General features: G+C 39.0%; 6 protein-coding genes across 9 annotated transcripts; 4 read left to right on the forward strand and 2 right to left on the reverse strand.

Annotated features, from left to right (window-relative positions):
* Positions 1 to 2,084: 2,084 nt before the first annotated feature.
* Positions 2,085 to 3,473, forward strand: LOC119074494 (proteasome subunit alpha type-4). The gene is made up of 5 exons (XM_037180646.1): positions 2,085 to 2,252; positions 2,400 to 2,605; positions 2,675 to 2,972; positions 3,032 to 3,155; positions 3,250 to 3,473. The coding sequence occupies exons 1-5, from the start codon at positions 2,250 to 2,252 to the stop codon at positions 3,396 to 3,398; spliced, it is 780 nt and encodes a 259-aa protein (XP_037036541.1). The 5' UTR covers positions 2,085 to 2,249; the 3' UTR covers positions 3,399 to 3,473.
* A 9,141-nt stretch (positions 3,474 to 12,614) lies between these two features.
* LOC119074495 (G2/mitotic-specific cyclin-B) lies at positions 12,615 to 14,930 on the reverse strand. The gene is made up of 5 exons (XM_037180647.1): positions 14,699 to 14,930; positions 14,181 to 14,314; positions 13,924 to 14,111; positions 13,237 to 13,853; positions 12,615 to 13,165 (listed from the first exon to the last, which is right to left on the reverse strand). The coding sequence occupies exons 1-5, from the start codon at positions 14,729 to 14,731 to the stop codon at positions 12,731 to 12,733; spliced, it is 1,407 nt and encodes a 468-aa protein (XP_037036542.1). The 5' UTR covers positions 14,732 to 14,930; the 3' UTR covers positions 12,615 to 12,730.
* Positions 14,931 to 18,339: 3,409 nt separating this feature from the next.
* LOC119074496 (oocyte zinc finger protein XlCOF22-like) lies at positions 18,340 to 25,159 on the forward strand. The gene is made up of 7 exons (XM_037180648.1): positions 18,340 to 18,449; positions 19,209 to 19,693; positions 19,815 to 19,908; positions 22,984 to 23,580; positions 23,643 to 23,736; positions 23,800 to 24,275; positions 24,502 to 25,159. The coding sequence occupies exons 1-7, from the start codon at positions 18,405 to 18,407 to the stop codon at positions 25,018 to 25,020; spliced, it is 2,310 nt and encodes a 769-aa protein (XP_037036543.1). The 5' UTR covers positions 18,340 to 18,404; the 3' UTR covers positions 25,021 to 25,159.
* Positions 25,160 to 28,865: 3,706 nt separating this feature from the next.
* Positions 28,866 to 44,811, forward strand: LOC119074497 (A disintegrin and metalloproteinase with thrombospondin motifs adt-1). 2 transcript variants are annotated; one of them, XM_037180650.1, is made up of 20 exons: positions 28,866 to 29,150; positions 31,669 to 32,054; positions 33,221 to 33,293; positions 33,364 to 33,459; positions 38,209 to 38,390; positions 38,453 to 39,011; positions 39,071 to 39,124; positions 39,197 to 39,302; positions 39,365 to 39,493; positions 39,555 to 39,633; positions 39,694 to 39,864; positions 42,426 to 42,563; positions 42,636 to 42,760; positions 42,824 to 42,884; positions 42,941 to 43,124; positions 43,199 to 43,269; positions 43,330 to 43,519; positions 43,591 to 43,838; positions 44,104 to 44,364; positions 44,431 to 44,811. In XM_037180650.1, exons 2-20 carry the CDS (start codon positions 31,923 to 31,925, stop codon positions 44,698 to 44,700), a joined length of 3,129 nt encoding a protein of 1,042 aa, XP_037036545.1. In that variant the 5' UTR covers positions 28,866 to 29,150; positions 31,669 to 31,922; the 3' UTR covers positions 44,701 to 44,811. The 2 variants fall into 2 exon arrangements, with proteins under 2 accessions (XP_037036545.1, XP_037036544.1); XM_037180649.1 differs by lacking the exon at positions 28,866 to 29,150 and having other exon boundaries at positions 31,563 to 32,054.
* On the forward strand, positions 36,008 to 37,940 carry LOC119074498. 3 transcript variants are annotated; one of them, XM_037180653.1, is made up of 2 exons: positions 36,008 to 36,186; positions 36,239 to 37,940. In XM_037180653.1, exon 2 carries the CDS (start codon positions 36,242 to 36,244, stop codon positions 37,853 to 37,855), a length of 1,614 nt encoding a protein of 537 aa, XP_037036548.1. In that variant the 5' UTR covers positions 36,008 to 36,186; positions 36,239 to 36,241; the 3' UTR covers positions 37,856 to 37,940. The 3 variants fall into 3 exon arrangements, with proteins under 3 accessions (XP_037036548.1, XP_037036547.1, XP_037036549.1); XM_037180652.1 differs by having other exon boundaries at positions 36,008 to 36,177; XM_037180654.1 differs by having other exon boundaries at positions 36,008 to 36,168.
* Positions 44,812 to 51,337: 6,526 nt separating the features above from the next.
* On the reverse strand, positions 51,338 to 52,998 carry LOC119074499 (glucose-6-phosphatase). The gene is made up of 6 exons (XM_037180655.1): positions 52,848 to 52,998; positions 52,622 to 52,786; positions 52,447 to 52,553; positions 51,812 to 52,185; positions 51,635 to 51,753; positions 51,338 to 51,571 (listed from the first exon to the last, which is right to left on the reverse strand). Exons 1-6 carry the CDS (start codon positions 52,907 to 52,909, stop codon positions 51,349 to 51,351), a joined length of 1,050 nt encoding a protein of 349 aa, XP_037036550.1. The 5' UTR covers positions 52,910 to 52,998; the 3' UTR covers positions 51,338 to 51,348.
* Between the last annotated feature and the right edge of the window lie 3,016 nt (positions 52,999 to 56,014).

Here is a 56,014-nt window from a genome sequence, read left to right on the forward strand (position 1 = left end):
TGAACGTGATTACAGTTAAATTTAGTTTAAATTTAGATCGCAGATCGCAGGTAAAACATTTCCTAGTAAAATAGAATAAAATTAAGAACTGTCGTCAGTGTTCATTCGAATTCATTTTCATAATGTATGGATAGGTCCAGCTGACATCAGCAAAATGAGCTGTTCCTGCCTGGTTTCGTAAAGCCAAATGTAATAAGTCATTGATCGTTGGTGAGGTGTCGCTGGTGGTTGAATATAGGGTACCATAGGGTACCAGTTTATTTTTGAAATACATAAGATTAGAGGAAGGAATTTGTTCGTGTAGTGTTCGTTTGATGGCCCTGCCACAATGATACACAATCGTACACATTATATTTTCAATATTTCTCAATTGTTGACAGTTACTTTACACAAAATTTGTAGTTGTGTTAGTGTAATTTCAGCGGCCTCCCTTCATTTCAGCCATGTTGAATCAGCGATACAAAATTATTCATTCACGAGCCAAAATATTTTTTCGAATATCTTTGGTAATTCTTACCAGAAACGCTTCCGATCGCAATATTCCTTTGTTTTGGTTCATCTGTAATTACTGAGGTCTGACGTCCGTCGCAACAACAATATCCAATTTATTTATTTCGCAATATTTTTTTTGTTTACATTTTGACATGTGAAGGTTGGTCACACTTGCTCATATTTGGAAAAAGTTGGATCATGACAAGTGGACCGCCAGCAGCTTTCAGTGGGTTTTGAACTTTTGTTTTTTACACGTTGGCACACTTACAGTTGTCAAATTCAAGATTTTCATACGAAGGTCACTCAGATTGCTTGGTGAAAAAGGACTCTACCTCGCACAAATTCAATTTCTTGGCATTATACTTTCTGCAACATAAAAAAAATCAAAACCCACTGAAACAGTGTTTTCACCTACGTAGTAAACACAAACTTGTCGAGCCAATCTCACTCTATAGACTTATGTAAGTCATAATTTTTAAAGTTGACCTGAACCACTGACCAAACTTCTACCTGATATACAAATTTTAATTCATTCCTTAAAAAATTAAAAATAACATTTACTTTACTAGGGACGTAATGTCTGGTACAGTAATCTACTAAAAATGATTAAGGTTGAAATCAGCCTGTTTCTTTAGAGGTTTGAAGCCAGTGACCAATAATAAATGAAACCGAGTGGTAAACGGTTTTTTATGCACTAAATGTGTAGATTTTGACTCGAGACCGTAGGGTGACTGATAGGTGTGAGTGATATTACTGTTTTTACACTACAGTCACTCGTTTTTAGTCCCTTTTCAGTTACTTTTTTAATTCAAAATAATAGTGAATTTACCAACTATTTTCGGAAAAATCGCTCACTTATTCACTCTTTTCGCAAGAAAAATCACATGCCGCTCTGGGGCTGGGAACCAAATATTTTTATTCGAAGGTCATTTCGAAATGTCAAATTTCATTCACAGAAGGCAACTTTTAGGTTGACGAAAAATTTACAAAGCAATTTTTTCACGTTAAGGTTATGTTCATCTCTGTGGATGAAATTGTCGGCGTTCGTTTTGTCAAAGATCGGATTTACAGTTATTTGGAACAAAAACCTAATTGTCAAACGTCATCCATAAGACATAGCCTCATCAATATGAAAACCGATCTCTATGGATGAAATTCTTGGAACGAATCAATACTAATCAAAATCCGGTTTTATGTAAAAATAATTTTTTACTGGAATGCTATGTCTGCCTGCCGAGTCAAGTATTGAGTAAAATATACGATTTTGACTGAAGAAATGTTTCAAAATTCTAGCACTGCTCTATACTGCATAATTTCTACATGGAATCCAAATCTAAGCGATGTGGAATTAAGTGACCTCAAATAGTTCCTATTTTGGCTAACTGCTCCCACCAATATTTTGAGTATCATCATTTCGTTGAATGACATAGATTGGCCTTAGATTGGGTGTTATAAGTAATAATATTTATCCCAACTCATTCCGAGGCTATAAACCGTAATCCCAAGTTTCCAGCCTTGGATTAATTTGAACTGACATGACGTTACAAATTTACGTTTTTCGTATTTACGGCAGCTAACGTTTGTTTGTTTGTTTTGTACGTCTGACAACACTGCCATCAGTCATTGCATTCAATTACAAGTTTACGATTGACCAAAATAATCCGGGATAAAGACATAGACGGCCCGTTCTTCATTCAACCGATTAATTGCAAAATAGTTTCACTTCAACAGATTATTATCCAAGAAAAGCAGCAGTAATGGTAAGTCGAAAAATGTTCACGAACCCAACGTACAAAATGCAATTCATCAAAGTGACAATTGTGCGTTTGAGGTTATGTGTCGGAAGATTTGCTTGGTCATTGGACGAGAGTAAAGAAATAATTTCGATTTCTCTGCGAAATGTGTAGGCTCGCCGGTACGATTCCAGAACGACGATATTCTCACCGGAAGGTCGACTTTATCAAGTGGAATATGCAATGGAAGCAATATCCCATGCAGGCACTTGTCTCGGAATTTTAGCCGAAGATGGAATTCTGTTGGCTGCCGAACGTAGAAACACCAACAAACTGCTGGACGGAGCGATTTTTTCGGAGAAAATTTACAAATTGAATGAGTGAGTTGCATTGGCTGGCATTGGTGGAAGTGCTCTGTTCGGAATGAATATTTTTTCCCGTTTCCACAGTGATATGGTTTGTTCCGTTGCCGGTATCACGTCGGACGCAAATGTGTTGACCAACGAATTGCGAGTAATTGCACAACGCTACCAATTGAACTATGGCGAACCGATGCCGTGCGAACAATTAGTCTCGTATCTGTGTGACATCAAACAAGCGTACACACAGTACGGCGGCAAGCGGCCGTTTGGCGTTTCCATTTTGTACATGGGATGGGACAAACATTACGGCTATCAGTTGTACCAGTCCGATCCGAGTGGAAATTACGGTGGCTGGAAGGCAACGTGCATCGGAAATAATTCCGGGGTAAGGGAATGGAATTGTAAGACAACCACAACCAGGCTCTTGACGGAATTCAATTTCAGGCAGCGGTATCGATCTTGAAGCAAGAACTCAATGAAGAGCTAATCGAATTGTCCAAGGCACAGGATTTGGCCGTTAAAGTATTGAGCAAGACTCTCGATATGACAAAGTTAACATCAGAAAAAGGTCAGTGTCTGTCTGGTTGCAAGACGTAGATGATCCGGTTTTCATTTAATTTTAATTCTGAAAAAAAATCCATTTTCCCGTTCACGAAAAACAGTCGAAATGGCCACATTAACGCGAGAGAATGACAAAACGATCATCCGAATTTTGTCCAACGCCGATGTGGACGCGCTGATTGCAAAGTATGAAAAGAACGAAGCTGAAATCGAAGCAGCCAAGCGCGAGAAATTGGCACAGAAATCTTAGACGTGTTGCTATTCAGTGGCGTGGCGTTGCATTCAAATAACCGAATCGTTTACTAATAAATTTTCCAATTCTAAAGAAAATTCAGTCAGTTTTACGTGACGTTGCTGTGGGGTGCAGGGTGCATGAACTGCATTGGAACTTTTTACAGGTCTAAACAGTATGTCACGTTAACATCCTTGGAATGAGTAGACCTGATTCATATGAAACAAAAATTGACGGGCGAGCAGACCCCACCCCGTGTTTTTAGACCCGTACGAAGTACTGGGGTCTTATAGGTTTACGCATACGTTTGTAACACGTCGAATTGGACTCCCTGAGTAAGGGGAAACCTATTGTGGTTGTCTAGAGATGCCAAATCCGCGAAAAAAACATAGCTAACGCCGACCCGTACGAAACACCTATTCGTATCAAAAGCCTTTAATGTGAAACTCTTCATTTCTCTTACTTCATTTTCTTCTCTGCTGAAAAACTATTCTCCCTTTTAAATCACTTACATTATCCACTCTTTGCCTTGTTATCATATACAAATAAATTGCCGGAGGCAATATAGACAGCCCCGTCCGAAGTCAAATTTCATAAATTCCTATTTAAACAGCTATATACCGCTATATTTACCTATATTTCACTGTAAATAAACATTTCACAGAGGAATATGCTATTATATAGCTCTATATGCCTGTATATAGCTCAATATAGCTGTATATAGGTATATATAGATGTCCGTATATGGAATCCCTGAAACCCCACACACTTAACACATTATTTCCATGTTAACAGAAACTCTCTTAGTACCATTTTCCCCAAGATATATCACTTTTATTAAAATCCAATATGGCCGCCGGCAGCCATTTTGTTAGGAGACCGGAAATAGTACCGACGCTTTACATTCGTTAATACCTTTCAAACAAAAAAAAATTCATGAAATTCGGTCAAAATTTACTCGAGATATTGTCAAAATACTCCACGTTCACTGTACTTCCGAGTAGCCAGATAAGAGCTCACTCCAAGAGACCTAGCTCACGCTCCGGAGAACATAATTTCAAAAACGCTTTTTTCTCTGATTGGTACGGTCAATACCTATCTAATAAAGCTAAAACAGACGAAATATGTTTTTTGTCGATCGGTATTGTAAATATCTTTCATGCGATGTATCATTTACGAGTATAGCGTTTAAATGTCCGGAGATATCTTCGAAAAACCGTAAAGCACTTATTGGGCCACAGCTCGGGAGGGGTCCATCCAAAATCACTCATCTTCGAACTTAGCCTGTCTTTTGACATTACCAAACGGGAAAAAAAAGAATTTTCAAAATCGGATGCGTTTTACTCAAGTTATCGTGCAGACAGACGGACGGACAGACAGACAGACGGACATTTTTTTTTCGCGGATTTGGCATCTCTAGACAACCACAATAGGTTTCCCCTTACTCAGGGAGTCCAATTCGACGTGTTACAAACGTATGCGTAAACCTATAAGACCCCAGTACTTCGTACGGGTCTAAAAATGTCCGTCTGTCCGTCTTTCCGTCTGCACGATAACTTGAGTAAAACGCATCCGATTTTGAAAATTCTTTTTTTTCCCGTTTGGTAATGTCAAAAGACAGGCTAAGTTCGAAGATGAGTGATTTTGGATCGACCCCTCCCGAGCTGTGGCCCAATAAGTGCTTTACGGTTTTTCGAAAATATCTCCGGACATTTAAACGTTAAACTTGTAAGTGATACGTCAAATAAAAGGTATTTACAATACCGATCGACAAAAAAAAAGTTTATGGAAATCGGATGACCGACTCGTGAGTTAGACCCCTTGGTGTGGAACAGGCACAGGGCGGCAAGCAGTTTTTGCTTGTAGGTCGGCCACATTTGAACATATTTCGTCTGTTTTAGCTTTATTAGATAGGTATTGACCGTACCAATCAGGGAAATTTTTTTTTATGAAATTATGTTCTCCGGAGCGTGAGCTAGGTCTCTTGGAGTGAGCTCTTATCTGGCTACTCGGAAGTACAGTGAACGTGGTGTATTTTGACAATATCTCGAGTAAATTTTGACCGAATTTCATGATTTTTTTTTTGTTTGAAAGGTATTAACGAATGTAAAGCGTCGGTACTATTTCCGGTCTCATAACAAAATGGCTGCCGGCGGCCATATTGGATTTTAGTAAAACGATATAAAGTGGGAAAAATGATGCTTAGAGAGTTTCTGTTAACATGGAAATAATTTGTTATGTTTTTGAATGAAATGTAAGTCAAATAAGGTCGATCCATTCCCATCCATCAATATTTCTAAATTGTCCCGAGCTTAAAGTTTCTTCGCCGTCTTATCGATTCGTTTTGGCCGATGAACGGCATTATAGATGCTCTGCGGCATGACCATAGAACCAAGCTTAATCCGCACTTCAATCCGGTGAGTAAACGGAGTAGTTTACGCTACATCAACATAGAAAGAGACGAGCGGAAGCATTATACCAGATATGTACACTTCGTGATACTGATGCGAATCGACTCGCAAGAATTGAATGGACTGGACACCTTGACGTGTTTTAGACCGACAGAGCCACCATATCTCTATCCCTTTGGCTTTTTGATGGTTTTAATCTTCGCAGACACGGAACTTTCTAGCAACAGTATTGAAAGTTATCGGACTAACATACTTCCTGTGTGCTCTAGATAGAATTACTTGCACATCCTGCCTCGTGTAGTGAAAGGTAAAGGGAATTTTCAAATACTTTTTCGATTTTTGTGAGCTCAGAGCTCAGTGCCCTGAAAGTTATTGGAAGGAGTAGAAGTAAGTTTGAAGGAATCGGTAAGTCGTTGCGGAGGTAGGAAAAACTCTTTTTGTAACAGATTGTCAAAACTTGAACTTCCCGCAAAAATTTAAGATTTCTTTTAAGCAAATTTTAAGGAACATGTCCGTTGGCTATAAACGGTACCAAGATCTTACCTATCCGATTGGAGGTGGTTAAGTGGTTAACATTTTTTAATGAATAGTTCCAGAGACAGAAAATACAATTCACAGAGAGTGGTCTTGATAGCCATTGCTCAATTGATGGTTCTGTGATTTTTTTGGATGTGCAACAGTTAAATTTTCGATCGCAGCATATTTAATGCTCAACGTAAAGTAGGTTGTACGTACAGTCGGAGGCAGTGAAATTTCAGCAGGCATTTGCTTCAGCTGTGTTTCAACAATCAAACAGTCAAAACGTGCGTGTAGCAGTGAAAATACACAGAGACGCGGACGCGGACAAAGACCAATTCATTGTAGAGAACTCACGATTTTTAGCCCCGTACGAAGTACTGGGGGCTTATAAGATTAATATGCCGTTTGTAACACGTCGAATTGGAAGCAGACAGTAAGGGCAAAGCATTTGGTTGTGTTCATAGATGACGAATCCGCAATAAAAAAAATGTCCGTCCGTCCGTCCGTCCGTCCGTCCGTCCGTCCGTCCGTCCGTCCGTCCGTCCGTCCGTCCGTCCGTCCGTCCGTCCGTCCGTCCGTCCGTCCGTCCGTGACCCCTCTAGCTAGAGTAAATCACAACCTTTTTTCAAAATTCTTTTTTTCCCCGATTGGTATCGACAAAAGTAAGGTCAAGTTCGAAAATGGGCATGGTAGGGTCGGCCCCTCCAGAGCTAGGGCCCTATAGGTGTTTTTCAGTCTTTCGACGATATCTACCGAAATACGCACGCAATAGCTGCTTGTGATATATCAAATGAAAGGTATTGACGAGTAGAACAAAGTTGCTGAACATTGTTTTTGGGTAAGATGCAACGCGAGCTTGTTGGGAGGGCTCAAAGGTCGTTACTCGGCCCTAAGTGTTTTTTGTACATAAATCGAGTAAATCTCATCCGATTTTGCTAGATTTAGTTTTTTATGGAAGGTAACTGAATACCGAAAAGAACGTGACGAAAAAAGTTTCAAATTTGGGCCCTTGGACTAAGGCCGCTGCTCGGCCCTAAGTGTTTTTTGCACATAAATCGAGTAGATCTCATCCGATTTTGCTAGATTTAGTTTTTTATGGAAGGTAACTGAATACCGAAAAGAACGTGTCGAAAAAAGTTTCAAATTTGGGCCCTTGGACTAAGGCCGCTACTCGGCCCTAAGTGTTTTTTGCACATAAATCGAGTAAATCTCATCCGATTTTGCTAGATTTAGTTTTTTATGGAAGGTAACTGAATACCGAAAAAAACGTGACGAAAAAAGTTTCAAATTTGGGCCCTTGGACTAAGGCCGCTACTCGGCCCTAAGTGTTTTTTGCACATAAATCGAGTAAATCTCATCCGATTTTGCTAGATTTAGTTTTTTATGGAAGGTAACTGAATACAGAAAAGAACGTGTCGAAAAAAGTTTCAAATTTGGGCCCTTGGACTAAGGCCGCTACTCGGCCCTAAGTGTTTTTTGCACATAAATCGAGTAAATCTCATCCGGTTTTGCTAGATTTAGTTTTTTATGGAAGGTAACTGAATACCGAAAAGAACGTGTCGAAAAAAGTTTCAAATTTGGGCCCTTGGACTAAGGCCGCTACTCGGCCCTAAGTGTTTTTTGCACATAAATCGAGTAAATCTCATCCGATTTTGCTAGATTTTGTTTCATTTGAGAGATAATTGAATACCGAAAAGAACGTGTCGAAAAAAGTTTCAAATTTGGGCCCTTGGACTAAGGCCGCTACTCGGCTCTAAGTGTTTTTTGCACATAAATCGAGTAAATCTGATCCGATTTTGCTAGATTTAGTTTTTTGTGGAAGGTAATTGAATACCGAAAATAACGTGGCAAAAAAGTTTCAAATTTGGGCCCTTGGACTAAGGCCGCCACTCGGCCCTAAGTGTTTTTTGCACATAAACCGAGTAAATCTCATCCGATTTTGCTAGTTTTTAATTCATTTGAGAGATAATTGAATACCCAATAGAAAGTTGGCAAACAATTTTGGGTTTCTAAAATAATATCGTAAATTGTTGGTTTTATTTGAGAGGTACTTCGTACGGGCTTTCGTAATTGCGCTATGCGCAATTTTAAAAATGAACACTTTCAGTAAATTTGACCATGCCCAACTTGACTTGCATTTTGGTAACAGACGCATTAGATGGTTGTAGACGTATTAGGGTTCCGGGCGTATTATGGTTACGGACGAAATAGGATTACGGGTCGTACGGGGCTAAGTCGCAGCAAACGCTCCGACTGTTCTGATGCCTTGTTTAATTGGATTTTTGCAAAGCTGAAATACTTTTCCAACTTAATGCTCGGACCTGTCATCCGAGTGGTAAATCACTCTTGGGATTAAATGGGACGTGATTATTACAATCAAATAGGCAGCTGCATTTAAAACCATCCGAAACTCGGGTTCCATATTTTTTTGCTGAAGATTTGTATTTCCTTCATACTTTGGTGGAGACTGAGTATGGGTGTAATAGTTTGAAGTTAAATATTTTACCTGCGATAAGCCCAGTTATTGCTTCCACCTTTTTTTTGCCTAAAACCTTGTGTTTTTCCGTTAAAATTCGATGTTAACCACCGATTCCATCCTTAAACCGACTTACACCTTAGAACAGTCGGAGCGTTTGCTGCGACTTAGCCCCGTACAACCCGTAATCCTATTTCGTCCGTAACCATAATACATCCGTAGCCGTAATACGCCCGGAACCCTAATACGTCTACAGCCCTCTAATGCGTCTGTTACCAAAATGCAAGTCAAGTTGGGCATGGTCAAATTTACTGAAAGTGTTCATTTTTAAAATTGCGCATAGCGCAATTACGAAAGCCCGTACGAAGTACCTCTCAAATAAAACCAACAATTTACGATATTATTTTAGAAACCCAAAATTTTTTGCCAACTTTCTATTCGGCATTCAATTACCTCTCAAATGAAACAAAAACTAGCAAAATCGGTTGAGATTTACTCGATTTATGTGCAAAAAACACTTAGGGCCGAGTAACGACCTTTGAGCCCTCCCAACAAGCCCACGTTGCATCTTACCCAAAAACAATGTTCGGCAACTTTGTTCTACTCGTCAATACCTTTCATTTGATATATCACAAGCAGCTATTGCGTGCGTATTTCGGTAGATATCGTCGAAAGACTGAAAAACACCTATAGGGCCCTAGCTCTGGAGGGGCCGACCCTACCATGCCCATTTTCGAACTTGACCTTACTTTTGTCGATACCAATCGGGGAAAAAAAGAATTTTGAAAAAAGGTTGTGATTTACTCAAGCTAGAGGGGTCACGGACGGACGGACATTTTTTTTATTGCGGATTCGTCATCTATGAACATAACCAAATGCTTTGCCCTTACTGTCTGCTTCCAATTCGACGTGTTACAAACGGCATATTAATCTTATAAGCCCCCAGTACTTCGTACGGGGCTAAAAATTTAAGGCCGAAAATACAAGAGCACTTTAACCTTGCTGAGAAATATGATCTAAAATCGAAAAATTCCCGACGACTTTTGCGTCGACGGGATATTTTGAATTTGTTTATTATAAAATTATCTTTTCGAAATTATCATTTTGTTGCTACTTAGATCACAACAAAGGTCGCGGTTGAGATTAATAAACTAAGTGAGTGATAGGGTGGACGGGAGAACGATACAACGTTTAGACTTTATTGTATTTGAACTAAGACACCACTGAAAGCGAAGGGACTCTCTAAGGTAAACAATAACGGAAAGTGCACTAGTTTTACTGTACATTTTCTCTTAAATCAGAACCATCAACTGACAAATAGTATTGCTAGAATCTGGTCGACCCACCCTATACGTCTTCGATTTTTAGTTCGACCCAAATTAGCACTCGCTTCCATCAGTGTAGAGCTGAATCTCGTTAGACAACGATGCAAAGCCAATTTCTTTTCGTTTTAATTGTGTTCATCTTTGTGATGGATTTTGCAGACATTGAATGTACTGCGAAACCCTACCCACAGTATTATGGACAAGCCGGTAACGGTGGAGACAGTAACGAAGACAGCAGTGACAGTGGCGAACCGTCTGATTCTTTTATTGATGCACCAACTGTATGCTCATCCGGGCAGAGAGTTGATTACGGACGTTGCAAAACCATTTATTAGCCAAGTGGTGGATGTATTTACTGTATACTTGTTTCATGGATTGGGTACCCCGTTTGTAATTAAATTGATAAAGAATTTCAATACAATGTGATTGTGGTTGGCTTATTATTGAACCATATATTGATGACACTTCCGGCACTGTTTTATTTGTGCAAATAAAAGTCCAGTTGATTCAACGCACTTCAAGCAAAAATGCTTTGAGTCCTGCCAAATAGAGTACTATTTTGTATGAAAAATGTTTACAGACACTGTCCCGTTTCAGTACTCTATTAAGAGTCCTTTCTAGGCACACATAAAAAAGTCCACTGGAAAATGCGTTCGATTTCGGCAGGCTGTTTTTCGAATCCCTCAATGGACATTGTACTCGTGAGCACTGTCTTTCATGACAACTGCCAATTTCTCAACCGTTAGTATACTTGTTGAGTATAAAAAGGTCGTTGAGGTGAAGCGATGCAGGTGGTACAGAGCCTTAATTCATCGATTTTGTATTCTCTGCAATTGTTGCAATTTCTTCTTGGCTCCCACGCCTTGTCCCACGCTGTATATAAGCAGCATGTATGATATGTGACTTTGAACGTAGTCGAAGTCTGTTTATGCCTGCTCAGAGGGATGTATTTCGCTTTAAGCCACATAAGCGAAATGAAAGGTCGTATTTTCCTCTTAACGTGTTCAATGTGTTGCTCAAACGTTAGTCTTTCGTCAAGTACCAGACCAAGTTATTTGAATCTCAAGAAAATTGCGAATTTGAATCGTTTTTAGCATTATTGACTTAGGCAAGGTGACAAGCTCTCAACTATTTTGTTTAACTTGGCGTCAGAGAAAGTTGTGAGAGCCATGTCAATGAACTGGATTGGCACCATCTTCTATACGAGTAATCAGCTAACGGCTTTCGCTGGCGATGCTGAGCTGACAGGAAGAGGGACACTAACAGTCAAGGAACCTTTCATAGAAATGGAAAGAGAAGCGTGTAAAGTTGGACTCGTCGTAAACGAAGAGAAAACCAAGTATCTGGCATAAGAGCGCACTCAAGGATCTCGTGTGGGGCAAAATGTGACCATGGATACGTACAATTTTGAAGTCGTGCTCAAGTATTTAGGTTCAACATTAAACGTAACCAGTGATATAGAGGAGGAGATCAAAATTAGAATTACGCAAGGAAGCAGAAGCTTCTATGCACTGAAACACCTGTTCAAAAGCTCACTTGTATCCCATGCAACAAAACTCCGACTCTATAAAACTGTAGTTCGACCCATCGTCATGTATGGTTGTGAGATGTGGTCCATGACATCCAAACAAGAGCAGATGCTGAACTGCTTTGAAAAAAGAATCTTAAGATCGATATGTGGACCAGTACATGAAGCAGATGGTTGGAGAAGACGAACGAATATGGAATTGTCCGAAATTTTTGGGAGGAATTTCATCACAGCTGCAGTAAAATCAGCGAGGCTCCGATGGGCGGGGCATGTGTCTAGGATGAATAATGACCGAACTGCCAAGAAAGCCCTCGAAAGGAAATTTGAAGGACGTAGACCGAGAGGGCGACCACGGAAGAGGTGGATAGACAGTGTAGTCGAAGATACTAGATCATTGGGGGTCGTGGATTGGAGAAGTCTGGCCGAGGACAGGAACGAGTGGAGGAAGTTGTAGAGTCAGCCAGAACCTGCTTGGGTTGACAAAGGCTACTAAGTAAGTAAGTAAGTTTAGCATTGTTGAGACTTAGTATGTAAAATTTCGTTGACCTTTTATGAACGGCAAGCTCTGACTAATAGCTCGAAAAGTCAGTTCAAAACCAATGAAGTAAAAGATTGGTAATCAATGAATTGAAAATCGTCAGATCAAATGAAACAGAAGACTCGATGGTAAAACTGCTGATATTATGTTGCCGTAGGTGAAAGATTAATGTATCAACAGAGAAGTTTGCCGTGATGTTTCAAGAGTCTTGAATCAAGACTGGGGAACCTCTCTGTCGCGATTTTAAATTTACTTTAAAGTCAGTAGCAGTAGCGCCTGTCATAACAAATGAAGACATCATAGAGAAAATTGGTTCCAACGGCAGAATTTCACTGAAACATAAGTAGGACCTAAACCTAAGGAGTAGGACAGTTATGCAGATTTAGTTCAAGGCAAAACGATTTTCGGTAGAGGGAACGGCACAAAGACAAAAAACATTTTTCGTTTGGGGGGCATAAAATACAAAAAAGTTTTAATTTTAGAATTAGATTAAGTTTTACAAATAACGGAGTCGTTTACTCACATCGCACACACAAAAAAAAATATTTGAGAGCTAATCGCTCCCGAAACTGCAAAAGCTTGCCATAACAGGACCGTAGATCTCTGGACGCACAGAAACTTTTTCGTACGATTTGGTGCTGAATTTGGTGACAACGGCCTTCTCTTTCGCCTTCGGAGCATTCAACACAATCTTTGCCAGACTGCTGATAACCGGACGTAATTCGGCCAACTTGTATTTCGTATAGAATTGCATATTTGCTGACCAGAGTTTGTCATTGCTTAAATGCGGCGATCGCAATTTCAATGTCATGAAAACAGCAGAAGCAGCAATTATCGACGGTCTGTATTGTACCATCGAATAGTCGATGCTGGCTAATTCAATAAAATATTTGGACATTGTGTGCTCCAGTTGACTGATGTTGGCCGCTTTGGAAAACCGTCGAGCGAAATGAATGACTGACGGTGCGCTCAAATCGAAGTCAAGTTTCTGAATGGAGAGGAGAAAAAAGTTGTTAACGAACCCACGAGCCAGCGTTTCTCACATTCCGTTTCTCTTACCCGTAAAATGTGCTGTTCCATGGTCATAATTTGTGAGGCGGAGTATGTGTCATCGGTGATGAAAACGAAATCTTTCAGCATCGGCGGATACATTTCTTCGTATTTGCATGCCAGGAACATAGCAGCCACGCCAACCAATTGCAGATTCTTTCTTGACGTCACTGTATACTCGTTCAAATAGCGATCAATGATTCCCACCGTCAAATAGTACGTTTCCGTGAACAGATGGAATTGAAGGTGAACCTCGTTCAACCAGTCGATCAAGACCGTTCGCATCTTGGGCGTTACTTCCCGTTGAGCGCTCAAGTAGTTTTCGGGAATGGCAAACTTCTTTTCCAAATGATGCAGGTAGTTGTAGATGTCCTTCACATATTCCGATTCGAGATTCAGGTTTCCTGCATCGTTTTTGTCGATGTCGTCCACACCGTGCGCGAGCATGTCGGACGAATGTGCCATTGTCTCATCGTACTTTTGCGATGATCGCGATGCCGGAGATGAAACGGCTTTTGATGATTGAGCTATTGCATTTCGCAACGATTGAACTCTACTGAGAATGCTCTCTTGCCGTCTGATTGGTCTGTTGGGTATGGCCGCATCAGTTTTCTTTGTCTGAGCAGCTAGAAATATCGAATGGTTGGAATGGTAATTGGATTTTCTTATCAATCGACATTGTATTGTATGGCATACCGTTAGGCTTGATCGTGACCAGCTGAGGAACCTCGGCCTTGGCAAATCTAACGGATTTGGTTGTTACCAATTTCGGCGGTGAAAGCTGTGAATTGCTGCGCTTGGCTGTGGGAGCTTCATTTTTCTTCCAATACGAGTCGACCTTTGGTTTGACGTCCTTCAAGTTCACTAAAGGCTTCAGTGCAGTGCTGAAATTTCGATGATTAATGACGACGTCGCGAAAAATCTAAACCGTCGAATCAATGGACGATACTCACTCTGGTCGGGTACTTGGTTCAGCTTTCACAAGATTGTTACTAACTTCTCCAAGAGCCAGTCGTCCGCCATTCGGTGCTGTTGATTTACTTCGGGTCACTATCCTCTTGGCGTTATTATTGGCAATGCCATCGTTCTGTAACCGAAACAAGGTCGTTTTAAGGTTAAGTCGTCATGAACCAGTCGTAGCATTCGAATGCGTTTTTTTTTTACTTTTGTGTGATCGATTGTTCCGACATACAATTCAATAAAATCGTCATCGAAAAATGTTATGCCTGACACGACTTAAGCGATCAAATAAGGTTTGCAATGGGAAAAAAGAAATAATTTCAACCAGAACAGCGTGCATATTCATTGTTCATTATGATGGTCGAAGCGAAAACAATGAAATCATGAACTACCGTTAGCTGTTGTCTATTGAAAAACAAAATTTTTTTTCCGAGAGAAGCCATTTTTAAAATTCCGTACAAACCGCGACAAAATATTTCTTTCCATTTCCATAGACTCGCATCGTACTCACCTCATTTACTTTATTAGCTCTCGTTAAAGGCATTGTGCTTTTTCGAAATTAACAAACAAATTATCAAAAATACATAAAATCAAATCAAAATCGGCACACAAAAAATAAACTGCAGACAATCACCGAATCAGCAGCCGTTGGTCGAATCGAAATTAAATTTTAAAATAATGTCAGCTTGAATGGCTTTTTGAATGGTATAAAATGTTGGTATAAAAACAATATGAATCTACCCCCACCATTTCGAGCCGAATCCGTCGATTACTTTAGACTGTGTTCACTTTTTCGAATTGACTGGGATTTTAATGGGCTGTGTGGCGGTCATCACAAGTTTTTGTTTTTTGAAATTAGTTTCAAACGCATCTGTTGTGGACGATTAGGCGATTTCGTGAATTGTAGCCCGAACGAGGTGAGGGAAACAATCGAAAGTGCTTAAATCAAGGTAATAATTTCCCATATAAGAAGTTGACCACTTTTTGAGTTCTTAACGTTCTTTTAATCAGCAAGATTTTCAATCTACCGTAAATCATAAATAAAATATGACTCGTATATGAGCTGTCTATTATTCTTCTTGATTGCCTTTTTGTTAAATCAGAGTAGATGCGAAGTATGTTTTGTGAATGTGGAACTCTGTCTGTACTCTTTTGTACAAAAAAGGAAGTCCACCGGTACTTACTTCATTCACAAAACCTTCAATCGTGAAAAAATATCACGACTCACGACTCGCTTCGCTCTGGCCGCAAACTTCACACTCGTGTAAGTTGAAAAATATTTTGATGATTGTTGGAGTAAAGCATTTAAAAAAAAGATAGTTCATCTTGCCTGCAAAGACTATCATTTCATAAGGGGCATTTTTCTGGAATGAGGCATGGTTGTAAAGGAAATAAAAAACTACCTGCATGATAGTTGACTATCAAATTTGATAGTTCACAGACAACTTGACAGTAGACTATCAAATTTGACAGGTAACCGACTAGGCGAATGGGGGACTGAAGTTTCAATAATTTCGATAGACAACATTATTCTAAGCAAAAAATTATTCTACACTATCGTAAAATTATAAACATTTATATTTTTAATTAATTGTTTTCTGATTTTCAAAGATCAGTCAAACATAAAAAAGACTATACGTCCCTATATGCCTCTCTTTTCTTCTCATGTCATTTTTTTTCTTAATTCTCTCACGAAAAAGGTTTGCTTTTTGGTTGAATTTGGGTCGTAGTCGTAATTGAAATATAAATTAAAAGTATAAAACTTGAAAATTCGGCAACAGTGTAGAACATTTTTTTTGTTTACAATAACATTCTTAATCTAAATACAAAAAATGTCAAAAGCAGGCGTCCCACTTGTCCGAAATGTCCGAAATTTTACACATTTGTCCGAAATTGTCCGAAATGTCCGAAATTTTCTTCAAGATCTGACCGTATTTAAATATTGAAACTTATAAAAGACTCTACAAAAAAAAATCGCCTGCGGCGCGCTTCATACATTTTCCAATTATAATTTCCGTGTACCAATTCTTTGTCTTAAAATTTATATCAACATAGATGAGGGAGTAAATTAATTTTACGTACATATGTACAACCCTTTGAATTATTTGAATTAAGATTCGTCCATCAGTCAACAACAGTCATTCGCTAATTAAATAAGTGTTTTACTAAAAACGATTTTAATTTGATTAAATCGTTACTGAATTTGTTAAGGGCAGATTCCGCCAATAACGGTCTGTTGCGTTACAATTTTTAAGACTGAAAACTCTAGTTTCAAGAAAAAATCGTAGTTTCAGGCATTAGACTGATCCTTCCTCTATTGCCACAAAGTGTTAAAAATTTGATCTGAGGTAACTGGTCATACAAAACTATTGCAATTGGCGGAGGTCTGCATTTTCAAACCCATATTCTACGGCAATCTCCGCTATCAAAATTTTTTTTCCGCCAACAACGGATTTGTTCCATAGTTTTTCACGCTCTATCGTCTCCAGCAATTTTTTTTTCGTTCACCACAGAAACTCAGGCGTCAGCTGATAGACGATTTTACAGATTTTAAAATTTACCATCAGCGAACCGGCGAGCCGCCTTAACTTAAACTACTTTCATTTCACTCGTCACAATCCGAGCCTACACATAGATATTTTAATAATCGATGAGATAGACACGCTCTCCTGGTTTCTTCAGGATAACTTTAACTTCTGAAGGCAGTCAAATTAAAAAAAACTCTGCATCCCATATTGACAAATTTTTAATGATTTTTAATTCAGTAAGGGAATTATCGATATTGTCGAATTTTTTAAGTTACTTGGAACTAAATAGAAAATTTTCCTGTCTGTGGCGTATCAAGCTTCGAAAAGTAAAAATACGACTGATGTTTTGAAGGTCGACGTATTAGGCATCTAGCACAAATTTGAAGTGCGAACAATAGTACATTACTAAACCAGTGTATAGTATGGCGTCTTACTTTACGAGCGAGGGAAAGGGTTTTCACTAGTGAGAGAAAGGCTACATTCCCTCACTAGTAAAGTAAAATACATTTCTAAGCATTAGTACAAAATTTTTGGAATTGAGTTACAATTTTTTTTTATTTTTTATCGACGGAGAACCTAATTATAAGACACTTTGTTTCGTATCATATGCCAAAAAAAGTTAAAACTTTTTTTATAAATCATTTTGAAAGTCACTGAAAACACGAAAATTCGAATCGAAATACAAAAATTTTTGATGACATACTGTATTTCTATTCGATTTTTCGTGTTTTTAGTGACTTTCAAAATGATTTATAAAAAAAGTTTTAACTTTTTTTGGCATATGATACGAGACAAAGTGTCTTATAATTAGGTTCTCCATCGATAAAAAATAAAAAAAAAAATTGTTTGAAGAAAGCCGTTCTAAAACTTTTTCTTTCTTTTTTAAATATTTTCAGCCAGGTTTCAGTTAACCCTCAAATTTAACAATACTTTTAGTAAAACATTTTTCAAGTCCTATATACCAGTTAATGATCAATTCATGTCACGCCAAAATATACTCCAAACAAATTTTTGAGTTTAGAATTTGTCACCAAATTCTGCTGATATAAAACGTTGAAATTTGGTGAGGGAATGATTTTTAATGTCTCACAGATGTTCTGCTGAGGATTATTGTGATGTTCTAGCAATCGAAATATATACAGAGTTTTGTGAGATAGAATAAATGTCTTTTGTTTTATTTCACTCAACAAAGTGAGTTCAAAAAACAGTGGAAAAAACAGAAAGAAACGATATCTCACAGAATATTCCTATTGCGATTTAGTGAAACCTGGAAACCTGAAAACTGGAAAACATTTGTCCGAAATTTTTTCTGGAAATGTCCGAAATTTTATACAAATTGTCCGAAATGTCCGAATTTCGGACAGGACAAAATTTAGTGGGAGGCCTGGTCAAAAGTTCAACTGCAACTTTTAGAGTCAAACCACATCGAAACTTTTTGTCGTTCACGTTTTCAATTGAGGCTATCAAAAATGTTAATGTCAAAACTGTCACTTCACGACAGAAAATTTCGATGTGGTTTGACTCTTAAATTTTAAATGGAATCTTTTTTTCTGAAAAGTGAACAAAACATGTCCGTACAGCCGGTACAGCCGCAAAAGCAATGAGATCGCAGCTGAGCCAGCTGAGTGTCAACTGTCATCACATCTTTTTTTGATTGTTGATTCGGGAAAATATTTATTTTGAATTGATATGGAGGAATTTAACATTTTTACTCTAAAGGCATTTAAGTTAATGGTAAGTTTAGAGACCATTCGACGTATTAGAATAGTTTTGGTTGCCATTTTGATGCATTAGGTAGATAGGAAAACGTTTAAAAAAATTCTTCATAGTGCTTTTCGTTGTGTATGACTGTTTCCATGGCGTATCAATTCCAAAAATCGAGATCGAAGAAGCTGCTCGTTGATTAAATAAATAAACAAGAGTCGATCAAAAGAACAAGAACCAAGTTCGGACTCCAGTTTCTGCTTAGATTCTGAAATTTTGGGTTCACGATAAGGGTGTGTTGTAGTTGTACACGAAGTGGTACACTCTCCATCCTCTATATTACTTATTACAATTTACATACCCTAGCGAGCTGAGTGCTTAGCGAGCTATGGCTCCTTAAACAGTTTACCATAGAAATTACGTTTTACCTGACCCGACCTGAAATTTCAGGCCATTGTTTAGGTTGACCTGATGACCGAAACATTTAACGTTGACCTGAATTTTGTTGGAATCAAGTTTTGCTTTATGTAACGCAGAGTGAAAAGTGTTTCAGGCTCAGGTGTTATGTCATTCAGACAGAAAGCTTTCTATTTTAATAAACAGAATTTGTTGATCGTTACAACTTTCCTTTTCCTTTCCTTCATGGACGTTTACGTCCCGTGTTCATTTTGCAAACAATTAATCCAAATCGATCTCGGCATAAAATGCACACAAATTCTATTTTCTTGTCATTGCCTCAATGCTTATGTCACCCACATAATTTCGATGTTCCATTTTCTCTAATTCCAGGTGGACATTCTAATCAACGTCCTAAAAAATTTGAAAGGAACCGATAAACTTGACGGACTACAATACCTCCTGGTGTCCATAAATACAATCAAGATAAAATGGTCACTGTCCCAGCGGGCCATTACATCCGGAACAGTCGAAACTCCCGCCACTGATCGAACGTTGTCGAATTTTTTCAAAACCAAACGCGACAATTCAAAACTGATTTTCAATGCAAAACATCTGAACACGCTGTGGATCAATCAGTTCTTTCGGCGAACTTTGTCGGAATTCGTTTTCGACAGTATAAATCTGCCCTTCAAATCGGACCATCTGCAAAGAACTGTGAAACACAATTCGGCAGAAAATGATCAAATAGCTAGATCGATCACATCTGTTGGTAGTGCCGACTCGCACAGCGACTCGCCGAATAAAAGTAATCCCAAAAGTGTGAAAACGAAGAAAAAACAGCCGTCGTCGTACAAATGCATTTTGTGTGAGAAGAGGTCAGTATTTTTGAAGATTACACTTAACGGGCCACCGGGTGTAATTACGTGGCCGCATATTTAGTATTTTCACGAATTTCTGTCCTCGAGGTTTGTAGTGTGTCTGTAACTTTATTTGCAGGTACTTGCAACGGAAGCCACTACTCAAGCACTTCTCCAGATTTCATGTGGGTTTTTGTTCGGAGTGCGGTGTCAATACTGGATCTAAGATTGAAGTGAGTATTGCAAATGTCTCCTTAACCGTTTATTTGCCGGCTTGAACAAGTCGGTCAACCGCTTGAGAGTCATATCGCCATTCAGGTGATTTTTGTAACTTTGGGAACAAGCGGTCTCCGATTTTAATGAGTGATAGCTCGTTGGATACGTCTTTCAATTCTATGAAACACGTATCCTTCACTTTTTAGAGAATTTTTTTGTTCTGTTTACAGCGTTCAAAAGTAAAGACATTTCAGAGGGTACCGAAAACAGTGTTTCGGCAATAACTCAAGAAAAAATTATTTTAAATTGTTGTAATGTTGTACGAATGTCGGGCTTGGAAAGACCTACAGGTAGAGTATACGCACCGCTTGGTGCTAGTAGATCCACGAGAGTTATGACTGAAAATATACAATTCCACTTGCCCCCACTTGATCATATCGTTTTTCCAAACTCCTGTCGCGTAGCAAATATTGGTCCAATTGAAAAACTACTTACTGTTCTGGAGTCCTGAGGTCATGTGCCTCACGCTAACACTCTATTTGACTAAAATCCTCCGAGAAAAAAGTAAAAAAAATTCTCTTGATATTACTAACACTGGATCTGTTTTAACGACATATATTCGCGACATAGCGAAGCGTTTTTCTATTGACAAGGTAAAAGAATTAGTAGATGATAAACGAGCCGTCAGAACAGTCGGAGCGTTTGCTGCGACTGAGCCCCGTACAAACCCGTACATCTATTGCGTACGTGACCCTAGTTCATCCGTCGCCCTACTCTTACCGTAAGCCTATACTGTGCCCGTAAACGTCGGTAAAGTAAAATTCTTATGAAATGTGTACGTCTTAAAAATTCCTTCGTCCTAGTCCTAGTTACGGCCTTAGTCCAACGACCCAAATTTAATTTTTTTTTCAACATCATTATATTCGGCCTTCGATTACCTTCCAAATGAAACAAAAATTAGGAAAATCGGATGAAATTTACTCGAGATATATGTAAAATACACTTAGGGCCGTGTAGCGGGCTTAGTCCAAGGACCCAAATTTAATTTTTTTTTCCAACAACATTCTATTTGGTGTTCAATTACCTTTTAAATGAAACAAAAATTAGGAAAAACGGATGAAATTTGCTCGAGTTATATGTAAAATACACATGGGGCCCTAGTAGCGGCCTTAGTCCGAGGACCCAAATTTAATTTTTTTTCAACAACATTCTATTCCTCGTTCGATTACTTTTCAAATGAAACTAAAATTAGCAAAATTGGATGAGATTTACTCGATTTATATGCAAAATACACTTAGGGCCGAGGAGCGGCCTCAGTCCAAGGACCCAAATTTAAAACGTTCTTCGCCACATTATATTCGGGCTTCGATTACCTTTCAAATGAAACAAAAATCACGAAAAAAGGATGAAATTTACTCGAGTTATATGCAAAATACACTTAGGGCCGAGTAGCCTTTCACTTCTAGGGCCCTAACTCACGGGCCATTCACCCGATTTTCCTGGATCGGTATCAACATTACCTATCTTTTGCCGTTTCATTTACATTTCCAACGTTTTTTTTGCCGTAAATATCCCCAAAAGACCTTAAAGCACTTAGACGACCCTAACCCACACTCAAGGGCCGACCTAAATATGCCCATCTTCGAACTTAGCCTCACCATTTTGACTATCTTTCAGGGAATTTTTTTTTTTTTGAAATCGGATTTGATTTACTCAAGATATCGACGTGACGGACAGACGGACAGACAAAATTTTTATTGCGGATTCGTCATCTATGAACATAGGCAAACACTTTGCCCTTACCGTCTGCTTCGAATTCCATCAATTACACACGGCATCGTAATCCTATAAGCCCCTTTGTACTTCGTACGGGGCTAAAAACACCACCTTCACTGGACGGCCGAGTAGCCACATATAAGCTCACTCGAAGACACCTAGCTCACGCTCCGGTGAATCGAATTTCAAAAACTTTTTTTTCCCTGATTGGTACGGTCAATACCTATCTAATAAAGCAAAATCCATCTAAATACGTTCAAATTTGGCCAACCTACAAGCAAAAACGGCTTGCCGCCCTGTACCTAGTTCACACCAAGGGGTCTAACTCACGAGTCGGTCATCCAATTTTCATAAACTTTTTTTTTGTCGATCGGTATTGTAAATACCTTTCATTTGACGTATCACTTACAAGTGTAGTGCTTAAATGTCTGGAGATATCGTCGAAAAACAGTTAGGCACTTATTGGGCCCCAGCTCCGGAAGGGTCGACCCAAAATCGCCCATCTTCGAACTTATGACTATCTTTCAGGAAAAAAAAAATTGAAATCGGATTTGATTTACTCAAGATATCGACGTGACAGACGGACGGACGGACGGACAAAATTTTTATTGCTGATTCGTTATCTATGAACATAGGCAAACACTTTGCCCTTACCGTCTGCTTCGAATTCCATCAATTACACACGGCATCGTAATCCTATAAGCCCCTTCGTACTTCGTACGGGGCTAAAAATGACTACCGAAGACGCTGTTCGAGCAGTTGGGCTACATTTTGGCACCAACTTCTTTTCCAACACTTCTGTGGGCTTGCAGCCCAAAAGTACTGGGTTCATTTATATGTGGAACGATAGTGTTTGAGGCCAGGTACAACACCCCATACTCAGTTCCGTGGAACATCGAAGCTGCAGAGAAGGCGGACTCTCCGAACATTCACAATATTTTTAGTCGTAACTCTCGTGGATCTAGTAGCATCAAGCGGTGCGTATACTCTACCTGTTGGTCTTTCCAAGGTTGACATTCGTACAACATTACAATAATTTAAAATAATTTTTTCTTGAGTTATTGTCGAAAAACTGTTTTCGGTACCCACTGAGATGTCTTTACTTTTGACCGCTTTTCATAGAAAACAATTTTATTTTCTCGAAAAAGTGAAAGATACGTGTTTCCTAGAATTGAAAGGCAAATCCAACGAGCTATCACTCATTAAAATCGGAGACCGCTTGTTCCATAATCGCATGACGTCTTGGCGATGTGACTCTTAAATCAGTCCTTGTTTCTGCCTAAAATGTAATGATGTGAACCCTTTCCGTTTTCCAGGACATCATCGAGCACAAGAGAATCAAACATTCCAAAAAATTTCCGTTCATATGTGACACGTGCGGCGAAGTGTTCAGCCGAAATCAACAGTTTCAGGTTCACCTAACCATACACGAAAGAGATCGCAACAAACCGGCCAAAGTTATCACGTGCCCCGAATGCAATGAACAGTTCAACAAAAAGTATTTGTATCGCAAACATTTGCAACTGACCAAACATCAGGATCGATCAATGATTTGCGAACTGTGTGGCTCCCAGTTTAACGATACCATCAAATTGAATCAACACATTCGGCGGGTGCATAACGGTGTGACGAGAAAGTGCCAGTACTGCGAACAAACATTCGATCAGAAGTGCAATTTGGACAGACATATGCGGCTGCATACACAGATCAAAAAGACTTTCATTTGCGAACACTGTGGCGATGCGTACTATACCAATGAGGCGTTGAAACAACACACCATCACAGCACACGAGCGACGGCCGATGGTCGCTTGCACGATTTGTAGAAAAGAGTTCAAGAACTCACGTTCCCTACGCATTCACATAGCATCCCATTCCGATCAGAGGCCGTTTTCATGTTCGCAGTGTCCGCAGGTTTTTAAATCCTTGATCCGTTACCGCTGGTAATTTCGTTAAAATATCGGGAAATGTTGCAGGCTTTCAAGCTGAAATCGCATCTCAGTCGGCATGAAAAGAGCGTTCATGGACAAATACCTGCTCGGAAAAAGATATCCCGACTGAATGAGACAGGTATGTGCCACTCAGATCTCTTTTTTCAAACGATTTGAATCACATTTGAACAAATTGTACCAGGTGAATTAGTAACCGTTCCGGAGCCGCAATCGTATCACCTTCGTCCGAATGAGAAACCCAACAACTTTCAACCATTCTCGAACGACAGTCTCTTCTATGTACAGGATAAGGATTTCCCCGCGAACGCAATTAATTCAACCGTTTGCGGAACGTCGAACGGCAATATGCTTAGCGCTGAACTAAACGATGTGCATCAGTTTCAAATGCACCAGAACAGTGCCAACCTATCCGACTATGTTATGGACAATTTGGACATTTTTCACAATTGCGATGCCCAGCACCAAGCCCAAAATGATTTTCCGTTCCACGAACAGGCACCTGACCAGCAGTGTTATGCTGGGAATGATTTGGATCACAATAACTGGTCGAATTTCATGGGAACTGACGGGAATTTTAATGACAAAACCAGCAAGATGCCGTTGATCGAACTGAATTCGAACGAATACATGCAGATTCCGACGATGATGCAATATCAGGTGAGTTGAAAGGAAATGTTAGCAACTGATGTAATCAGTTGTAGGTCTGGGCTGAGTAGTTGATGTTTGGGTTCGGTTTGATTTTTTAACATTTTTGGGCGGAGAGTTTACAGCAGATGGCGTTACTTCCGCCTACCCGAAGCAACGCCATCTGTTATCATCTCTCTGACTTTTGGGCGGTCTGCCGATCTTTAGTTAATTTATCGTAAATCACACTTCGTTTCAGAACCCTTGGCATTCGGATAGCACTCAAATGGACATATCAGCCGCCCAATCTTCGCAGAAGATAACTTATAACAACATCGGCAACATTCTCACCAATTTGGAGCTGCTGGGAAACAATTCCAATTTCGATGCCAGCAATTTCGAAATTATCACATCGAATCGCGAGCAACAATCCAAAGTGATTCTGAACGATGTAAATCCGTCCACTTCGCATCACAACGGCATGTCATACTTCAATATCCCATCGGTTCAGCAGCCGAATTTCATTGATCTGCAAGCCAATAATTTGCAAAGTCACACAATCACCGACATATCAAACACGTACGTCACGGAAACGCAACGCAATCATTTGCATCAGACGCGATTTTTCCAGAATCGGGACATTCTCAATGAAGATATAAACAAAAATTGTACGGGGTCGTCGAACGATGCAGTCGATGCTAATGCACATCGGACAGCCATTGTTTTTCCTTCATTGACCGATTATTTGCCAAATTCGTCGACACATGGTTTTAACTAGAGTTGGTTAGTCTGAATATGGGAGCACAGTCTTTTGAAGAATCGGTATCGAGTGGCATCAGCAACACGAATGAGTGGATCGACCTGATGCAGCTGATGAGAAACGACTTGGTTGAAGAAAATAAAGTTTTTAGTGAAAATTTCTGAGAATATTTTGTGCTCACTTTGCATCGTTGAATTTGCCCGAACCGAAGATTTGCCCGAACCGAAGATTTGCCCGAACCGAAGATTTGCCCGAACCGAAGATTTGCCCGAACCGAAGATTTGCCCGAACCGAAGATTTGCCCGAACCGAAGATTTGCCCGAACCGAAGATTTGCCCGAACCGAAGATTTGCCCGAACCGAAGATTTGCCCGAACCGAAGATTTGCCCGAACCGAAGATTTGCCCGAACCGAAGATTTGCCCGAACCGAAGTATCCGGATTACAATCAACCAAGGTAAGCAAGAAAACTAAGATTTACGAATTTAAGAGGTAGATTTTTGCCTAATCATCACGACGAATACTACGAGACTTACAATGATCTGAAATACGTATCCCATCTGTGTAAGTAATCTCAAATGATGTCTGGAAAATCTCAAAAACACGTCCCTAGGGAATTATCTCGCTTCTCAAAGCCCATGTACAACATACTCGCACGAGAAATGAAAAACTTTAGATCCCTCCACTGCGTCCTCCGAAATGAATGAACTGTACAGTGCATGACCAGATCGAATAAAAAGAAATATTAAAAATTTCGGTAAGTCAGTTTGATGCTTGTGGTGCTCCAAACTTCACTGGCGGTGGTCAATTGGAGAAGTAAAAATGAGAAGGCAACATAATTACACAAAAATTAGCCATCATGGCTTCAATAGTAAAGAAAATGATTTAAAGAATGTATCGACCTATGAGTTCTATGGATCTTTGAATAAATCTCGTGGAATAAGTGAACGATTTTGCCCGCTGTATGCTAATTCCGTCCGTTAACCGTAATTATATCGCATTGGTAACGTCTTGAAGTTCAGTGAAGCTTCATAATTTTGTGGGTAATTGTAGTGTGCGTGGTGGCTGCAACGATATACATACTAAATGACTCCTATGACGTACCTTAAATACGATTAATTTGTGTGTGTATATTTAGCCTACATTTAGGCGGGATATCAAATAAGCACCTAACTTTCCTCAAAGAGTATTTGCATACTTCGAGGCGTTGTTCAAAAGTGACGTAAGCCGATGGTCCAGACTGCACTTGTTATTGACCGTAAAAGGACGTAAGTGAAGGTATCTAAACGAATAAATCAAATCAAATGTTGAAAGAATTTGCGTCGAGCAAGCCCATCGAAACGTCCCAACCCGAATTCTACGACAGAAGAAGACCGACCAGTCGTTAGGAACGTAGGATCAGAAGATCTGCCTGACAAAATTGTTGAAGAAGTAAAGGCTGCAGTCAACGAAATGAAAAACAAAAAGTCACCTGGTGAAGATGGTGTTCTCATCGAAGACATTAAACTAGGTGGAGACTCCCTATTAAGTGCAATAACGGCTTTGTTCAATCAGTGCCTCCAATGGGAAAAAATCCGGGAAGCATGGGAAAATGCAGAGATCACATTACTGCACAAAAAAGGGGACATAACAAAGCTAGAAAATTACCGGCCCATAAGTCTTTTATCAACACTGTACAAGCTATTCATGAAAATCATCACAAAAAGGAACACGAAAAAGTTCGACTTCTACCAACCAGTCGAACAAGGTGGATTTAGATCAGGTTTCAGCACGAACGATCATTTACAAGTGATGAGAACGTTGATTGAAAAATGCAACGAATACAAGATTAGCATAGTCTTGATATTCATTGACTTCGAAAAAGCTTTTGATTCAGTTGAAACATGGTCGATATGGGACTCATTGGACGAATGTAGAGTGGACTCAAGGTACTCCAAGGTGCTCCAATATGTGTACGAAAATGCTACGTCATGTATTAAACTTCATGAGAACACGACGAAATTCAGGCTAGGTCGAGGTGTAAGACAGGGTGACACCATCTCACCGAAACTGTTCACATCAGTCCTGGAGAGTGTTTTCAAGAAATTAGACTGGAGCAAAAAGGGAATTGACATAAAAGGAGAATTCCTTAGTCATCTCCGTTTCGCAGATGACATTGTCCTAGTCGCACTAAATCTATACCAAGCACAAGTCACGTTAGAAGAGTTAAATGAAGAGGCTAACAAAGTTGGTCTCAAGATGAACTTATCTAAAACGAAAATCATGACAAACATTGACGACGACAGACAAATAAAAATTGGAGACACAGTTATTGAAAGAGTCGACAGCTATGTATACCTTGGTCACAAACTGAAATTAGGTCTAGACAACCAAACTGCAGAAATCAAGCGTAGAATTGGTCTTGGATGGGCAGCTTTCGGGAAACTCAGCCTGATTTTCAAAAGCAAAATGAATAATAGTCTAAAACGGAAAGTTTTCGATAGGTGTGTCCTTCCAGTGTTGACATATGGAGCAGAAACGTTAACATTAACCAAAGCATCTGAAAATAAGTTGAGAGTGGCACAAAGAGCCATGGAACGAAGAATGCTTGGAATTACACTCAGAGACAAAATGACAAACCAATGGATTCGCCAACAAACAAAAGTCGGTGATGTCATGGAAAGAATTGCGTCTCTAAAGTGGAGTTGGGCAGGACATATTGCAAGAAGGACAGATGACCGTTGGACCAAAGCCATCATGGACTGGAGACCCCCCACAACAAGACCTGTCGGAAGACCACCAGAGAGATGGACAAACGGAATAAAGAAATACATCAAAGGTACATATGGACACACGAACTGGCAACAAGTGGCAATGGATCGTACAACATGGAAAAATTTAGGGGAGGCCTACATCCAGCAGTGGATACAAACAGGCTAAAGAAGAAGAGAAGAAGAAGCCCATCCTTATCAATTCCATATTTTTAAAAAGGAGTCAAGGTTGTTTGTGGCTACGGAGGAATCAACCTGATAAACTAAAATTCTATGACTCTCTGTCGACTTCTTTATGCAATGAGTCAAATTCGCAATCAATCTAACATCATTCGTCTTCCAATTCATACAATTTACGAGTCAGTCCTTCGTCGATTTTTTTCCGACTTTTTAAGCATCGACAACGAATAAATTATCGGACAAAGAATAAAATGGTAATTTTGCAATTTTCCACCTAATACGACGATAAAATGCGTTTTTCTCAGATCTGTTTTTATTTTGTTTCCTTCTTCTTCTTCTCTAATCTTCAAGAATCTCGTATAAGAAATTAAATGGGCCTCAAGCCGTAACATATCCACTTGAATGATGTGTTAATTTTTCTTTTGCATTGCTTTGTATTATATGGTGCTGTTTTATACATAAATTATAGGTTAACACTCTGGTAATTTGAATGGTAGTAACAGTTCAAACAAAACCATAAACTTTTCCATACAAAAGAGTTTTTACAATGGTTACGCATCGTCGATTCTATAGCTCGTTTCATTCGTATGGACAAGAACATCTATCATTGAATTTGGGAAGGCTACAAATGGGATTCAAATTAAAATGTTTTTTTTTTTTTGGTAAATCACAACCGTCCATGAAATGCAAGTTCCTCCAAAGATGTAATGCCATTAATTTGTGTAATTATAATTGTTCCGTCTTACGAATTTGAATATTAAGATTTTTAATGGAAATACTTAATTGAAAAAAAAAAAACAAAATTAATTTAATTAACCCGAAAAGTAGTGGGAGTATTTGTTCTGATGTGAAAATGGGTATGCATCGAATCGGATAATGTATCGCGCAACAGAACACACAATATTATGCGATGGTAATGCGGCGAGAATGATATTACCACTAAAACAGTCATCAGCGTGAATCTCGTTAAGCCGTTTCGCATGTGGTGCATTAATTAAACCTTTGTTGTGTCCGTCGTTCGGAATTTTTAAACGAAATTCATTTTTGATATGAAAATGTGGAACAATAAATTCAGTTTTGGTGACAAGGTGTAGTGGTCCGGAGTGCGAAAAATTGTTTTTAAAAAAAAACAAGAAAGATTTATCGAACGTTTGGACGTTGGTGAATAATTTATTTGAAAAAGTTTTTGGCGTGATGAGGCTCGATATGTAGTACGGAGAGTACGTAGATATTTCAAATAAAAACGCTAATTTGTCGTGCGGCTTAGCGTGTTATTATGTGCATAATTTTGAAAATATTTTTCTTTCATAAATTAATCTAAATTATTTCCATTAGTTGCTACACATTCGCTTAACAGCAGCGTTAACAGTTATAACACAAATTACGTAAAACTAAAACTAATTACAATTACACACGGTTTACACAACTACAGTAAATACCATCAGACGCCGCAAAACACACTTGATGAAGAAACAAAAATTCTTTTTTCCGATTTCCTTTCAATTCATTTTTATGATTTTTCAGCCGAAAAATTTTCCATTTATCGGGTGCATGTCCAATTTTCGTCTATTCACCTGGCACTTCCTCTCTCTCTGTCATAAAAAAATCGTCGTAATTTGTTTGACTTTCGATGATTATCTGAAATGCAAATATTTAACAATAGCAAAGCCGAGAGCAAAGCGATAAAAAAAGTCGTCGCGTTATAGCTACATGTTGTTGACTCCAAATTAGTGAGTGAATTTTTCGTTGATTGGAGTCAGATTGGGGATTTCTGTTTTTTGGAATTTTAAACCATAAAAAAGGGGTCAACTTTTGTTTACAATTGAATATTGAGCTTGTGATTGTTGACACTGTATTTCCAATTTTGTTTCGCTGAAGAATCGTTACGGCAGAGGCGACCAGGGCAATCAATCAATCAATTTGAGCAGACTTTCAGCATTAGGAGTCCTGCGAGGATTACAGGCTTGGCCAAAGTTCACAAAGGGTACCAAATTGGCAAATTTCACTGATATGCGGTGCTCTATGAAACCTCTTATGAAATTAAAAAATCAACTTTTTTCCAATTTCACAGTCACTTGTAGAAGTTTCAATAAATAATCAGCTTAAAAAGCAACCAAAAATTTTAATTCAAAATGCCATGGTACAAAGACATGAAAATTGGCAGATGGTTACATTTGGAAAAATCTTCAGCAAAGTTGTGACAAATTAAATGATAAACAATAAATCCAAAAAGAAATTTTAAAAACAACTCTGAAGGAAAGTGGAAAAATGTATGGAAAATCGGAAAATTTTATGATCCTAAAAAAAGACTTGGATCTTCCTCTCTCATTTGAGCTATATATCACTACACAAATCAGTTCACAATAATTCATTTAGGTTGCTTCTACACATAAAACGTTAAATAGGAGTGGAGGGGCGAAGGGAAGGATTTTTTTTATGGCAAGTAATCGTTTCTCAAATCTACGTATCAATATTAATCACTGGTGCAAAGCGTACCATTTGAAATACTTTTATGCCCGTACATGCACCAGTATTAGATTGTTTTCGAAAAGCTTAACTTTCCTAGATTCTCTATGAGCTTAACTATTGAGGCATTGATAGAGACGTCATTCAGCGATCTATGCGAACTTCACGCTACCACCCCGAATCTAAATCGCTCTTGAGACATGGAAAAACATATTTGAAAACAAATCTTTCATAAAATTTTCTCTACTGGTTCGTCTTGAGTTTGGTCAAAGGTCACACATTTAAAACAATTAAACAAAATGTAAAATTCGACCCACCCAGCCAAAACTGTTCACAGGAAATATTTACGTCCCCAACGGGAAAATCGTTTTGCATCCGCACTTTAACTGGACGTACCAAATTATCAGATCAATTCAAAGCAGGAGAGCTGAATTGGATCAATAATGACTGATCACAGACTGGAAAGTCGTTCGCTGGTTCATGTCAGCCGTCAGCATAATTTGGGTCTCATGCTCAGACTAAATAGAAATAGACTGGAACTTCATACAAACATTTTGTTCGATCACATTCGTATTTGTTCGATACGAAATATCGCTTTTACTTTAGCTTCTGTTTCAGTTATACGTCTACCTATTTTCAGTCTATTTATATTTAGTCTCCTATTCCTTGCGTCGCTGAATTTTCTATATTGTTTACTACAAATCGGATTGAAATGGCAAAATTGCTTATGTATTTTGGGGCAATGGAAAATAGACTGCCAAGCATTTCAACCATAGAATGTCTGCCTAAAGTCGAGTGATAAACGTTGGATTTTGCTTCAGAGTACACCCTATTCAATAATTTTAGGGTCAGATGAAAGCTATTCGTTTCAAAATACAAACTAGCCTACGAGATTCTAAAATCTCACATCCAATATTATTTTAGGTGCACGCACATCAATTCCATTTTTTTTTTAAAACAATTTTACAACAATGGTCTGAGATCCAAACATAAATTGACGAACTTGACCTTCAAAGGACAAATCGAGTCCACCAAATTGATCATCAGTTTTGTGGCGTCTCTGAAACCATTGGATTATATGGCTAGTTGATGAATTTTAATTTTTATCGTCGACGCATATAAAATGAGGAAAAAGTTTTTTTTTTCCAACTTTTGTGGCTCAACAGACCATAAATTGTAGATTATTAAAAGATTGTTGGAATAAATTTAAATGTTGGAGTTGGAATCATTCGTTAAAAAAATTCGCTCGACTATTTTACTTTACTTGTGTAGCTGGTGCTGTGGCGTACACTTGTTCAAATATCGCACAATGACTTTCGACTTCAGTTCCTGACCTAACCTTCGCGGGAAAAAGTAGAGAAAAATAAATAATTTCTTTACGTTTTGCTGCATTTGCGGTTCAGATTTGGTGTAGTGCATTCGCAATAAAACTTTGGAGTAGTTTATGCTTGACATGCCGTCACATACTCATTAGAACAATCATATCGGCTTGAAAAATGGTTCGTTTAAAAGTGCAGTGAATTGAAATGATGAATTCTTTTTTTCGGATGTTTGTGTTGTGGTTAATGATCCTTCTCTGGTGTACGTTGCTATCAATTTGCCAAGCAGTTCACATTGATATTGTGCGAAAGCCGTCTTTAAGATTCAATGGACTAAAGGTAAGCAGAACTTTTTTCACAACCAAAGTTACTTACGTTACGTTACATACGAGTGGGAGCCAACAAACCAACGGAACCAACTCCATTGGTAGCTATTGGCGTTTATTGGTATTGGTATTGGACCAATACTATTGGTAGCTATTGACGGCTATTGTTAGCTGTTGGCATCAATAGCAAATACCAGTATTTTCCCGCGTAGTCCTCACTTTGGAATAGTCATCAATAGCCAAAAATAGTCACTAACTGCCACCAATAGTATTGGTGCACTTCAAGTACCAATAGAAGTAACACTGTATCACTGAACTGTTGGTGTCAGTTGGTTTCTCTTGGCGTCTATTAACAGCGACAGCAAATTGCACCTGTCCCAGTATTTGCTATCGTAGTTTTCACCTCGGTTACATAGGACAATAATGATGGATATGATGACTCTGGCGAGTGAGAAAATAACCAGGGAAAATCAATGAAAGTGTAAAACAGGTATGGTCTATTGTCCGCCCGGAGGACATAAAAATTTGAGTTTCGTACTTAAACACACTCATTTTCATATTATTTTGACATAAAATGTGAGTGTGTTTAAGACGAATTCGCCGATCGACCATACCTGTTCTAGACTTTCATTGGGGAAAATGGCTTCAAAGTTAATGAATTTTGCGTGACATTTTTTGGGGGAACCCTGATACCGAGACTCCATTCCGAATATCGGTAATGAGTCATACTTTTCAGAACAGAAGAAATTTTTCAAACCAAAAGACCTTTCTAGCTGATAAACCCATTTTCTATTTTCCGGAAAAATTTTTTGTTCCACAACTTTTCATGGAAAAAGAACTTAAGATGCACGTAATTACACAATTACGTACTGCTGCGCTACTCACATCAGGTTGTGAAGTGGATTTTATTTAATCAAAACAATAAACAATAAATTTCCATGTTATCGTAACCTATTAGCGGATGGATGGTTAACTTGCGCGTATTTCTTAATCTTACTCATCACTCGCGATACGTGAATTTTTGCTATTCGAACCCAAGTTTCACAAATAGAAAACTTTTCTATCGTCGTTTTTCCACTTCATAAACGCTATTTCCAAATCGACTAATTGTTTTAACCAAAAAATTTGTTGTGCCTCCTCTTACATAAAAATGAACATTTGATTTCATTGGAATTGCAGATAACCGGAAAGAATGTTCATGAATATCTTGACGAAAACGAAAAACTGTTCATTTTTGGTGGAAGAGATCCAAGTGAGTGTTTTATAACTATCTGATGGCATCGTTTAACATTTAACTGTAACGATCATCGATGCTTTTATAGGAGAAAATGTGAAATTGGTCCATGTCTTTCACAAATCCAGATTTAAACGATCGATTGGCGAAAAGGTTATTCACATTCAAATTGATGGAGAAGAAAGTGAGTATGAGTATTGGAAAAGAGCATAGCATTGCGCCTAGCATTAACATTGAAAATTATTTGGAGGCTGGATGGTAGCAGAATATCATTCACGTTGCTTTCGTTAAGATAAAAGTCTTGATTTCTTAGTGTGAGCTAAAACACTTTGCAAGTGTACACTAGTAAGTACTTGCGTCAAAATTTGGAGGTTTTTTGACAGCTGACATACGATTGTTAATGCTAGTAGCAGTGCTATGAAGAGTTTAATTTTTGCATTTTGATTCAAAACTCTAGAGAAACGTATTTTACTCACTTCATCCCTCGAAAATGAGTCATTACTTCATTGACATTAGCGCTAAAGCTCATTTTCCGAGAGTCTAGTGAGTGCCATAACTTACGTAATTGTTTGGAAATTACATTTTGCCTCGTGTGATTGCAGCCCTTGCCTTTGGCTTAAACTGCGACTGTCATACTTGACAAAACAATAGTTTCCAAATAAGAACGTAATCCACTATCCCAACAAAAATCTCTTCGAGAAAAGTGTGACGCAGTCTTTGAAATACAATTTCTAAAATGAATGATATCGCTAGAGTTGACGCTTTCAGCTTCGTTACGCAAAAATTAAATTTTACACCCAATTAGTTCAAACAAGCTGGCTTAGGTTTTCTCATCATCTGCCAAATAATTTTTACAAAAAAAATTTAGACTGGAAACAACAAAAATTTTAGCAAAAAAGTCTGCGTCGCAAAGTGGCAGATGTTCAGGAACAGACCAGCAAGAAAATTTATCTGCCACATGCGACGCAGATTTTTTTGGTAAAATTTTGGTTGTTTCCAGTCAAATTTTTTTTGGTAAAAATTATTTGGCAGATGATGAGAAAACCTAAGCCAGCTTGTTTGAACTAATTGGGTGTAAAATTTAATTTTTGCGTAACGAAGCTGAAAGCGTCAACTCTAGCGATATCAATTCAAAAATTTGACGAAATTTGACGAAATTCTAAAATTTGACGAAATTCGAAAATTTGACGAAATTTGACGAAATTCAAAAATTTGACGAAATTTAAAAATTTTACGAAATTTAAAAATTTGACAAAATTTGACGAAATTCGAAAATTTTACGAAATTCGAAAATTTGACGAAATTCGAAAATTTGACGAAATTTGACGAAATTCGAAAATTTGACGAAATTTGACGAAATTCTAAAATTTGACGAAATTCTAAAATTTGACGAAATTTGACGCAATTCGAAAATTTGACGAAATTCGAAAATTTGACGAAATTCGAAAATTTGACGAAATTTGAAAATTTGACGAAATTCGAAAATTTGACGAAAGTAATTCTCTATCTGCCACCATTCAAGAAATATCTCCAAAACCCCAATTGACCCACCCATTTCCAACTTTCGATATTTTTCACATATGCCCCTCTGTTCTACTCGTAAAACTCTGAGACTTTGCCGAAGAAAGTAATTCTCTATCTGCCGCCATTCAAGAAATACCTCTAAAAACATAATTGACCCATCCATTTCCAACTTTCGACATTTTTCACATATGCCCCTCTGTTCTACTCGTAAAACTCTGAGACTTTGCCGAAGAAAGTAACTTTCAATCTTTCATAACCCAAAAAAATATTAGTCCTTTCATCCTACGCTCGAGTAGCTCAAAATTTGGTCACTCTAATCACTCTAGCTCAAACGAATCTGCCCCGATTTTTTTAATTATTTTTTTGTTCGAACCGTGTTACGAATACCTTTCATTTGATGGGTCGCACGCCTCTGTAGGTTTCAATACAGCTAAGCTACAGCCGAAAACGCGTTCCCGACCCTCGAAAACCACACTCAGAAACCACTTCGAGGCCAATAAAACAAAATTCTGGTTTTTCCTGGGGTAATGGCGTATCACAATTTCATTTTTATGCCCACCCTGAGGTTCCTGCAAAATTTCATGGAGATTGGCTGACTAGTTTCCGAGATCGACCGTCGATAGATAGACAGATAGATAGAAACATACAGAGTAAGTTGAAAGATTTTGATTGTTTGGAAAACGTTAATTTGGTGCATTTTCTATCAAAATGACCAACTTCAAAACGATGTATCTCCGGCAATTTTAAAGTTACATAGTCGAGTGATAGCTCGTTTTGCTCGTATTTGAAGCGCGAATAAGATAGAGTAGGATTTGTGGTGATACAGGTCAAAGGAAAGAAACTTAAATTCTCGCCTATATATAGTTGCCGCGTCTCAAAAAATTTCTTCGTTCTTTTTTTGGAAGTTAGACTGCGTCAAGTCCTCCGCTATCGCTTCGGACATGATTTAACGTTGTTTGGTGATTTAGGGTGTCTCCAGCATCGAGCTACTTCGCCTTGGGTTCTTTACTCATAAAGTTGTGTGGATTAATGGATTGATTGTTCTCAATAAGTCATGCAGTTTGTTCCATCTTTCACTGCACACTAAACTTTTAACAGCAAAATTGGGTGCTGTTCCCATTTTTTCCATAATTCAAAAAGTGAACAGTGTTCACCAGCTGTAACCGCTGCGTTTATACCACTTTTGAGCCTCTTACGCTTGTAGTAAGAATTGTCAAAAACTATATTGCGCGCATCTACTCTCCTCTCTGTTTTTGTTTACCTTTTTCCGGTGGGAAACCGATTCAAGGACAGTTTCAGGAAATTGTAATTTCATGCTGATACGTCGGCTAATCTTAAAACTGGAAAGCGACGAAGAGACGCTACTACTGTGCCTGATGTACGTATTGTTTGCCCTAAAATTGTAGAGTTTAATTCACCAATTAAAATGTCGGTTGCAGAACATGGACGATCCGATTACTAATTCAATTGAATCTAAGCGACGGTGCTTGGACGAAGATACCAATGATGTCGTTGAATCTAAGCGATCCCGTGTGGATGACATAGCAGATAATGTTGAAGCGATAGATGCACCAATTCAAGAGCTCCAATCTACAATGCCGGACAACGGGTCACCCATCTCCACTTTGAATGACCATTGTTTGCAAGAAATATTCAAGCAAATCAGCATCGTTGATTTAAGCCGTGTAGCCGAAGTTTGTAAACGATTCAAACGGAATGCTGAGGAAATATTTTCGTTGCGCCACGCAAAACGATTCCGTTTCGTGTCATTGACTCTGGTGAAGCCGGAGGTTCTACGCAACTTTTCCAATTTAATCAAAACCGTTTACTTGAACGGATCGCAGGCTTATCGTTGTTTGACCGGTTTCAATGAAAATAGTTTGATTCAAGCGCTTCACTTACGCAGTGCACACATTGACGTCGCGACATTGCAGCCGTTGCTGGGCAAATTGACATCGCTCGAGATTTCAAGCTGTGAATTTGACGGTGATCCAGCAGATCTGCTGTCATTTTGCAGTAAACTTCAGTATCTGAAGGTCAAGCTAACTTCATTCGGGGGATTGACACCGTGCACGATACCAAAACTACAAAAATTTGAATATGACAACTACGAATACACCGAACAATTGCTCTCGTTCATCGAATCAAATCCTCAGCTTTCATCCATTTCCGTTACGACCCTCAACAGGGTACACACACCGAAGGACTTCCAGCAACATTTACTGCAATTCGGGAATTTTAGGTCGTTGAATTCACTAAAATTACCTTGCTTTAACCTAGACGTGACTCCGCTCATTGCATCCATGCGTACCAACAACATTCGCATACAACTGCTTCAATTGATTGATTGTCGAATAATTGAACCGGCTACGGCTTTCCAGCATTTGTTCCAAATGAAGGGAATCAAAAATTTATCGCTAACTGGTATCGAAGCTCTATCTCACGAACACTTCATTGGCTTGGCGAAGAAATTACCCGAACTGAAAGTGCTGCGATTAGAAACGCAACACAACACCAAATCCACACTCACAATCAGTGACATCAAACAATTCGTTCGACACGCGAAAAACATCCATTTGCTCACCGTCGGTGTCGTAAGCAATGTGACAATCGATCGTGACTCGTACAATGATTTATTGGGTCTATTGGCTACGGGTGGTCGTAAGACGTTGACGATTACCTTCATCTATGTAAATTCGATGAAAATTTCCGTACCAAAGGAGACTTTAAAGGCGCACAAGGAAAAGATTCGAATTGTTGGAATCAAGTATGACGATTACATGGACTACATGCATGATGATGGTAATGACAGCGAACCGGATGACTATGATGATGACGACGACGACGACGATGATGACGATAGTGATGATGTCAGCGACGATGAGGACGACAATGTATCGAACCACTCAAATGCAAGTGATGACGAGAGTGCAACTAGCAGCAGCAGTGATGAAGATTCCGACGAAAGTTCGAATTTTGCTTCGATTCTGGGATCAGATGATGACTCGGATGAAAATTCGCATGACAGTTGGTTGGATGATGTATATAAGAAATGATGTTATTTGTTCAGGTTGGATGCCCGAGCATGTTTCGTTGCGCCAAGGGTACTCAATTTAGTGAGTAAATATTGTTTGCAAAACCGAATTGCTTTTCATTAAAAACTCAAAGACGCCAGGCCGACGAGCAGTTATGAAGGAGGGATTACTTTTGAGAGGGGCCGTGGTTGCCACTTGCAAGTTGAAAGTTTTTTTTCCTCTGGTTCATACTATTGGTTTCGCTTTGGTCGTCTAGGAATGGGTCCTCCAACAAAGTTCCAGAAATCTAAAACAAATTAGGAAATCAGTCCCTCTCTCGACCTTATTTCCTTCCTATTTTAAATCATTTGAAATCGAATCCGTGTGATTCATAGGCCAGAAGCTGAAATTAGCCTTCCAGAAAAGCAACCAACTGATCGACGACAATTTCGTCTACATCAAACGGGATGGCAATACATCCATACTTATCGACGATTATCCGAGAATTGCATCCAGATTTCGTGATTGCTTCTACAGAAACATCAATTCGGCATTGGATGTTTGCGATGGAAATATTGTAAGTGTTAGCGTAACGAGAGGCGCCCCCATAATGATTCCAATACAATGTAAATTTCATAGAGAGGAATGATCAAGCAGAATCAACATTTTTTCATAATACACCCGTTACCCGAACGATTCGGCACCCAATCCCACATTGTCTATGAAATGAGACATCCGTTGAATGTCTCACACCCACCGATTATTGAATTCAATCAAGAACCCGGCAATAGCTCACTATCCGAACCCAATGTTCGGGAAGTGAAGAGGCGAATGAGGCGTCGTACATCCGCTACAGAAAAGATTCCACATGTCCTTCACATCGAAACTGCAATCTTTGTCGACAGAGATTTGTACAAGCACATGGCAATCAACTTTGCCAACGATACTGAATCGCAGATCATCAGATTCGTCCTTGCACTTGTCAATGGAGTTCAGCTGTTATACCACCATCCGTCGTTGGGATATCAGATAAATTTCGTGCTCAAAAGATTGGAAATATTGCACAGTGATCCGAAGGAATTGAAGAGGTCAAGCGACATTGACGTCTTTCTGAACAGTTTTTGCCTGTGGCAGAGGAAATTCAATCCCGTCTCCGATGCGGACATTGTCCATTTCGATCATGCTGTTATATTAACCGGTAAGATGCTGACTTTCTGTTTTAATTCTAGAGGAAAACGATTGCATTTCTGTCGGTAGGTCTCGATCTCTATGTAGTTAGCAAAAATGGAAAAGTGAGCAGTCAAGTAGTTGGTGAGTACGGTCTTAAATTCCAAACTTCCTTTGTTGTAACTGACTATAAGATTCCACTCTTCCTTATCGAAGGACTGGCACCCGTTGCTGGCATGTGTACAGCAACGTCAAGTTGCACGATCAATGAAGGAAAGCACTTCGAAAGCGTATTCGTCGTTGCACACGAAATCGGCCACAAGTGAGTTAAAGAATCGTGCACCGATCGAATCAACGCCATCCTAATTCCAACACCAATTTTAGTTTAGGAATGCGGCACGACACACCTGAAAACAACTGTGATCCTAGCCTGTATATAATGTCGCCGACATTAGGAAGCGGAAAGATAACATGGTCAAGATGCAGTCAAAACTACTTGACGGCATTCCTGAAGTATAAATATTCGACTTTTGTCAAAACGCTGAAATGATAAAATGAAACGTACAATTTTCAGAACACACCAAGCCAAGTGCATGTTCGACCGTGGTCATTTCGCTCCGAAGTTAGATCATTCAGCTGAAGGAATCTTACCGGTAAGTCTGACGCAGTCCTTTCTGTTAAGTGAAATTTTCATCGGGATATCGTCTTCTAAGGGTGAAAGGTTCGATGCAAACCAGCAGTGCATTTTAAAGTATGGCAAAGATAGCGTACGAGCCGTTACTCAAGATGTATCGGAAATTTGTAGGGATTTGCACTGTCAAAGAGAACGGTATACGTGGACATCACATCCTTCGTTGGAGGGAACCAAGTGCGGAGACAGTCGAGTAAGAGATCTATTTGGCCGCGTTAAGTTAAGCTAAAACAACGTATCGTATTTGATGTGTGCTTTGGAGAGCTTTCAAAAGCTTTAGGCTTTTTTAGCCCCGTACGAAGTACAAAGGGGCTTATAGGATTACGATACCGTGTGTAATTGATGGAATTCGAAGCAGACGGTAAGGGCAAAGTGTTTGCCTATGTTCATAGATGACGAATCTGCAATAAAAATTTTGTCTGTCCGTCTGTCCGTCTGTCACGTCGATATCTTGAGTAAATCAAATCCGATTTCAAAATTTTTTTTCCCCTGAAAGATAGTCGAAATAGTGAGGCTAAGTTCGAAGATGGGCATATTCGGGTCGGCCCTTCGTGAGTTAGGGCCACCTAAGTGATTTAAGGTCTTTTGGTGATATTTATGGCAAAATAAACGATGGAAATGTAAATGACACGGCAAATGATAGGATTGTCAATACCAATCCAGGAAAAAAAAGTTTTTTTTTAAATCGGGTGAGTGGACCGTGAGCTAGGGCCTTAGAAGTGAAATGCTACTAGGGCCCTATGTGTATTTTACATAGAACTCGAGTAAATTTCATCCGTTTTTCGTAATTTTTGTTTGATTTGGAAGGTAATCGAATGCCGAATAGAATGTTGTTGAAAAAAAAAAAAATTTGGGTCCTTGGCCTAAGGCCGCTACTAGGGCCCTATGTGTATTTCACATATAACTCGAGTATATTTCATCCGTTTTTCGTAATTTTTGTTTCATTTGGAAGGTAATCAAAGGCCGAATAGAATGTAGTTGAAAAAAAAATTAAATTTGGGTCCTTGGACTTAGGCCACTACTAGGGCCCTATGTGTATTTTACATATAACTCGAGCAAATTTCATCCGTTTTTCGTAATTTTTGTTTCATTTGGGAGGTAATCAAAGGCCGAATAGAATGTTGTTGAAAAAAAAAATTAAATTTGGGTCCTTGGACTTAGGCCACTACTAGGGCCCTATGTGTATTTTACATATAACTCGAGCAAATTTCATCCGTTTTTCGTAATTTTTGTGTCATTTGGAAGGTAATCAAAGGCCGAATAGAATGTTGTTGAAAAAAAAATTAAATTTGGGTCCTCGGACTAAGGCCGCTACTAGGGCCCTATGCGTATTTTACATACAACTCGAGTAAATTTCATCCGTTTTTCGTAATTTTTGTTTCATTTGAAAGATAATCAAAGGCCGAATAGAATGTTGTTGAAAAAAAATTAAATTTGGGTCCTCGGACTAAGGCCGCTACTAGGGCCCTATGCGTATTTTACATACAACTCGAGTAAATTTCATCCGTTTTTCGTAATTTTTGTGTCATTTGGAAGGTAATCAAAGGCCGAATAGAATGTTGTTGAAAAAAAAAATTAAATTTGGGTCCTTGGACTAAGGCCACTACTAGGGCCCTATGTGTATTTTAAATATAACTCGAGTAAATTTCATCCGTTTTTCGTAATTTTTGTTTGATTTGGAAGGTAATCAAAGGCCGAATAAAGTTGTTGAAAAAAAATTAAATTTGGGTCCTTGGACTAAGGCCCCTACTAGGGCCCTATGTGTATTTTACATATAACTCGAGTAAATTTCATTCGTTTTTCGTAATTTTTGTTTGATTTGGAAGGTAATCAAAGGCCGAATAAAGTTGTTGAAAAAAAATTAAATTTGGGTCCTTGGCCTAAGGCCGCTACTAGGGCCCTATGTGTATTTCACATATAACTCGAGTATATTTCATCCGTTTTTCGTAATTTTTGTTTCATTTGGAAGGTAATCAAAGGCCGAATAGAATGTAGTTGAAAAAAAAAATTAAATTTGGGTCCTTGGACTTAGGCCACTACTAGGGCCCTATGTGTATTTTACATATAACTCGAGCAAATTTCATCCGTTTTTCGTAATTTTTGTTTCATTTGGGAGGTAATCAAAGGCCGAATAGAATGTTGTTGTAAAAAAATTAAATTTGGGTCCTTGGACTGAGGCCACTACTAGGGCCCTATGTGTATTTTACATATAACTCGAGCAAATTTCATCCGTTTTTCGTAATTTTTGTTTCATTTGGAAGGTAATCAAAGGCCGAATAGAATGTAGTTGAAAAAATTTTCCTCGGACTGAGGCCGATACTAGGCCCTTCAAAAAAATAAAATTTTAGGGCGATTTGAAATTTTTGTTTCATTTGAAAGGAACGTCGTACGGGGCTTCGTAATTGCGCTATGCGCAATTTGTAAGATGTACAAATTCCATAATAATTTTACTTTAACTACATTAACCGGCGCAATAGGCTTACGGTCAAAGTAGGGTGACAGACGCACTAGGGTCACGTACCCAATAGATATACGGGTTTGTACGGGGCTCAGTCGCAGCAAACGCTCCGACTGTTCTGATGGCTCGTTTAGATTCCATTTCTAGTGGAAGATTTTAGTGGAATTTTAAAGAAGCTTTAAGTTCTCGAAAGCTCTTCAAAAGCAAAGACACAGATTGTGATACATTGTTTTGGCTTACCACGGGAGTTTTCGTGTGTGTCGGGGACTTCACAGATATTTATTATCCATTCTCAGTGGTGCCGGAGTGGTATGTGTGTCAGTCGATATAGTCAGAACGTTACAGCATCGCAAATTGGTACTAGTAAACATGCTCACCAATCTAATTCGATATTCGACAAACGATATGCCGGTATCAAGCAAGAATATGGTGGAGTATGTCCCTCAGAAATTTCTTATGTCATCAACAACCTTGAAAGCACATAATCGATCATTGTTATCTTGAAGGTCATTTGGAGTAACTGGAGCGAGCCAACCGAATGTGAATCCGGATGTTTGTACGGCGAGTCGGGTAGACTGCGCGAAGGAAGTACTGGACTAAGAATGTACACTAGGAAATGTTTGGACTTCAAGTACAGGCAATTTAAAACTTGAAAGCAAAACTGTTTTCCAATAAATTTGAATTTCAACTTCAGATTGAACGCAGACAAATGCAAGGAAGGCGACAAAAAATATGAGGCTTGCAGTTCGCGACAGGTAGGAAATCAACCATCTAAGAAGACCGTGAGGGGCTAAATATTTTACTGTTCAAGTGCTACAACATACCACGAACGACAATCGTTGAGTTCGCTAATCGAATTTGCGAAAGGGCCAGAAAATTCGACAGAGACATATTGAGCGAAGGCATGCAACTGGTTGGTGACAATTTGGTTGATTCGTGTAAGGTGTATTGTCGCAGCAAGTCCGGATCTAAGACGAAAGGCTGGATATTCCCAGGTAACTCGACTAGCCATTGTGACTTGACCAATTGCAATTAATCAAGATGATGGGTTTTCTAATTGTTTATTAAGACGGAACCACATGTCGGTATTCGAACTCAGATCTTGACGGCACTTACTACTGCGTGAACGGAAAATGTGAAGTAAGTTTATATCAACAGTTGCTACCGGTTGCTAACGGTCTAATGACCAATTTTTTGCAGAAATTCAGTTGCGACAACAGCTCAACCAATTTCTTTAAGACTGACTCATTATATTGTCCGGAAAGTCCCGAACAATTACAAGAAATTGGTGATGAAGTGGAAAAAATCAATGCGACAAGTCTGGACAATTCGCTGGAAAGTGGACTGAAAAGTTTATCGATCAAATCAAAGGGATCGTCAATGGAGAATGGTAAGAGTGCTCCGTTTTTAATATATTTTCTCGAACAAAATGCCAACCGAACGTTTATGTTGCTCGTGAAGAGTCTGTGAAAAGGACCTATCCATATGCAGGAGTCAGCAGTTTCCGAAATCAAAATAACAAAGAGCCAGAAAATAGCATTCCCATTAAGCGAATGGACGTTCCATTCCAACGACCATCCTATGCTAACGAATGGATTGTAAAATCGGGTTGTCATTTCTCTTGTATGAGATACTCATTGGGCATTCAAATCGTCATGTCTTCCTTAGATAGAACAACCAACATCCAGTTGTGCAAGTCACAAACTGTGGTAATTCACATCAGATCAGTTAAAGCACAGCAATGCTACTAGCATGAACACTGAATTGACAAGTGTCAAATTTGGAGACTTTCGCTTAGAGCTACCGCTAAGGACTGTATGGTTTAACTCATACAACGAAAACATCTATTTTTGTGAAAGAAATGCAGTTCCTGCTGTGATTTCATCATCCTCCGATTATTTTCTATGTTCATGCTAGAAGCAGTGCTGTGGTTAGAGTGATCCTTGATCTTTAAAATGTGGTTTTTTGTGCCAGGCCTGTGACAAATTACAGACGACAACCGAATATGCGGACAAATTGTGCTACAAATATCAATTAAAAGTTCGCGGCTTGTCCGGAAATGGTATGCAAATCTTACCGAGCATAAAAGATCCAGACCGTGGCTGTAAAGTCGCTTGCCAGGATGAGTTTCTTCTGCATCGTTTCTATTTCGTGAATGGTGAGCAGGGATTCTATCCGTTCGGCACGAGATGTTCGTCGTCCGAGAATCGTTACTGTGTCAACGGCAAATGTCTGGTAAATTTACGCCCAAAATCGGTCCCGGTTGACTGGGAAATAATTGAAATATAATTTGATCGACAGAAATTCGGCTTGGATGGAATACCGCTGAATGAATCGCATTTAAGCCTGGCCGGTTATCGATCGAAACGCGACCTATTCTCGAATCGCAGAGAACGACGAAGCTACCTGTATTACAGTCCGGTGAACATAACCGAACGTGTGACACAAGACTATATTCAAAGCATAATTGCTAGCATCAATTTCGCAGAGGACGGGCAAGAGGATTCATTGCACGAGGGCCAGATAGACTTTTTGAATCCCATTCACGTTTCACTGTATGACTACTATTAATAGCGCAAGAGATGGAATATGACTCTGGTTAGTTCTATACTTACTGTATCGTAGAATTGTAGCTTTTCTATGTGTTTTTTATCCGTTGAATAAAATTTATATTTCAAATATTACAAACGAACTAGTTCACCATATTAATGCTTGATTTCCACTTACCAAAAAAGTACTCAGTGTGAGAGATAAAATTGAATTTTCTCAATTTTTGCGTTGTTTGAATGGCAACAGTTTCGTCTTTTAGGTAACAGGTCGGAGGTAAAGAATCGATGCTTAAATCACCGGCCGAAAATCTTCTGAATAAACTACAATGCATGGGTCTGAGTGGTAAGTCATATGATCTCATAAAGAATTACTTGACTGGCAGAAGGCAGTTCGTTAGTGTGGCAGGCGCTGAAAGCACACCAAAAGAGGTGATTTGTGGAGTCCCCCAAGGCTCTGCATTATCATCTCTTTTGTTCATTGTGTTTCTGTACGACTTGTTTAAGTTGAATTTTAAAGGAACTCTTTACCTGTACGCCGACGATACAACTTTCAAATATGCAACGCGATCACTTAGCGACCTTCGGTCGATGATGCAGAGTGATTTTTTTTACTGAATTATTGGTCATCTCAGAATTGCTTGTTTGTCAATGCATCGAAGTCTAATTACGTCTTGTTCGATCGTAACCTCGTGGAATCTTCAGAGGATTTTGAGCTGATCTGCGATGTTGAACCTCTTTCGCGGAAGAGAGTTGTGAAGTGCCTAGGGCTCTACATTAATGAAAGCTTCACGTGGAATGACCACTTGACCAAAGTCATTAGGAAAATCTCACCAATCGTCGGTGTTTTCAGGCGTCTGAGGTTTCTGATACCAAGGCGAGCTCTGTTCAATTTATATTTTTCGTTCGTGCATTCGCACTTAAATTACTTGAATCCGATTTGGAATACGGCACCAGTTGGTGCATTGAATGATCTGTTGCTGCTCCAGAAAAGAGCACTGCGTAATATGCACGGATTGAATTCCAGAGATTCTGTCAAAGGCTACTTCAATGGATCGATCCTACCGATCCATCTTTTCAATGCCCTTCAGACAGCGACGCTAGTTTTTTCTCTGAAGAACGACCTGATGAAGCATGATGTTGAAGTGAGAACGAATGGTGACATTCATGACCACTCGACAAGAGGAAGAGATCTACTTCATCCTTCGTTTTCCCGAACCGGCTTTGGACGGCAGGCAATAGAAGTCCGTGGTTTCTGTTTCTTTAACAGTTTACCATCGGCATTACGTGACTCGAATAGCGTAACAGCGTTCAAGCGCGATCTGAAAAGTCATCTATTCGATATTTTCCGATCATCTCTTGACTATGTCTTCAGTTGGTGAAAGTACAACTACGTCGTTTCTTGCGCTTAGACGTTATTCTGCTTTGGCTAGATATTTTTTTCCCTGTTTTCTATTTAAACTAGCTACTAGCGGATATTCTATCTTTAATTGAGTCTGCGAGCATTTTAATGTTCCCCTGCTTCGTTTTTATTGTTATGTGTTCCATTTGTATACTGTCTTGCACTTGAAATCACACTTTCATATCTAAACTGTTCTTCTTGGTTTCTGATTTATCTCAGTTGCCAATCTCAGTTGAAATGAGAGAAACAAACCAGAACAGTGGGCAAAGCAGTAAGATTTTTAGCCCCGTACGAAGTACTGGGGGCTTATAAGATTAATATGCCGTTTGTAACACGTCGAATTGGAAGCAGACAGTAAGGGCAAAGCTTTTGGTTATGTTCATAGATGACGAATCCGCAATAAAAAAAATGTCCGTCCGTCCGTCCGTCCGTCCGTCCGTGACCCCTCTAGCTTGAGCAAATCACAACCTTTTTTCAAAATTCTTTTTTTCCCCGATTGGTATCGACAAAAGTAAGGTCAAGTTCGAAAATGGGCATGATCGACGATATCTACCGAAATACGCACGTAATAGCTGCTTGTGATATATCAAATGAAAGGTATTGACGAGTAGAACAAAGTTGCTGAACATTGTTTTTGTGTAGGATGCAACGCGAGCTTGTTGGGAGGGCTCAAAGGTCGTTACTCGGCCCTAAGTGTTTTTTCCACATAAATCGAGTAAATCTCATCCGATTTTGCCAGATTTAGTTTTTTATGGAATACCGAAAAGAACGTGGCGAAAAAAGTTTCAAATTTGGGCCCTTGGACTAAGGCCGCTACTCGGCCCTAAGTGTTTTTTGCACATAAATCGAGTAAATCTCATCCGATTTTGCTAGTTTTTGTTTCATTTGAGAGATAATTGAATGCCGAATAGAATGATGGCAAAAAAAGTTTCAAATTTGGGCCCTTGGACTAAGGCCGCTACTCGGCCCAAAGTGTTTTTTGCACATAAATCGAGTAAATCTCATCCGATTTTGCTAGATTTAGTTTTTTATGGAAGGTAATTGAATACCGAAAAGAACGTGGCGAAAAAAGTTTCAAATTTGGGCCCTTGGACTAAGGCCGCTACTCGGCCCTAAGTGTTTTTTGCACATAAATCGAGTAAATCTCATCCGATTTTGCTAGTTTTTGTTTCATTTGAGAGATAATTGAATGCCGAATAGAATGATGGCAAAAAAAAGTTTCAAATTGGGGCCCTTGGACTAAGGCCGCTACTCGGCCCAAAGTGTTTTTTGCACATAAATCGAGTAAATCTCATCCGATTTTGCTAGATTTAGTTTTTTATGGAAGGTAATTGAATACCGAAAAGAACGTGGCGAAAAAAGTTTCAAATTTGGGCCCTTGGACTAAGGCCGCTACTCGGCCCTAAGTGTTTTTTGCACATAAATCGAGTAAATCTCATCCGATTTTGCTAGTTTTTGTTTCATTTGAGAGGTAATTGAATGCCGAATAGAATGATGGCAAAAAAGTTTCAAATTTGGGCCCTAGGACTAAGGCCGCTACTCGGCCCTAAGTGTTTTTTGCACAGAAATCGAGTAAATCTCATCCGATTTTGCTAGTTTTTGTTTCATTTGAGAGGTAATTGAATGCCGAATAGAATGATGGCAAAAAAGTTTCAAATTTGGGCCCTAGGACTAAGGCCGCTACTCGGCCCTAAGTGTTTTTTGCACATAAATCGAGTAAATCTCATCCGATTTTGCTAGAGTTTGTTTCATTTGAGAGATAATTGAATGCCGAATAGAATGATGGCAAAAAAAGTTTCAAATTTGCGCCCTTGGACTAAGGCCGCTACTCGGCCCTAAGTGCTTTTTGCACATAAATCGAGTAAATCTCATCCGATTTTGCTAGTTTTTGTTTCATTTGAGAGATAATTGAATGCCGAATAGAATGATGGCAAAAAAAGTTTCAAATTTGGGCCCTAGGACTAAGGCCGCTACTCGGCCCTAAGTGTTTTTTGCACAGAAATCGAGTAAATCTCATCCGATTTTGCTAGTTTTTGTTTCATTTGAGAGGTAATTGAATGCCGAATAGAATGATGGCAAAAAAGTTTCAAATTTGGGCCCTAGGACTAAGGCCGCTACTCGGCCCTAAGTGTTTTTTGCACATAAATCGAGTAAATCTCATCCGATTTTGCTAGAGTTTGTTTCATTTGAGAGATAATTGAATGCCGAATAGAATGATGGCAAAAAAAGTTTCAAATTTGCGCCCTTGGACTAAGGCCGCTACTCGGCCCTAAGTGCTTTTTGCACATAAATCGAGTAAATCTCATCCGATTTTGCTAGTTTTTGTTTCATTTGAGAGATAATTGAATGCCGAATAGAATGATGGCAAAAAAAGTTTCAAATTTGGGCCCTAGGACTAAGGCCGCTACTCGGCCCTAAGTGTTTTTTGCACATAAATCGAGTAAATCTCATCCGATTTTGCTAGAGTTTGTTTCATTTGAGAGATAATTGAATGCCGAATAGAATGATGGCAAAAAAAGTTTCAAATTTGCGCCCTTGGACTAAGGCCGCTACTCGGCCCTAAGTGCTTTTTGCACATAAATCGAGTAAATCTCAACCGATTTTGCTAGTTTTTGTTTTATTTGAGAGGTAATTGAATACCCAATGGAAAGTTGGCAAAAAAATTTGGGTTTATAAAATAATGTCGTAAATTGTTGGTTTTATTTGAGAGGTACTTCGTACGGGCTTTCGTAATTGCGCTATGCGAAATTTTAAAAATGAACACTTTCAGTAAATTTGACCATGCCCAACTTGACTTGCATTTTGGTAACAGACACATTAGAGGGCTGTAGACATATTAGGGTTCCGGGCGTATTACGGCTACGGACGTATTATGGTTACGGACGAAATAGGATTACGGATCGTACGGGGCTAAGTCGCAGCAAACGCTCCGACTGTTCTGATGCCTTGTTTTTAAAATTTCTGCGCACATTACTTTCGTGCGAGCATAGGTATCATGTGAAAGTATACTCCTTCTTCGTTTTTCTTAGCTGCTTACTGTATAGTCGGGTGCGAGTTTTCCAAAAAAAAGCCGTTTCGCTCATATTGAATGTGAAAAGCGATTTTATGGTTGATTATCGTAGATGGATCGACCAATAACTCGAATCGCGATGTTGCCAAGCTGGGATCGGCCTGGTTTGGTCTAGGGAGCCGACATTGCCTAACACTTCTTTTCGCTCTATGAAATTTTGATTTTTGAAAATTTATTTAAAAATGTAAAATGAAATATGTTTGACATGGTTCCATGGGCGAAAATATTCCGAATGGTGTCTATTTTATGTTAAAAATAAAAAACATTAATTACTTTTAAAAAAATCCCAACAAAAATCTCTTCGAGAAAAGTGTGACGCAGTCTTTGAAGTACAATTTCTAAAATGAATGATATCGCTAGAGTTGACGCTTTCAGCTTCGTTACGCAAAAAATAAATTTTACACCCAATTAGTTCAAACAAGCTGGCTTAGTTTTGCTCATCATCTGCCAAATAATTTTTACCAAAAAAAATTTGACTGGAAACAACCAAAATTTTACCAAAAAAATCTGCGTCGCATGTGGCAGATAAATTTTCTTGCTGGTCTGTTCCTGAACATTTGCCACTTTGCGACGCAGATTTTTTAGGAAATTTGGCGAAATTTGAAAATTTGACGAAATTCAAAAATTTGACGAAAATCGAAAATTTGAAGAAACTCGAAAATTTGACGAAAATTTTCAATTTGACGAAAATTGAAAATTTGACGAAAATTGAAAATTTGACGAAAATTGAAAATTTGACGAAAATTGAAAATTTGACGAAAATCGAAAATTTGACGAAGAAAGTAATTCTCTATCTGCCACGATTCAAGAAATATCTCCAAAACCCCAATTGACCCACGGTGTGTCACCCACCCATTTCCAACTTTCGACATTTTTCAGATATGCCCCTATGTTCTACTCGTAAAACTCTGAGACTTTGCCGAAGAAAGTAACTCTCTATCTGCCACCATTCACAAAATAACTCTAAACCCTAATTGACCCACCCATTTCAAATATTAGTCCTTTCATCCTACGCTCGAGTAGCTCAAAATTTGGTCACTCTAATCACTCTAGCTCAAACGAATCTGCCCCGATTTTTTAAATTATTTTTTTGTTCGAATCGTGTTACGAATACCTTTCATTTGATGGGTCGCACGCCTCTGTAGGTTTCAATACAGCTAAGCTACAGCCGAAAACGCGTTCCCGACCCTCGAAAACCACACTCAGAAACCACTTCGAGGCTAATAAAACAAAATTCTGGTTTTTCCTGGGGTAATGGCGTATCACATTTTCATTTTTATGCCCACCCTGAGGTTCCTGCAAAATTTCATGGAGATTGACTGACTAGTTTCCGAGATCGACCGTCGATAGATAGACAGATAGACAGATAGAAACATACAGAGTAAGTTGAAAGATTTTGATTGTTTGGAAAACGTTAATTTGGTGCATTTTCTATCAAAATGACCAACTTCAAAACGATGTATCTCCGGCAATTTTAAAGTTACATAGTCGAGTGATAGCTCGTTTTGCTCGTATTTGAAGCGCGAATAAGATAGAATAGGATTTGTGGTGATCTAAACCAAAGGGTAGAAACTGAAATGTTCGGCTATATATAGTTGCCGCGTCTCAAAAAAATTTCTTCGTTCTTTTTTTGGAAGTTAGACTGCGTCAAGTCCTCCGCTATCGCTCCGGACATGATCCTTTACCAGATTTGCACACTTTTTTTCGTATTGATGGGCGCCATCTTGAATTACAGCGCCACCTGCATACTTTTTCAATCACTTATATTTTTTCGTATGCAGAGAGGTTCAAGGAAGACATGATTCTTCTCCCAATCAATTCGGATCAAAATTCAATTTTATAGAGCCGAAAGAAGTTTTAGATAACGGCGGCTTCCTGTCCCAAACCAGACCGATCCCAGCTTGGCAACATTGCGTTTCGAGTTCGTGGCCGACCCACCTACAATAATCAACCATAAAATCGCTTTTCACATTCAATATGAGCGAAAGGACCACTCGCACCTTACTAATACCTACATGTAGCGACGCGAAAGAGACCTCCTATTCAAATTTGCTTTTGTTCTCCTGCAAAGTTTGACCGTATAGCAAAAGAAAACTTTTTGAGTTAGGTCTCTTTCGGGTCGTTATGTCTAGTTGGAGTCAGTTGAACTCTTTCACTGAACGTTTAAAGAAAACTTCTTTGTTTATTCGATGTTTTTCGCTTTAATTTAATTTCAATTTTGATTCGCAACGACGCGACACATACTGCCACACTGAGTCGTAGTTGAGCAGCACAAAAACACTAAAGAGTTGAATAATAAATGAGTAGCAATAATAGATCAGCACTCCACGATTGTGTGGCATTATTGAAACAGCTGCATGATATGCAATTATTGTAATCACAGCCAGGCAAAATTTGATCAACCAATGACTAGAATTCTCAAATCTGAAAATTACATTTTCGTAAACGGATTTATTGGACGTGTAAACACAACTGTGGTGACTTTACCGTGACTTTAACGGCGCTGACAAAATGACTCCAGCGAAAAGTCCCAAGTCTCTAACTATCGCAGAAACGGGTGTCGAGTCGGGTCTAAGAAACAGAGGGTTTTCGCATCGATTGAAGGCCTAGAATGAGAAATTTTTTAGAACCGAACCCCGTTTATTGTTCCCTCCAAATGCTCACAATTTTTATACTCCATAACGGATCACGACCGAATAACTTCTGTCCAAAGAAGATACCGATTGCAGCGATAGCAACGATAATGCCTATCGCCAGCATTTGTGATTTACTGTAGCTGTAGACTGTATCCATTGTAGTCGTGTTCCGAATCATATACCGTGCGATAAAGTGACCCAAAATAGCACCCAGCAAGCACTGATGAAAGAAATGGCATGCAAAGTACATTCTCGACAGTGCCACCATATTGATTAGGCATAGATAGATGATCCAACCCAAGATGTTGCTAGACTTTTTGGTCAGCATGTGTTTCTTATGTAGTTGAGTCATTAGCTCGGTTATAACGACGTATAAAAATGCTGCTTGAAACAAAACGTGACCTGTAAATGGGGAAAGGTCTTAAGTTGCAACAACTGCTACTTTTCAACGTTTATCCTAAAGTTTTCTTTGTCATTTTTCAAAATTTTAAATTTGTCATAGTCGGTCCAATACTCAAAGGAAACGAACTGAATCGTAACACCATCACAAGGTAGTCTTCTCTTCATTTCAGGCCTCAATGAACGAACATTATATCGCTTGATTTATCCGTCTGTACGTTTGACCAGTAACTAAAAGCCAATACAACTAGCAATAAAAATGACCTGAAGGATTTCCCGGCGACGTTTCACAGGTGATGTCCGTTTGTCGAAGAACTGGTCCGTTTTGCATTGAGAACACATACCAGTATGGCCTTCCCTCAGAAAGTATCCTGTATGGATGAACGTAAAGTAACACACAAAAATTCAAGTAATTTTCCTCTGATTCATTGTCACTAACCACTTCAACAGAGTCATAAGCATATTCGAGCCTATCGACGTTAACAGTGTTCGTACGTAAAATTCCGGACTGTACAAATACAATAGTGGAAACACATGACTGTAAACAGTTGCCATGTTTGTGAACACACTGAAGAACCAGAGTATGCTTTCGAAGGGTTGTAGGCTGCAAATGAAAATATTTATTGAAATAGATGTTCCGCTCGGACAGTAATGGGTACGCTTACACATTTTGACACCATAGTATCTGATAAGTTTCAAAATTTAACATCGACTCGTATAAAAACATTGCAAATTTCGGTTGAGGGATGTAGAGAATTTTGTGCCACACGATCGTCTGTGGGGTAGAAATTTGTTTGACAATTCGTTTAGTGTAGCTGCTGCGCAAGACCGAAATTTTCCTTCTGAATGGTAATGTCCTTACTCGGGTGTATGCATTATCAAAACTATGCATTCAGCCACGAGGGGTAAGATATTAACAGGAAGAGTGTGTCAGCCATGTGAATGACTTCGGAAAAAATTTTCTGGTGGGATTCGAAAATATTTTAATTAAATTCGTAATCAATACCAATAGTAAGCCTAGAAAGATGATTAGCACTGTTCGCACTGTTAACACTGTCTGGAGGAAAAACTTTCGAGGAAAGGAAAAGCCAAAAAACGAAATCGACATTTAGTGATACAAACACTAAGAGCAATATACCCCTCGTCGTATGCAGATGTTATCCGAGACAAGAACGTTATGCGGCAACATACTTACCTCGCCTACCTCTGTGTGTATACCCACTAAAGCTCACAATAATTTAAAAGTTGGAGTTAGATGGCGACACATGATCCTCAGAAAGGGTTTTAGTTTATTGTGTGTAGTTTAGAGTTTGAGTGTACAGTGCGATGAGGTTTGAAGGTAATGTGAAACATTCTATAAAAGAAAACTAAAGCCCCTTAGGCCGGAAACACACGAGCAACTTTGCGTTGCTGAGATCGACAATGCGTTTTCCATTGTTTTATTTATTGAGAAGTGTCGTGAATACAACATCGACATAGTCTTGCTATTCATAGACTTCGAAAAAGCTTTCGATTCAGTGGAAACATGGTCGATATTGGACGCATTAGACGAATGTATAGTAGACTCAAGGTACTCCAACACAATTCGATATGTGTACAAAAATGCTACTTCATGTATAAAACTTCATAAGAGCACGGAGAAATTCAGAATTGGCCGAGGTGTAAGGCAGGGTGACACCATTTCACCGAAATTATTCACGGCGATTCTGCAGAGTGTTTTTAGGAAGTTAAACTGGAGTAAAATTGGAATAAAGATAAATGGAGAGTACCTGAGCAATCTCCGCTTCGCTGATGACATTGTACCGATAGCAGCGAATCTAGGTCAGGCTCAGCTTATGCTACAACAGTGAAGTGAAGAGGCGAGCAAAGTTGGCCTCAAGATGAACTTATCGAAAACAAAAGTCATGACCAACATCGGGGACGATAGAGAGATCAAAATTGGTGACACTGTCATTGAACGACAGCTATGTATATCTAGGACATAAACTGAAGTTAGGTCTGGACAACCAGACTGCAGAAATAAGACGTAGGATTGGTCTTGCATGGGCAGCGTTCGGAAAACTCAGACTAATTTTCAAAAGCAAAATGAATAATAGTCTGAAACGCAAAGTTTTCGACACTTGTGTCCTTCCAGTGCTCACTTATGGAGCGGAAACGTTAACTTTAACGAAAGCATCCGAAGATAAATTGAGAGTGACACAAAGAGCCATGGAACGGAGTATGCTTGGAATAACACTCAGAGACAGAATGACGAATCAATGGATTCGACAACAGACCAGGGTCGTTGATGTCATGGAAAGAATAGCATCTCTGAAATGGATCTGGGCGGGACATATTGCAAGAAGGACAGACGAACGTTGGACCAAAAAGATCATGAACTGGCGACCATATAAAAGACGAGCTATAGGTAGACCACCAGAGAGATGGACAAACGGAATTAAGAATATTGCAGGTACAAACTGGCAGCAAATGGCAATGGATCGTACAAAATGGAAAGAAGTTGGAGAGGCCTACATCCAGCAGTGGATGGAAACAGGCTGAAAAAGAAGAAGAAGAAGAAGATTGTTTTATTTATGCAGCAAATCGAATTACAATGAAACAGAATGTGCGAGTACTGAAATCGTTTGTCTGTTTTAGCCATTTCAAGTGAACCAAAATCAAGTAGCTGTTGAGCCTCATTTGTTTCTCTAACGGCTAAGGTCGATCTCGAAAATATTCTTGTCTTCATCATTGAAATTGTGTCGAAGCCTAATCTATCGCATACGAAATATGGACATTCCCGAAGCAATAGGCAAAGCAATTCGTAACACTAGAGGAGAAGCATTTTTTGCTGCAATCGAACAATATTTCAAGAGCTCGGTCCAAGTGATTCCGGACAAATTGAAAAAGATTTTAATGTTACAAGGTTTCGATAACGCCATACTGCTGAGCAAATTGAATAAAAAGACGATCGCGGATATAGAAACCTCTATGCGGACTATTAACGTACATTTCGTCTTCAAACGTCTCGCTGAAATAGAAAGCTATTATGGTGCTTTCGCGACTTGCCAAAATGAATTTGATTTCTTAGTTGGAGAGCGAATGTTACTGAAAATTATTTATAAAATTGTTCTGGCTGCAATGCGTATGACCGATCAGTTTGGCAATATGACTGAAAATTCTGACGAAGATGATGGGCCTGATCATGACGAATTGGTTAATAATGGTCACGGAGCAGAAAACTTCAGTCGTGATACAACTGAAAATGTCGATGATTACGAAGGGGCTGTTATGTACGAAGAATCTGCGAGTAATGGCCACACACCAGGTGAGTTAGATGGATCTACTGAAAATGCCGATGAAGATGATTTGGTAATAATTCGTGAAGAACCAGAAGAGTTGTTTACTGAACACGAGGAATGATTGTACGTTGTACACCCGTTCAACTAAAACCCCAGAGATTACCATTTTGTTTTTGCCAACATTATGTAGTGGGCCTTTGAGAGGCCGATTCAAGGAATAAAAACTTAGCAGTTCAGTTTTCAGTGTTGTTGTTCGATTTCAAGCTGTCTACAATGTTTAACTATACAGTATCGTGGCTATCATCAACGCCCTTCAAGTCTGAGTGGTACTCTTAATAGGGTACAGTGGCATACAACTGTAAAAAACGATTTCATACAAAATAGTACTCCATTTGGCAGCTGTTGATCACTTTTGCTTGAAATGCGTTGCTATCATTCACGGTAGCTCAATCGGTTAGAGCATTGTCCCGGAAAAACGAAGATTGCGGATTTGGTTCCCACCAGTGAGCTAATTTTTAATTTCAATTGCATCTTAAAAAATGCTAAAAAAT

This window comes from Bradysia coprophila, unplaced genomic scaffold, assembly GCF_014529535.1.
Source record: "Bradysia coprophila strain Holo2 unplaced genomic scaffold, BU_Bcop_v1 contig_151, whole genome shotgun sequence".
NCBI classification, from domain to species: Eukaryota; Metazoa; Arthropoda; class Insecta; order Diptera; family Sciaridae; genus Bradysia; species Bradysia coprophila.

Excerpts from the sequence above, each read along its gene's own strand:
- LOC119074494 (XM_037180646.1), top strand. Across the intron at positions 2,973-3,031 it reads GCATCGGAAATAATTCCGGG|GCAGCGGTATCGATCTTGAA; the intron begins GTAAGGGAATGG and ends ATTCAATTTCAG. Across the intron at positions 3,156-3,249 it reads AAAGTTAACATCAGAAAAAG|TCGAAATGGCCACATTAACG; the intron begins GTCAGTGTCTGT and ends CACGAAAAACAG.
- LOC119074495 (XM_037180647.1), bottom strand. The coding sequence starts at position 14,731 with ATGCCTTTAACGAGAGCTAATAAAGTAAATGAG. Across the intron at positions 14,112-14,180 it reads GAACCAAGTACCCGACCAGA|CACTGCACTGAAGCCTTTAG; the intron begins GTGAGTATCGTC and ends TCGAAATTTCAG. Across the intron at positions 13,166-13,236 it reads TGGAACAGCACATTTTACGG|AAACTTGACTTCGATTTGAG; the intron begins GTAAGAGAAACG and ends CTCTCCATTCAG.
- LOC119074496 (XM_037180648.1), top strand. The coding sequence starts at position 18,405 with ATGGAGGAATTTAACATTTTTACTCTAAAGGCATTTAAGTTAATG. Across the intron at positions 18,450-19,208 it reads TAAAGGCATTTAAGTTAATG|GTGGACATTCTAATCAACGT; the intron begins GTAAGTTTAGAG and ends CTCTAATTCCAG. Across the intron at positions 24,276-24,501 it reads CGACGATGATGCAATATCAG|AACCCTTGGCATTCGGATAG; the intron begins GTGAGTTGAAAG and ends ACTTCGTTTCAG.
- LOC119074497 (XM_037180650.1), top strand. The coding sequence starts at position 31,923 with ATGATGAATTCTTTTTTTCGGATGTTTGTGTTGTGGTTAATGATCCTT. Across the intron at positions 38,391-38,452 it reads ATGTTTGCGATGGAAATATT|AGAGGAATGATCAAGCAGAA; the intron begins GTAAGTGTTAGC and ends TAAATTTCATAG. Across the intron at positions 39,012-39,070 it reads TCATGCTGTTATATTAACCG|GTCTCGATCTCTATGTAGTT; the intron begins GTAAGATGCTGA and ends TTCTGTCGGTAG.
- LOC119074498 (XM_037180653.1), top strand. The coding sequence starts at position 36,242 with ATGGACGATCCGATTACTAATTCAATTGAATCTAAGCGACGGTGCTTG.
- LOC119074499 (XM_037180655.1), bottom strand. The coding sequence starts at position 52,909 with ATGTTTTTATACGAGTCGATGTTAAATTTTGAAACTTATCAGATACTA. Across the intron at positions 52,554-52,621 it reads CTTATGACTCTGTTGAAGTG|GATACTTTCTGAGGGAAGGC; the intron begins GTTAGTGACAAT and ends TCATCCATACAG. Across the intron at positions 52,186-52,446 it reads GTCGCCGGGAAATCCTTCAG|GTCACGTTTTGTTTCAAGCA; the intron begins GTCATTTTTATT and ends CCCCATTTACAG.